Raw genomic sequence first — 72,089 nt, forward strand, 5'->3', positions numbered from 1 at the left:
GGAGGCGGTCATGGCGGCGGCGAATATTTGTCATTGGTCCAAGGTCTGAACAGACGATGTGCGGTCATGCCCGGGGGCAGGAAGAGTCTGTGTCCGCCGCACACCGCTGGATAAAACACCGCTGAGTGAAGTGGCTCCGGCAGATATACCAGCGCCGTGCTGCTGCTGTCAGAGCCAGAGCTCCACCCTGCCGGTGTTTAAGCTGGCGACGGTGATGCTGAGGAAGAAGGCAGGTTGTCGGATATAATTACTCAAGTCTTTCTGTCAGTTGTCTGTCGAGGAGCCGCTGACTTTGCCGGTTGAGGTCGAGCGGGCTTCTCTGTGAGCTGTGACTGTTTACATAGATTATTACCATGCTTCTGTCACACTTGGAGCTGTGGAGAACATACTGGGAATGTGTTTCCAGGCCTTACACGGTGTTCATCTGTTCCCTCACGGCCGCACTGTACTATCTGTGGGGCCGCAAGTGTCAGGTCAGTCACTGCGGTCCAGAACCATGTCCACTCCTTTAAGAAACCTATTTCTCTGTTGTATTTTTATTTATTTAATCTGTAATCCAAGCTAACTTAAATGTATTTTTCCTTTGTACTTTAACTCTATTTAGTTTTATTATATTTTGTAAAACTGGATTGTCTGAATATTACAGTAGTATTATTTAATTTAGCGATTTATTCTTGTTTAATTGGTTGTTATTAGTAGTAGTATTATAGTTTGTGTGTGTGTGTTTTCAGTGTTTTATTATTAGCTATTTCTATTTCTAAGTTTGTGGTGATGGGCCAGCACTAAGCTAAGTCTCTAATGACATAAGCTTCATGTGACACTCAACTTTCAGCTCTTTGAGAGTGTATATATGTGGTCTTTTGTTATTTGTAAAACACTAATTTGATACTATAATCCTTGAGCTTTTATATTCTTAATATGGTTTGTCTTGGGCTACAAGTAATGATTATTGCGTAAATATTCACTCCATTTTGGAACAGTAAGCAAACGTAATAAATAATCAATAGCTGGTTAGTCCTACTCTGTATTATTCATAAGAAGATTCAATGTCAAGAACTTAAACTAATCAGTTTACAACTGCTGTATACTGTGCCACTTGACAGTGTAACCTAGTTAAAGACACACAGCATATAATGATATGTAATTTAAGGCTGCAGTGACTAATTGATCAATAATCACTAAAAAAGAATAACCAACTACTTTGATAATCTCTTAATTGGTCTGAGTTATTTTTATATAATTAAAACTTCACAAATGTGAATATTTTCTGGTTTATTTAACATTTAATATAGAAACCGAATATTTTGGTTTGTCGTCATTTCAAGGATTTGGAAGCAGTCATTGACATTTTTCAAAAATTTATGCTGATTGATTCAGAAAAATAATGATCATACGTTTTTCATGAAAATAATCATTAATTGCAGCCCTTATATAACTAAGTGTTAATGAACCGTACATAACAAAAATACCTTGCATGCATGAGAACACATGCAAGGTATATACTTTCAGCTATGTCACAGCACAGGTATTCATGTTATCATGTGTTTTCCCCTCTGCTCAGACACCTGCTCTGGTCTGTAGTGAGGCTTTCAGTGCATTCCTTTACAAGCACTGTCCTCTGGTAGCAGAGCGCTTCAGTCCCACTCCGTGGTGCTGGGGAGGCCGCCTTCAAACCCTCGTCTGTGCACTCCTCAAATCCAGACCCTCCATCACTTATCGCAAGTAGGACAAATCTCTTGTTGGTTGGCACTCGAGTCTCTTTTTGTTTTATTGTTCTTTTGTCATGTTTTCTCTATGTTTCTGTCTTCCGCCCTCATTCCCTCAGTGAGCGGATCCGCACGGTTGACGGCGGTCAGATTTCTCTGGACTGGGTGGACAATCAGACCAGCGTGACCTACCCGCAATCGTCCACCCGTCCCACAATACTGATCCTCCCAGGCCTGACAGGAACCAGCCGACAGCCCTATGTGCTCCACGCCATCAACCAGGCCACACGCCGCGGCTACAGGTCAGTTGTGCTGCTCACTTGTCAAACATCTGAAATGTATAAATCCTAAAATGTATGTGATGAAACCGAGTGAAATTTAATTGCTGGAGATGTTTTCCTCTGTAGATGTGTGGTCTTCAACAACAGGGGAGTTGGACAGGAAGAATTGTTGGTGAGTAAATTGACTGAATAATATCCGTCTTACATTTTATTTTACTTCAGCTGCGAGCTAATCACTGCCAGTATGAGGTCATATGCTGTAATATAATAAAATCACACTGTGCACATAACATAGATTTGAAAACGATGGCATTTGCAATGCAACTGCAGCAATTTTTGGCTCCATGTGGATTTTTAGATGATGTTTCAGCCCCTCATCTTTCTACTCTACACCAGCGTTTGCATCCTGGTATGCTTGTTGATTCTGTGTCTGTTCAGAGAAGGCGTCGGGGCTAAATCATGCCCATGTTTGAAACGGAAGACACTTGCAGATCAACCTGCTCTATTGTAGTAGCTCAGGCCTCTTCTGTTCTCTCGCTTGCTTTTGCTTCAGACGCCCGTCACCTATTGTGCAGCTGACACCTCAGATCTTGAGTATGTGGTGCAACATGTCAAAGGGCTTTACCCACTTGCTCCTGTGCTTGGTGCTGGTGTGTCTATGGGAGGGTGAGTCATTGCAGAGGTTTCCACTCGCTGAAATTTTCTCTGAGATAATGGATCGCTTTCATCATTGATATTTTCTCTGCCCTTTTATTCAGTTCTCCCTTTCCTCTTTAGTTAAATGACATATTTTTATTTTTACCTTTTAACCCTTGAAGAATGTTGTTGTTAAACTACCTGGGCCGTAAACGCTCAAAGTCGGGGTTGGTGGCCGGATTTACAATCTCTGTTCCATGGGATGCACAGAAATCCTCCGACTCTATGGAAGAACCACTCAACTGGTTGCTCTTCAACACATACCTCACAAATGGCCTGTGTAGTGCTGTCACCAGGTCAGATAATTACTGTTTTCACAGATATCTTCATTTACTTCCATATATTGGCATTGTTGAGTTCATATTTCATTCATTTCGTCCCTCACAGGCACAGGAAGATGCTTGAAAAAGTAGTCGATATTGACTACGTCCTGAAGGTATGTCCTGACCTTTACAGCCACCTCTCTGTAATGGATTCTGCTCCTCTTTTCTACCCTTATCTACTTTCCACCTTCTCGTCCGCTAGGCTCGGACCGTCCGCGAGTTTGACGAGCGCTTCACGTCGTTGCTTTTCGGTTATAAATCCTGTAAGGAATACTACGCCGACGCCAGCCCAGATAGAAGACTCCACAACACTACAGTGCCCATACTGTGTCTCAACGCTGCGGATGATCCCTTCTCTCCACAGAATGGTGAGTAGGCGGTGGAAGAGGAAAGCTAAATGATATAAGCTGAAGGATGTAGTTGAAAAAAATCAATGTCACTTGCATTCAATCCTTTGCCAAATAACTTACACACTATGCTGAACCCTGCTCTGCGAAGGGCACATAGATATACTATATATAGACTACCGTTCAAAAGTTTGGGGTCACTTAGAAATGTCCTTATTTTTGAAGGAAAATATATATTTTTTCAATGAATATAACATTAAATAAATCAGAAATACCCTCTGTATATTGTTAATGTGGTAAAAAACTATTCTAGCAAACGTCTGGTTTTTAATGGAATATGTACATAGGTGTATAGAGGCCCATTTCCAGCAACCATCTCTCCAGTGTTCTAATGGTACATTGTGTTTGCTAATCACGTTAGAAGGCTATTGGATGATGAGAAAACCCTTGTCAATGTCTTGACTATATTTTCTATCAGGGTATCCATGTCGTCTTAAAAAATCTTAAATCCAATAATTTGAATTTAAGGCCTTAAAATGTCTTAAATTCTCCTAAAATCTCATAAAAGGTCTTAAAAATCTATTTACGTTATGTTTATTTAAAACATGCATGAACTTCAGTCTCGCTTTGAAATGTTTCTATTTTTGAGGATGTGATAACACAACTACAACACGGAACTAAAGTAGGCCACCTGTGCTGCCCGGTGAGAATTTATCGAGCACCACTAGCTAGTGTGCTGTGCGCGCGCCGCGGTGTGTTACAGCTTAGCATAGCAGCGGAGAAAGCTTAATGAAAGCCCACAGCTAAGCGGAATTGCAAGTTCAACGATTTGTGGCTCCAATTTTCCTTCATGTCTTTTGTACTTTTTGCCAGTATGGATTTGAAATGGGTCTTAAATTGTATTCATTATGGTCTTAAAAAAGTCTTAAATTTGACTTGTTGAAACCTGCAGAGACCCTGTCTATTCATTTTGCAACTCTTTTAATGGGTAAAAATGTGAGTTTTAATGGAAAACACACAAAAGAATTTATAACTTTTGAATGGCAGTGTACACCATGTTAAATTGCTGGCAGTGTTTTGGTAATTACTCAGACTTCCTAATGGTAGTGACAGAGGTTCCACACTGGTTCCTTAAACTGATGTAATGTAATCATAGTTGTTTTTGCCTGGATATTAAATCATAATCATTCCCCCCCCATCACAGCCTTCCCTGTGACGATCGTCCAGAGCCTGCCTAATGTCGCTCTGCTGTTGACGTCTCACGGCGGACACATCGCCTTCTTGCAGGGTTTCTTTCCCCGCGGTGAGAGCTACATGGATCGGCTGTTTGGCCAGTTTGTCCAAGCGGCCTTTGAACACCCAAAGGACATCAAGAAAGCCTGTGGCGTCAAGGTGAAGTAGATGACCTGGGAGATCACTTGCCCCTGTTCATACTCTGAGCCTGACGGTATAGTGGAGTAACTGCCTCCTGTGAAACGAAAACAAAGTCGCTGGCATTACAGCAGTAGACGAGCAATTCATGAAGAAAACAAAACGAAGAAGCGTTGCTTAGCTCTGCACGCTGCTGTTCTGCCTCCTTCACGTTGACGCCGAGAACGACCAACTGTATTGTACAATCGCGTGACCTCGTAGCAGTTATGCAAATCTACCTCTCATTGTCTCGAGATTTTCCTTTTAAAAGACGGTCGCAAGAAGTGGACAATAATTCGCACAATATTTTAAAAATGAAGGAATCTGGTCACACGAACTGTTTTGGTGGACATTATCTCACTCCTTCCATTCCACTTTGACATGAAGCACTGTATGTTAAGTTAATTTGTGTTAGTATTAGTATTCTAAGTTAGAAAGTTGGTGCTTGGGAAAAAGGTTATTTAAGTAGAAATGAACTGATATGTAGTGATAGAGCGGTGAAGTTGTAGATTTCGTTTTACCCTTTTATTCTTCTTTGGTTTCACGATATTTATTTTGTTTTCTGCCTCAAAGTATGAGTCCGCCCCCTTTTCACCCCTCCTCCTCCTGCATGCATATTTTACATTTTACACAAGACTACAGTAGAGGTAATCCTGTTTTAATGATTAGCTGTAAATCCCATACTGGAATTTGATTACACTGTGTGAGTGTTGAGATTACACTCACACAGTAGGAATACATTTTATCCATTGTGTTTTCCATGAAGGAAAAATATGCAATTATACACTAGGTTCATAATCTGTGGATTTATTTTTAAAAAATGTGTATGTGAGGCAGTGTATGCTTGTGTAGTATGCGTGGTTGGAATGTAAATAATACAGTACATCAGGGGCAAATTAGTTGACTCTGGAAAAACTGGTCAAGCTCAACGTGGTGTTTATAATTTCCTCTGTCTTTTACGCACATTGTTGTTTGCCGGATGAGTGACAGGTGAAGGAATGCAGCGCCCCTCTTGTCAATTACTGTACATAATTCACTAAAAGCTGCCATTTTATGACTCCCCAAATGAAGATTGTAGCAGACAATTCTGCTCATTTTTAGCAGCATTGTGTTTTTTGTTTTTAACGTAATATTTTTCCTGGATTAAATTTGATCTTGATTTGAAAACATGTATTTTCTCAAAAGTTTTTGCAGTTGAAAGCTATATTCAGTGTTTTTTCTTCACTGTGTATAAATCGAAGGACACTTTTTTCCCCCCCAGTTGAACTGTGAGAGCTTTGAAAACGACAGTCGGTGAAGATTGTCATCTTAAAGTCCTGTGGGCATTCTGGACTATTTGTGTGGTCACTGAATTACACTTGAATTAAATAGCGGTAAACGTAATCTCAAATTGGGATTTTAAATCGATTCCTTTTAACAGCGATGTTTTATCTGCGTTTGCTGTGATTAACGGCGTCACCGCGTGAGCTTCTTCTATGGAAAAATGTCATCATGCGCTGCCCGTCACCGAGTGAAATCCAAGCCCTTTTATCTGCGAGTGGAGGGGTCATTAATGTCGTTGATTAACCAGACTGTGTATCAATAATTAACTGTCAACAATAAAGGCCCACGCCCTCTGTCACAGTGCTCACCCTTCAGCCTCATTTAGATTCATGTAATTCAGCCTGGAACACATCCAGTGGTCTTTAAATAGAAACTAGAGATAGATTTTTGTTGGGATTGCTTGCACTTTTGACCCTGTGGGAGTACAATTCAGGAATGCATGAGTAAGTGGACATTTACACTTATTGAGAAAAAACAACAACCGAATTGGCAGATATTATAAATAGATTCATATGAATCCTTGTTGACCATGCAGGATGACTATGTAAGAGGCTGCTCTGGGTTGATTTATGGAACTTGTTAAATTCACTGGGATATGAACGTTGCTCTCTGTGTTGTTTAAAAGGATCTACCTGTAACGTGGTGTATCGCCCTCTGTGGTATAACACTCACTTTTATTTAGATGATTTAAATATAGACACCTATTGCAGTAGATACTCTGACACGCTCTGACAGTTGGAGCCTGCAGGTCGCGCTCCTTTCTATCAGCTTTAATGATTCCCCATAAATAACCAGTGTTTCCCTAATACATATTGTCCTCTTGTCACTTCCCCTTTCTGTCACCGTCTACATCAGTGACGGATTAACACTGTTTACGTCCACGTCCACTGTAATGTGTTTCAACAACAGCTGTAGCAGTGAGACAAAACAAAAGTTATTCTACCAAGGCCAAAGTATACAAGAAGTGATTGTTATATTTAAAGGTTAATTAAAGGTAAATGTATCACTGCTAAATGTCACAGGATTCACAAACCATTGTGTTAAAAAAAACAAGCCCTGACACATTTAAAGGAAATGACACTGCAAAAAATTGCTGTAACAAAAAAATGTCACCAAATCACACTTGAGCTGTGCAAATTTCTATCACGATGTTCTCGCTCTCTCCGCTCCATCCTCCTCCTCCTCCTGCCTGTCTACACTCATCTACCTGGTGTGATGGGAGGAGCCTCGGGTTATGGTTAATGATTCAACACCGAGAGCTGCTGAGACTGACAGATAGAGAAAGAGGAGGAAAAAAAAAAAAAAATGAGAGTGAGAGAGCAAAAAACAGTAGATAGGGCAGACACGAGTGTGAGCTGAAGAAGGAGAAGTAACGCTGGGGACATAGTGGACACTGACTACATGTGTGTGTGTATGTGTGTGTGCTATCAGGTGTGTCCATTCTGTAGTCATCAGGGGGAGGAAGGTGGGTCAGACAGACAGGTCAGTCAGAGAGACTGTCCACATAGACGTCATAACTGACAGTGGATCTTGCAAGAAGAGATTTTTTTTTGTCTTTGGGCTCCTGTAATCCATGCGGCTCTGTAGACTGAGCAGATTCTCCTCATCACACAACCTGCAGGTGAGTGAGTGAGTGAGTGAGTGAGTGCACTCTGACTTCCATTAGGTCTCTTGAGTGTTGGATCATAAAGTGTTGTTGGCAGACTGTGTGCTGCAGGTTTTTAATGCATGTAAACGGCATTAAACACAAGGGGGAAATACACGTTGAGAAAGTTGAGATTGTGCATAAGTCTCAACACACTCGGGGAGGGCATGTCGTGTTCAGGTCGTGAGGATTCGGCTGTAGTGACACACGTGACCATGCATTAGTGATGAGGCAGTATAGAGTGTAATGTACAGTATATGCTGCCTGTGCCTATACATAATGGCATCATGTTCCTGCTGAGAGGCTGAAAAAGCCGACACATGAAAACCACCTTCTTTTTTTTAGCTGCTAGTTTGAAATGCCTAAAATAATGCTCTGTTGATGGGAAATCAATGTTTTTCTTACCATTCATTAGTTGTGGCTAAAACATGCTGTGTATGTCAGTCTTTTGTGGCTATTACCATCCCATAAAAAGAGCATAAAGGAGCTAACACACGACCAGCAGCAGTATGCAGTTGCTTTTCTGTGCAGGGTTAATCTAAGGGTGGTTGAGGAACTAAAGTCTCCATCTGTGACTTCCGAGTATGGAGCAACACCCTTTTTTGTTGCTATTATGATTCCTGTAAAGAATTTTAATGGCCATTAAGTTTTCCTATATGACACAGACTGTGGTTTCTGGATTATCACGCTCTTGGATTGCACACGTCTATAATGTAGATTAAAGATGTTATTAGATTGACATCCATCGCACGTTGTTAGGCCATAGAATCAGTGTCCTCCTTTGCTGGCTCCACGGGAGCCATTTTATATTTGGCCCATCACGGTTTTGTTGTCTATTGTTCGGCGACTTTATGATTGACTTTAACATCGTGTCTAATCTCAGCGCTGTTCAATGTTCAGGGTGAGGCCGTGGTAACTGGGGTCACATGCTGAGCTTCAGTGATAGTCTGCAAACAACTTGTCCGACACGGGCTTCACTTGAAATGGAAGAGAGTGTGTGTGTGTGTGTGTGTGTGTGTTTAGTAAATTAAGGTCAGTTAACCTCGTGTTTGTGATGTTTGCCATGTCAACAGAGGCGTAAACATCTGTCCGTTCACTGCAAAAGGCCAACGTTTCGTTATCAGGGACTTTGTAAACAGATCGTTTAGATGGCACCGCTCATATCGGTGATTCTGGGTCTGGTCATTTGTTAGCTTGTACACACACACACACACACACCTGTGCACGCTATGGTTATAATAGATTTGGATTTTTCATTTGTTTTTATTTCGTTTTGACTTTTTGTTTTTTAGAATATGGAGTATTTGCCCGGTACAAGATTCAAAAAGGTCATAATAAGATGCCATTTTAACCCTTAGTGTTCCCACGGCACAGATCGGTGCAGCTGGTGCACCCTTGGTACATTTCCGCAGTAATAATAGACAACTCATTATATTATATATATTTTTAAATTAAAAAAAAAAAATAATACACTTCATATGAACCCAAACGGCTTTTGTATGTTATGTACGTATGTTGGTTTCAGTTAGTTATCAGTTTTTTTTTAACTCTAGTTAAACGAAAATGTTTTTTTCAATTTTGGTTCTCGTTATATCGTTAGTTTTTCATTATCTATATCACATACAGGTTTTTGCAGCTATTCCTCCAAGGACACTGCACTGACTTCCATTCATTCCATTCATTTGTTTACAGAGTAAACAAATATGTTATCAACTAACTTTAACCATAACCAGTTAATGCCTAACCTGGACCTTAACTTAAAGGTGCCATATGTAAGAATGTGGCCAAAAACAGTTACTACATCCAAATTCAAAATACCGAGGTCTTTTAGGTTTCGTTTTCTGACCTAACTGGCAACCCGTGATTGCTGAGACTCTACTGACTGCAATGATTGGTAGATGGTGGTAGGTGGCGCCACATGCCAAAACATGATTTCAAAACATAAACATGATTTGCAGTTTGCAAAAAAAAGATTTAATGCAAATATTTTGGCTGTACTGTTGTTGTTGGTGAGTTCAGTTATATGTTATATGAACATTATTCCTGAGTCTCTGTGACATATTAGGAGGATTTTATGGCCAGTTGCTTTAAATTTATTACATAATACACCTTTAACCACAATTCAAATCTCAGCTCTTTGACAGAAACAGGGTTTGGACCAGGATTTGGTCTCCATAGGGACTACTGAGTCCTAGAAAACGTCCTAAGGCGATAACAAAAAGACCCTAAAGCTGTGTCTTAACCCTCAAAAAAGACATTTAAAGTGGTGAGGACCAGCCATAATGTCCTCAAGCTCAAAATATCCTGTTAATCAAAGATTTACAGACACACACACACACAGTGTTTCCACTCACACATTTCAGCAGTAAATTATACAGCAGAGGTTGTTAATGTCCCTCATTAGTCTAGTTACACACAAACAAGAATGAAGAATAAAGAGATGGACACAATTCATACCTGTTTTTGTGCCATTGTTAATTAAAGGAGCAGTCATACATGTTTAGCAGGGTGTGACAGTGTTCAGAAAGCACCCCGTCGTCTGTCCATCATTAGCCTGCATTATTCAGTGGGCCTCTTGCTGTGTGCAGGCAGTGCAGCCGAGTTCAATGCCTTAAAAACGGGCATCATTTGCATATAGACATGTCCGCATGTTTCGTTTCATTTCTGATTACATTGTTCTTACTCGTCTGATTGCAAACTCTGTTGATTCTTTACATGTATCGTCTTTTTTTCAGCCATGGAGAAGCAACTAGAGGACCTGAGGCAGCAGCTGGAGAAGCAATGTATGATCAACCAAGAGCTCCAGAGGCAAAATAAAGACTTAGGTAAGAAGATAACTGCATAAAAAAATAACAATAAGCAGCAGTGTAGAGGAAGTCGACGTTGGGTTTTGCAGGGGGAGGTGCTTGTGATCCGGAGTTGCATAAGAATACACAGAAGGTATAGCTGAAGAAATAAACACTCAAATATCGCTACTAGTAACAAATATTATGTCTGACCAAAAAAAATGAAGCTTATAAATCATTCAGGAGAAAGAACAGAGAGAGATGATATTCTGTTTATTACCTCTGTTTTTATTCTTGCAGAACAACGACTCAATGAGAAAGAAAAACTTTTGCAGGAGCTGCACGGTCACTATCATGACCTAGGTAAACACACACACACACACACACACACACACACACACACACACACAGCCGGAGCATGGCAGCTCTTCACAGTGTTTAAGCTTCCCTTAGCGCTACTCTGACTTTGTCTGTTTCCAGAGTTCCCCTCCCATGGCAGTAATGTAATTGAACCCGAGGTCAGGAAGAGCCGCGCGGCCGTCATCGCCCCTGAACCGATCCAAGAGACTCATGAGATTACACGCTCCAGGGTCAAGAAAACTGCCAGGTTGGCTCACAGAACTGCTGTTGAGAGAATATTATCCCCCTTTTTGTTGTTGTTAATTAGACAGCACAGGAGCTTCTGTTTTGCTATTGTGGCAGCAGATCCAAGTCTAATTGTCTTTTCCATGTAAATAAAGTATCACGTGTGTGTGTGTGTGTGTGTGTGTTGCCCTGAACTTCAGCTGACCTTAGTACAACGTGATTCTCTCTCTCTCTCGCCCTTCTCTTTCCAGTGAGACTAATCTGATTGTCAAAGCCATACAGAAGAATGACTTCCTGAGCCGCCTCGACGATGAGCAAACAGCCATGATGGTCGACCTGTTGGTGGTGCATAACTTCAAACCGGGAGAGGAGGTCATCAAAGAGGGCTCTGAAGGAGACAGCATGTACATAGTGGCAGGTGGGGACACACCTGTGTGTGTTTTGTAAAAAAACTGAATAGTATAGTGCGTAAAAAATATTTGAAATCAGTTTTTTTCCTCTATCTTTTGTAGCTGGGGAGCTCCTTGTCACTCAGGGAGGACAGGACCTCCGAACTCTAGCTACCGGCGATGTGTTTGGAGAGCTGGCCATTCTGTACAACTGCAAAAGAACAGCCACGGTCAAAGGTCAGCCCACACGTGATGATGATGGGACCAGCGAAGCTTGATAATGAAGCAGATTACGGTGTAAACCTACAGTCTGTGGTGCCATGGGATTATTTCTGTATGCAGTGTTAGACGGTACACTCTTAGAAATAATGGTTCCAAAAGGGTCCTTCTGCAAGGGCTGAGGTTCTACCTGGAACCATTTGCATCAAGGGTTCTTGGTGGAAGCCTCCAAAAGGGTTCCAGGTAGAACCTTTTTTTAAAGGTTCCACCTCAAAAGGGTTCTCCTATGAGGACAAGCCAAAGAACCATATTATGGAGTGTAGAGATAAAAAAATTAGTGATTTAAACCCTTAGTGCTCACGTAGCATGGATCTGTGCAGCAGGTGCACCCTTGGTAAATTGCCGTGGGAATAATACACAACTCCTTATATGGACATCCTGGGAGTGTGTCTTTATAGGTCACGTATTCAGGTTTTTTTTCCTGTCTTTTTGTGTGTTGTTGATGAGTCAAAGTAACGATTCATTTTATATCGCATTTTTAGTAGCGATAATTGTGCAGATATAACAAAATTAGAAAAACGAGCCAAGTGAACTTTGAGCTGTGACATATTTCCAACTTTCACAATTTCAAACATTTTGAGTCATATTTGCTCAGGTGTGTTAATAAAGTTGGTGCACATAAAAAAAAAGGATATAAGATATTCAATATTGCACATTCTTATACCCTCTGTACATTCACAATAAGGGTTCTATAACGGTTCTTCTGAGGTTCTACCTGGAACCATTTGCTTCTGAAAAAACCTTTCCTGAAGAAAAGGTTCTTTGTAACACTAATAGTTCCAGTAAGAACAATTTTGATCCAGAGAACCCTTTAAAACCTCTTTCCTGAATAAAGGGTTTTAAAAGGGCCCTGGTGGAACCCTCCAAAAGGGTAAACCTTTATAAAAAGGTTCTACCTGAAGCCAAAAAGGGTTGTCCTATGAGGACAAGCTGAAGAATCTTCTAATTTTAGCTAGCACTTTTATTTCTAAGAGTGTGTATACTTTACGATAACATAGTAATGCTGTGTTCTAAGGGTTAAGGCCCATATCTGTAATCTACTGTGTGTTCTGATCAAGTGTTCTCCACCTGACCTCACTACCAGAAGCTTTTCCCTCACTTGTGTTGCAGCGAAGACAGTGGTACGTCTGTGGTGCATGGAGCGACAGACCTACAGGACCATCATAACCAACAAATCCAAGAAGAGACGAGAGCAGCTCATGGGCTTCCTGAAAACGTGAGTTCACCCAAATACTCTCACATTTTGGGGGAACAATTACTCTTAAAAAATGCTTCATAATAGACAATGCAACAACTCTTCAGCTGTAGTTTCGTTGTCACAGGTCTCACACTCTGAAGGACCTGAATGATGCCCAGTTGTCCAAGATCATTGATTCCATGGAGGAGGTGTGTACTTCAATGATCCTTTGTGAACTAGGATGTTACCACCATGTCTATATAAATATAAACCCTTGTGTTTTCAGGTGAAATACCAAGACAAAGACGTGATAGTACGAGAAGGAACTGAAGCAAACACATTCTACATCATCCTCAAAGGAGAGGTAGTGTAGTGTGGACGTACTCTGCCATTAAACATGATACTGCACAAGTCTCTCTTATGTAAACCTGCAAATGTTCTCCCTCTGTCAGGTCCTGGTGACTAAGAAAGTGCACGGTCACCAAAAGCAGATTCGCAGGATGGGGAAAGGGGAGCATTTCGGGGAACAGGCCCTCATACGGTAACCACGGCAACACAACTCATGCTGAGGTTCATCGCTTGAAAACCCTGTGAAACATTCACTCCCTCTGTGTGCACTCTTTAGCCTCTTCTATACTCCACACTCGGTCATTTTCAGTCACTGTAGAGAAAAATGACTTCATTACCAACGATAATGAAGAGTTTTTTTAATTGTTAAAATCTTCTGGACATTGATTTTAATGCAAAGCTGTTGTTTTTATGGTTTCGCAGTGAAGTTTTGAGGACGGCCACCTGCACTGCCGACGGCCCTGTGACTTGCTTCTCCATTGACAAGGAGTGAGTCTGACATGGCTTTAATTTTTAATGCAAAAGATGGCGATGTTCTTGTTTGTTCAGCCAGTTTCTCCTGGAGTTTAAAATGGGGGGGGAGGTGTGGTAACACTCAAGGGGATTTTTATTTCTTGTTTTGCCTTTTCCAGAGTTTTTGAAGAGACGATCCCCATCGAACACCTGGAGCTGTTTGACGAGTAAAGAACATCATTATCATTCTAGACGTCACTGTGTCTTACACAGACTGTTGTATGTTGACTCTTATTTGTTTGCTTGTTTGTTTTACCCCCAGCTCCAAAATGCTGCAAGAGGTTCCTCAAAAATCAAGGTGAGCTACCGTTGGAGGACCATGAAAACACAAATGTGTGATAAAATGACACGAAATAACAACATTTTTGTGTGTCGTCCCTCAGTCCGCCGTCCACTCTGAAGTTTAAAGATCTGGTGCCCATGTTGTACCAGGAAGGTCGATACCAAGGAGATCCTGTCACACTTGGAGTCGGAGGGTTTGGTCGCGTTTCGCTGGTGAACTTTTATTTTCTCTTTCATTATTTGCTCATGTGTTAGTTGTATTATTACTTCCTCTCATCTTGTGCAACATGGGAGTTTTTGGCATGTAAGCATTTAATATCCATGGTTTTCCTGCTCAAAATAAAGTAGATTGATGCCCAAACAGTTAGGGACAGTTTGTAAATGTACATTTATTTATTTAGTTAGGACATGAACTGAAAGTGAAATGTTACTTTTACGTTTTTTAAGTATATCGATTACTTATCCAACACTAATGTACAGCCCCATGTTAATATGAAGGAAAACATACATACCCTCCCTTTAACTTTACTTCTCTCTCTTCTGGAATAATTTAAATATGGTCCCTAACAAAGCCACAATATGCAGATATCTGACCTTAGAACAAACACCAGAACTACCAATAAAATATCAGTCTCTCACAAAATCCAACAAAATTTTTGGGCGGAAAAACAACTCACAACATAAAACAATAACTACTTAGAGCCAATATTAAAGGTGCCATATGTAAGAATGTGGCCAAAAACAGTTACTACATTCAAATTCAAAACACCAAGGTCTTTTAGGTTTCGTTTTCTGACGTAACTGGCAACCCGTGGTTGCTCGGCAGCTGAGACTCTACTGATTGCAATGATTGGTAGACGGCGGTAGGTGGCGCCACATGTCAAAACATGATTTCAAAATATAAACATGATTTGCAGTCTGCAAAAAAAAAATTTTAATGCAAATATTTTGGCTGTACTGTTGTTGTTGGTGAGTTCAGTTTGTTATATGAACATTATTCCTGAGTCTCTGTGACATATTAGGAGGATTTTATGGCCAGTTGCTTTAGATTTATTACATAATGCACCTGTAATATATCTTTTTTTAATTGTAAGATGACCACAGTGAACCATGGGAAATATTACGCGGTGAAGCGAGTCGGCAAAAAGCACATTGTGGCCAAGAGACAAGAGGAGCACATGCTGTTTGAGAAGAAGATCCTTAAAGCTCTCCAGTGTGACTTCATTGTCAGGTAACGTGTGACAGCAGACACCGGCGGCTAATTATCTCTTTACACTGCACGACATAATATGAGTCACTTTACCTGTTTTTCTGTGTGTGTGTGTGTGTGTAGGCTTTATGCAGCGTTCAAAGACACACGCTACATCTACATGGTCATGGAGTTCTGTGGTGGCGGGGAAATCTGGACCAAACTCAAAGAAGTGTGAGGGAGGATTTGTTAGTTAGTTTGTTCCTCATTGTAAAACTACAGGTTATCATTTGTTGTGTTATTAAATCATTGTTTTATGACCTGTGATGGTTTTATTAGAAAACTTAATCATTTGCCTTTGGGGCATTTGAGAGATAAACATATGCCGTCTCACTATAACACAGTTGGACGCGCAATATGCAGAGGAACAATAAAAGAGAACAATAAAATCAACTATAATTTTGCAACTACGGTCATGTGCCTGGACATATGGCCATAACAGCAATAATAATAATAACAAAAAGGTGTGTTAATATGTAAATTAAAGCCCATCTCTGTGATTGTTAGAGGGCGATTCGATGAGCCTATCGCCGTGTTCTGCACCGCCTGTGTGGTGGAGGCCTACGCTTACCTCCATAAGAAGAACATCATGTACAGAGACCTGAAGCCTGAGAACCTGATGCTGGACGTGAAGGGCTACGTCAAACTAGTGAGTCCCACAGTGAACCATAGTGTCATACACTCTGTGATTTTTGGTTGACGAATGCGACCACGCCAGTCCAGCTGGTGGCGCCACTCTAGGCAAAAGAGACAGTGGAGTAGATGGTAAACCGTGCATGAGGATGTTCTCCAACGTCTTGTTTTGTCCACAAACCAAAATGATTCACGTCTAATGATTTCTTTGTTATGTGGAGCAAAGAAACAAAGAAAATGTTCACATTTAAGAAGCTAAAACAATCAGAAATCTTCTTTTATTGATGAAAATAAGCTTCAAACCAAGCCATCGATGATCAAAATAATTGACGATTGATTTAGAAATCGATTCATTGTTTCACCTCTATGACCCTCTAGGACCCTTGTTTAAATGTAGACAAAACATTACAAGTTAAACAATTGTAAATCATATCATCAGCAGGGTCATATCTGTGTGTGTGTGTGTCTCTGTGTAGGTGGACTTTGGATTCGCTAAGGAAATGGTGCGCGGCGAGAAAACCTATTCATTTGTCGGTACGCCCGAGTACATGGCCCCAGAGATCATCAAGAACCAGGGACACGACTTTGCAGTTGACTTTTGGTCCCTTGGAATCCTGATCTTTGAGCTACTGGTGGGAAGGTAACACGAATACCACGAATCAATGAACCTACACTCTGATCTGGAAAAGGTCATTCATTCATTTTCTCCAAACTGGATGACTGTAACTTCTTTGTGTTGTTCCTGGTTCTTTCTGGACAGACGTCACATCACCACGTCGTGGCTCTCCAGTGTGAAGCATTGAATTGATATTAAGATTTTAATGATACATTTTTAAAGATTTTATGGATCTGGTCATGACCCTGATATCAGCCAGCTCACAGCCTTAGATTCTGCTGTACATCCCAACGCTGAGGCCTGAATCTAAAGTAACCCATGACTTCAGACTGACCGATGAGGAACTTGTGTTTTAAAAGTGCTATATAAATCAAATACTAATACAAATACTGATTGAGAACGTCCTGAATGAGATGAGCCAGTAGATGGCAGCAGGGAGTTATATCTGTGTCCTGCAGCCGTGAGCTTCATCTCTGTCCATCTCATAATTTTCATTTACAGATTCATGTTTGCTCTTTCCACAGTCATTACATTTTTAATATAATAAGAACCTTCACCTTTCAAGAAATGTTGAATTTTACACATTAGTTTTGAATTCTGTGTCTCTGAATATATGATAACATGAGTGTTGTCTCGTCTCTACTTCTCAGTCCTCCCTTCTCAAGCTCGGAGCCTCAGAAGATTTATGCCAAAATACTGGACGGAGACATCAAGTATCCACCGTACCTGAGTGAAGCAGCCAAGTCCATTATTAATAAGCTGAGCAGGTGAGGACATGGTGCATAGATGAACACAATGGTCCACAAGATAATTACAATTTCATAGAACTGCATTAAATCTTCATTGTTGTATTACAGCGTGTTTCTTTACACAAGTGCATCTTTTTTTTTGCAGACCTCGGCCAGGTCAGAGGTTAGGAAACACCAAAAATGGAATCAAAGACGTGCGGCATCACAGGTAACCGTCGGCAACATATAGTGTAAAGTGTTAAAATATAAAAGCAGGTACAGTAACGCAGCTCAGTTTGGTTTTATTTTGTAGTTTTAGTCCATTTTTACTGTGGACTGAGATGTTCAATTCTTTCTTATTGTGTTTTTTTCTCTCTTTCTCTGCTGCACTCAGGTGGTTTGGAAATATGAACTGGCACAAACTGAGAGTGGGTCAAGTTGACGCCCCCACAGTCCGACTTATACGCAAGGCAAGTCAAACCACTACCTACGCGTTTTTATTACATGATCTTACAAAACATGCAGCAGACTGATGTCTTTGGTAGTTTATGTTCTCTTTCTCGTTCTTTTTGCACACTTCATACCATAAACTACAAAATAAAAGCATGAGGCCATGAGTGGACATCAATGTCTCTCAAAAGGCAGATGTCCAAAGTTTGTTTTCTCGTCACAAAAATGTGATAAAGTTAAAATGAACATAAATATATTGTCCAAAATGATGCTCTAACCCACAATGCTGCTTGGTTATGACTAGAAATGAATATATTCAAGACATTTTTAGCAATATTTACCCCTTTTAAACATATTTTAACCACATTTATACCTGTCTCTTTAAACAGTTACAGTGAGATAAAGAGAAATCTGTGTTTTCCCCCCCACGTCAGGGCCCCTGCTACATCAACTTTGATCGTTTCCCTCCGGACCTGACCAAGGCAGAGGAGGAGTTCTCTGACTGGGATCGTGATTTCTGAACGTGACGTCTTTTAAAGTTTAAAAGGATCAAAGATAGAAGAAGAAGAAGAAGAAGCTCAATACTGAAAAAGAAATAGCATAACATTATTGGAGAAGAAGAAGAAGAAGTAATGGCAGATTAAACCCAGAAGTCAGTAATACAACATTACGGTCAGCATCTGCTGTCAGACACCGACTGAAAAAAAAACACAATCCATGTCCAATACTAATTAGATTTTTTTTGGAAGTGGACAATGTTTTTTTTCTTTTTCATGCTCCATTATTTCACTGCAGTTCAGGCAAAGGACCAAAAAAAAATGTGTTGTGCTGTGGAAGAAAAAATGTGGACATTCTGTTTCCAGACCTCCAGAGAGATTTGGTGCCGGATGAACAAGTGTCGCGAACGTCATCCAACACAACACTCTCTCCACTGATGAGAATAAAAAACACCAGCCAAGTGTTCAGCAAAGAATAAAAAGGCTCCAGTCATATGGTACAAAAAATATGACGCCATATCTGCCATATCCTTAAAGTTTATTGTCGTTTAAGTATTGTTCAAGTTGTTAATTATTGTAAACTGTCATTTGCTTTTTTTGAGTTAACCCCCTCCCTTCTTTTTGTGAGCAGATTATATTCATAACTAATTTAAAAAATTGTCCAGAACGTCATGATAAACACGACTCTTGTTTAGTAAATACAAAAGTGCTCTTGTGTGTTTCCCACTTCCTTCGCTGCATTACAATCAAATCCCATGTGTGAAATGTTGCAGTTTCTGCTGTTCTGCACTCTCTCACACACACACACACACACACACACACACACACACACACACACACACACACACACACACACACACACACACACACACACACACACACACACACACACACACACACACACACGCTGCATACTGAGGACCGGGTAAAAGTTCTTGCAAAGTGAGGACCAGCATTTCCACTTTATAAATCACCAAATCTCCAAATGTCTACTTAATGAATGACATCTATAAAGAACTACTGGGTGCAGTACCATAAAATGTCTGCAGGTGGAGCCCCAGAGCAAAAAGTGTGTGAAAAGCCAGGGCTGGAAAACGGGTAAAAACATATAACATGTAGTATAACATGTTTACAACCTAAGGAAGTGATTCCAATGAAAACAAAGTGAGGACTGGCCAAAATGTCCACACTTTGTAAAAATGACCTCACTTTGTTGGTTAAAAACCCTCACTGGTCCTCAGTATGCCGCAAGTACAAGAACACACACACACACACACTCGGTTTTGCATCCTTTGTTTGGACACCTTAACCATCACAAGTAAAAACCTAACCCTAAAACCTGGTCTTAGTTCTCACAATGCCTGTTAAAGTTGTGTGCATCAACCAAAAAGTCCTCACAAAGATAGGTTTGCGTGTCCAAAAAAACATGTAAACACACATACACACAGTAGCAGTAGCAGGCATGAGCAGGATTTCGAGATAAGACGTAAGACAGTGAAGGACGTGTTTGCTTTTGTGTTTTCACAGAGTAAAAATGTTCAGAACAGAACGTTTGCAGGTTTACTGTAACGTCAGCCACTTTGGCTGCACTTGACACAAAAAGAGAGGGAACAGCTGTCTGTCATAACAGCAGGGTTTTAAAAGCAAAAAAAAAATAGTGATCCTCTTCTTCCTGCCCAGGGTTTGTGTTCCCACTGCTGAGGCAGGTTTTCCACATCAAGAAAAAATGTGCTCTCATGCTATATCTTGCACAGGGGGCAAAGATACACCAGCAGATGTTTCCCTCCCTGCTTAAAAATACACAACACCTTGAGGTGAAGAAATGAACACAGTGTCAGAGAGTTGAGCAGCGGCCCAGAGGATGCACGGAAGAGTACAACACGATCTGTGTGTGTGTGTGTGTGTGTGTGAATTCAGCCTCATTGTACCAGCAGCAAATACACGTTTGATGTCAAAGAAGAGGATTCAAGAATAAGGATGTTGTTATTTTTTCTTCTTCGTCATGGCCCATTTGTAAAAACTGGTTGTACATATACTGCTATTGTACCTTTGTGTTAAATAACATGTGCTGCTTTAGAATAGAAATGACCTTTTTTAATTAGCTAAAGATGAATTAAAAAATGAGAAATAACTCTTCTGTAGAGTTTTAATCCTGACTTTTCTCTGTGAATAATGTCCACGTCACAGGTGTTTCTCGCTGTCCTGATGTGAAATGAGACGACGTAGTGTTTTGTGAGCGCCAACTCCTGCAGATTGAGCTTTTAATCCTCCCGTTTGAGCTTCCTCTGCGGAGCCGTCTTAAAACCGCAGGACTGTGTTGTTTACATCTGCATTCATTCATTTTTGGTTGCACCTCAAGCTGCTTAAATATCAGCAAAAAACAGTTTTGAGTTACAAGCAGTAAAATAACTATTAATGCGAGTATAATCACTTTTAAATATTACACACTGTACCTTTTAGGTGATGTGTGTGTTGAGATGTTTGTTACATAACTCATCTTTACTTCTCGGTGTCTTTGATGACAGTCTCCTTCATCTCAGATCAGTTGACTTCATGCAAGTCGAGCGTCACTTCACAACCTCTGCTAAAATATATAAAAGTGGAGCGCCGTAACTTGTGCGCACACACACCGGCGAGAGAACGTCTCTGAGTTGCTGACTGACTGACTGACTGACTGACAGCTTAGCAGAAATAATTGGCTTGGCTCATTGAAAAACCCAGGAAGAGACCTGTGCATATAGTCAAATCCTGTGTGAGATTTCCTTTGAGGTTTTGCTTCTTTCTGTTGTTCTCTGACTTATCGCAGGTCTCTCTCCTGGGTCTTTGAACTGTTGTGACTGAAGGAATTGGCAGCGTGTTATTAATTTAACCCCTCATTCACTCACTCACTCACTGCTTTGCTGTGATGTAAGATTTTGCATCCACTTAATTGTCTGCAGTCTGTTACACTTAACATGAAAACACAGTAATAACATGGTAATAGTATGGTGATAATTTAGTAATAGGGAGTTACTATTATACCCGGGTTCACTGGGTTCGAGCCCTGGTTGGGACAAGGTCCTTTCTGCATGGAGTTTGCATGTTCTCCCCGTGTGTGCGGGGGTTTTCTCCAGGTTCTCCAGCTTCCTCTCACAGTCAAAAAACATGCAGATTTGGGGATTAGGTGAATTGGTCGCTGTAAATTGACCGTAGGTGTGAGAGTGTGAGTGAATGGTTGTTTGGGTGAATTCCAATTCCTTGTTTAGGACTCAATCTCTAAAATGTGCGCTCCCGCTAGTGCAAGTGCTGTCCCGATTCTCAGAAAAATTAAGTTGAGGGGTGAGTTTAAGGGCTGTATCGCCCTCAATATTGAGATTTTCCGAGACCGCCCTTGGGAGCAAGGGCTACCCAGAATGCATTGCGTGTTATGACATAACAAAGATGGCGCCGAAAGCAGCGAAACGAGTACGCTACAAATTAAGTATTTTCTTTGTTAATAGAGATATAAAAATTATGAAAACCATTGTATTATCTTAGTTTAGGCCCATTTTATGGATTACTTGCGTCATTGTGTCAAAGCGTAACATTTATTTTTATTTTACGATCTTTTAACAATAGCCGGCCGGTTGCGGACAAGTGATCGTTTGCTATGGTTTACTTTCCAATAAGCCGTGGTGTGTGGTAACTGTCAGCTGAATATGTCGGTGGTTGTGGTATTTGTATGAGTATCATCTTATAACTAACTGACAACCTAATAACTTGACTGACAAACGGATCGTAATAAATAATCGTGACGTAAATGCGTTCTTCTTCTTCTTTTTTGGAGCTGACAGACTGGAAGCAGCTTTCGTGTTATTCTGCCCCCTGCAGTCTGAAGACGTATCTGCATTTAAGGGGTGTCCCATTTCTAAGTGACAAAATAACCCTCAACACTTGGTTTTGAGGGCCAGTTAAGATTAAGGGTCGAGCTTGAGGGTTAAGATTGAGGGTTAAGATAGGAATTGGAATTGGCCCATTGTCATTATATGTGGCCCTGCGATGGACTGGCGAGCTGTCCAGGGTGAACCCCGCCTATCGCCCTATGTCAGCTGAGACAGGCACAGTGGCAACCCATGACCCTGTGGTGGAGGATAAACCGGTAGATAATGAATGGATGGATGCAGTTACTATTATGGTAATACCATGCTTTTTCCAAAGAAATATCCAGGTTACAGCTTAGAAATTAGAATTATGATAGACCATCTGTATAATATGACATAAGATGAGAATCAAAATGGAAAATAAAGCTGAAATTCATCCCTTCTTATGTCCCCACAATGATTTTCCTTTATTTTCAAGCTATTATTTGGCATTTACTATAGAAATAAGATGGTTTCACCAAAATGTTATCCTCACTTTTACAAAATGATGGCCATACTATAACCTTATTGTCTACTGTACTATGATGTAAAGCGTCACCACACAGAATACATAGCTGTGTCTGTGGAGACACAAACGTTGCACGTAGAGAGGAAGGTTTCCCGTCTTAGTCGGTGTGAAGCAGTGATGACACATTTGTGTGCGAGTGAGGAATCTCTGCAGTTTCATCAATGATTTTGTTTGTGCGTCTCAAATGAATCACTAAATACTCTTCAGTACACTTGTTGCCGTAAGGTTTTCTTAATCCGTGTGTTTGCTAATTGACCTTCTTTATCCCCTTGTTGGCTCTCGCCTCTGATGATGAAAACCACACTCTTTCACAACAAAGGAAAAAAAAAAAAACACTGGATCATGGATTGATGTAACTTATGTAACTCATTGCATCACGACTGAACTCACCCCTGTACCCTTCCCCCCACGCATCTCCAACTGCATGGCTTGAAAGTGAGGCATACCTGAGTGAACATTGTGCACAGATTTCTTGTGGAGTATGTGAACATTTGTGTGCGCTAACTGAGGCTGAGTTTTTCACTTGTAGCTCCCCTTCCCCCACTCCCCCGAGAGGCCGACAGCTATTACAGATTTCCCAACAGGGCAAAGCTTTCTCCACACCAATCAAAGTTCCCAAAGTTTGTAGTTGTGCTTGGATTCTCCAGCTCCTGCTTCAGCTTCAATTATTGGTTGCTCTTGTGCATGAATGCACCTGGAATCCTCTCAACAGCTACGTGGTGCCGGTATCCGCTGTGCCGTCATCTGACTGCGTATGTGTCGCGTGAGCGTCATCTCTGTGCAACGCAATCCACTCATTATCTTCTGTTGCTGTGCAGGCATTTAACAAAGAGTTGACAAAAACACTCACAGAGGTGAATGCACATGCAGAGTTGTTTGAACTTCATCTGTTAGTTCAATCCCATCACAACTGTGTTATCGTGATCACATTTCACTAAATTAAATAGTGATTTGTGTAGAATAATAGAACAAAAAATACTAAAGAAGTCCCACACTCTTTCATATCCAGTTGGAATAAGGGCAAAATTCAACAATGTGGTTAAAGCACTGACTAATACCATGCTGCAAATGCCAAAGAAAAATGGTGTGTGCTCTTAAATAGGAAATGTGAAATCAGTTGAAATTTGTCCAGAAATGTGACCTTAGCTTGTGAAGTGCCTCGGGCAAAGAGTTTGTGCTGCACAGCCTCTCTCTCTCTCAGAGGTGCTTCAGTCTCTTACTAAAATCAGCAGATTCTGAGGTCAAATAATGTTATTCTACACAAATAAAACAACACTGTTGGAAGTGGGGAAGCACGAAACAGATGCAAAATAACTGAAAATGGTGAAATCCTTTCTTTCCATTTGGATTGCATAAATAATTAAACATTTTTGCAATATCTTTGCATATTTGTCAATGATAGCCCCAATTAAAACATAAAAAAAATGAATACATTGCTGCCCATATTTATCAAGGACTTCTTATTCTAACTCAAGCCCACAGGGAGCAGAGAACCTGTAAAAGGTCAGGATATCATTCATCCTCACAGCGTGGGAGGATATCCTATCTGCAACACCCTGGACACAACAGGAAAATGCTGTTAAATCCAGCTAAAGGTCAAAGTTTAAATCATTCCAGCCAGGATTAAAGAAACAGTTTTTGTTTTTTTTCATGTCAGGTTGACTTTTAGACATGATTTTGATTGGCTGATTTAAAAAAGGTCAAGATAAAAGGAGCCGACACAGTTTAACATGCTTTTAGTGCGATGTTGAGTTTGGCCATTTAAAATGAATGGGTTGTAATTTCACATATGAACAACATGGTGTCAATGTCATTCTATTTGTATGAATGTACAGGAGCAGATGGTGTTTATCTTAACCTAAAGTGTAGCAGGGGAAACAACTACTATGGCCAAAGTTTGTCCAAAAATACATGTACAGATCTCAGTAAGCTGCAATCATTAATCATGTGGTAGCAGCAGTATTTGTCATAAAGAGCTAGAGTGGATTCATGCAGTCAGGAAAAGTAAAGGCACAACATTACAAGGCAAAGAAACCAGCACCGGAGAGCAAACAAACAACGTGGTGGAAGGCCATCAGATGAGTGAACAGGGGAGGTTTAAATAGAGCAGGTGTGGCACATTGAACACAGGTGAGACTAATTAAGGCAGGGCATGTGTTTGAGCTGGTGGGAATGGAAACAAAGACAGGAAGTGACTGAAATACAACAGGAAATGGCACGGACACAAACAAATGTTTAAAAATATATCAGCTCAAACTCAGTGACACTTCAAGAGAATTTCTCCACATTTAGCACACATGACCAACTGGACTAACAGATTGGATTTCATGACGGTCATCAAAAAAAAGTTCAGGGTCAAGTGTGTTTTTGGTGTGAAATCGTGTTAGAGTTTGGCTGTTTACAATGGAAGGAAATAAGGAAGGAAGGAAATGCAATCTACTACTAGGTCAACAACAGCACTGGGAATTAAGTTTGAAGACTTTTCATCTGGATGACTTCACAGACAACAGAGTCTAAAAAATAACAAGTAATACAAAAACACCCACACGGACAAAATGTGCTAATGTAATAGACTGTCACTTTTGACAAAAACAACACAGGATGCGTCACATTTTGTATCTTGTAGCATTGCTGTCAATGAAATCAGGCATTTTGGGTCTGATAAAGCCAGAATCATCCCTGTATTTAAAAATATATATATATGTATATATTATAATAATAATCATAAGAAATTTTGGTCACAGCTGCTCAGCTCAGTACTTCTCCGTAAGGTGCAAAGAAATTCCATTTTTTGAAAAAGAAAAGAAAGACAAAATGAGGCCAATTAGAAGCAAAATAATCCTGTATAATTAGACAGTCTGGAGAATACCTGTCACACACACACACACACACACACACACACACACACACACACACACACACACACACACACACACACACACACACACACACACACACACACACACACACACACACACACACACTGTGTGAGGTAACCAGCAGTGTCAGTATGTACCTCTCCAGGCTGAGATGATAGCAGTCAGCAAGTGGCTGGGTCGCTGTTTTTCTCTGATGTCCCCCCAGACAGAATCACTAATGAACTGGCTCTGTGGTCGTCTGTCCACAGCATAAAAAGTGCTCCCTCTCTACATCTCGCTGGAAATAAAATGGCGAAATAAGTGCTTTGGATTCATAAAATCATAAACGTAGATGATCGTAAAAAATATCGCAGATAAAGATACTCAGTGCTGTGCATCCAGGGTGCTTATAACAACATTTTATTATTGTTTTAAATTTGCATTCATTACAAACTTGTACTGCTGAGTCTCACTGTGTCTCATTTGAAGGGCACAGAATCTTTGAAATGCAGCATGTGCTTATGGTTCTGTCAGCCACGTTGACAGAACAGAGGCTGCAGGGTGACACATACTGTCACTTTCTGTCTTTACAGTCATTACACCTGTCAGCCCGCATCAAGGAAAAACGGTCACAGACGCTCCCCCACTGAGGGTTTTTTCGACGTACGATTTGCAGTTTGCGAAGTAGAAGATGTACAGAAAAGAAACCACGCGAGGCTCCAGTATACCAATCGATTGAAGGGCGTCAATGCAGCAACCCTAACCCTCGTGAGAGACAGTCTTTTCAGAGCAAGAACATTTTGTAACTTGTGACGTAGATCACAATTATTAACCACCATACACAACCAATTTAACAATTCATCCATATTTTGTTTTGTGCCTTGAAATGGAACCTTGCTATCTGCAAACGTATAAGGACGTCCTCTATGGCACGCAAAAGGAAGCACCGTGGCTTGCTAATGTGTATTAGAAAGATAAGGGTGAGTGGAGGTACGCACTGGACCCTTACCATCCATCCATCTTCTACCGATTATTTATCCTCCACATGAGGGTTGTGGGGGGCGCTGGTGCCAATCCTTGACTTGGGCAAAAGGTTGGGTACACCCTAGACAAGGGTTCTTCAATCCTTGTCCTTGGGACCCACTGCCCTGTATGTTTTAGAAGTTTCCTTGCTCTAACACACCTGATTCAAATGATCAGGCTTCTGCAGAGCTTGTTGATGAGCAGAATCTGTGAATCTCAATTGAATCATTTGAATCAGGTGAGTTGGAGCAAGGAAACCTCTAAAACATGCAGGGCAGTGGGTCCCCCAGGACCAGGATTGATGAACCCTAGTGTATGGTGTACTCCACCTTTTTCCCTATGATTGGCACCAGCGCCCCCCCCCCCCCCCCCCACAACCCTCATGTGGAGGATAAATAACCGGTAGCAGATGGATGGATGGTAAGGGTCCAGTGCGGTCCCCAGGAAGACAGTTTGCCAGTCCATCACAGGCCACATGGAGACAAACAACCACCCACTCCCACACTCACACCTACAGTCAATTTAGAGTGTTTGATTTACCTATAATCCCCAAATATACTTGTTTTTGTACTGTGGGAGGAAACTGGAGAAAACCCAGGCAACATGCAAACTCCACGCAGAAAGGCCCTGGTTCCAACGGGGTTGCAAACTCAGGTTTTCTTGCTACAAAGGCAAGAGCTGGACCTTTACAATAAAGACATATACTACGAATAATAATGATACATTTATTATGTGATCCTGATTGGACATTCGCTCGTGGTATTCAATCCAAGAATGACTTGATTCTTCAAGCAAGTGTTAAATTGTAACACACATTAAACTCATATACATGCATGATCAATATGGGTGCACATGGTGAAATATTCCTTGATTGACCTGTTGGATACAGTAGTTGAAAATTTGGTAAAACAACTGGAGAGTGAAAAGATATATGTTTATGAATGACTTTAAAACTTTAGGGTTAGTATGGTTTAATGCCAGGGTGAGAATGTCAGATGATAGTGCAACAGGAAAACTATTATTATTTTGGGTGAAATAAGAACGAAAACAGGGGCTTAAAGTGTTTGTGCATATAAAATTTTATTCAAAACCGTTTGGAAAGTTTTGACGTGACATACCTACACCGACATAGTGGAAACACAATGGTTAAAAGCTCGGCATTATAGACACATTTCATCTATAATCGCTGGAAGTAAATCTTTAAGTAGCATGCAACAAATCATGTTGACTTTTTAAACATGTGCATGTGTGTACAATACCCCTCATGTGTACATTGGCAAAGTTCACTTGGATTTATTAAAACATACTGGAATAAATAAAAAAACGTCTCTGGGTCTGAATCAAAAACTTTATCATGCAAACATTTTAGGCAAATGACCAAATCCAAACCAAAGATGTTCTGGGATATTAATTCCACTAATGCACAATTATTATGATTCTTCTAAAAACCACACGATTGCCCCTTTATGTCTATCTTTAAGTCTATGATTGGTGCATAATTATGTCTTTTAAATAATGGCTGTGGATGGCTTGAAGACGTTATATACCCACAGGCCTAATTGAACTCCTCTGCATCCATAAATCACAATGTTAAATTATGAATGTGCTTACATTCATAATGAAGCTCAACTCTTTCCGCCGTGAATGGAAAGATACATTCATACAGCTTGTAGTGGTATGTTGGCGTGAGCGGCGGATTTAATTAAAAAGCGTCAGCCTGGGAAAAAAAGAAGAGGATGCCATGTGAAGACGATTGTGTGGGTGGAAATGCAACGAGTTTCCTCAAACCCCAGAGCAACACACACACGTGTGTGTTCATTAATGCACACACACATCTACTGTAAACACAACACTGCACACGTTTCCTGGCATGTGGCCTTACGTGACCTGACACATCACATCTCGCTCCATTGGCAGCACAGCACGTTGTGTGTTGTAAGTCAGCGTCACAAACGGCAACTGTAAAATGCTATTAATTGTTTTATAGAGCCACAATTAAAAAAAAGAAAAATAACATTGTGCTATTTTTAGGGTCTGGTATGTTTTCTCGCTTACTTTGCAAACCTCTCTTCAACTCGTGTGTGACTTGATTCCACTTGACAGTCGATGACCTTACAGTACAGGCAGAGCACAAAACCAGGCAGTTGTGCTTAAAGTGGTCGACCAGCAGTGAGAACCTTTCCAAGAAAAAGAAGAATTACGCTCGTAATCTACTAACAGTGGGCAAATCAAAGCTACTTTTTAGTGATGTATCGGCAAAACAGCCTGCTATGATTTATAATCCAAAGCTATCAAATGTGTAACTATCATTTTATTGTATTAATTTATAAGAATACATGCAAAAATACAGGGTGTTTTTAGATTAACTATAAATATGGTTTATCTTATTGATCATTTAGGATGAAAATATTGGCATTAAACTTTGCAATTTGAATTTAAATGTACTTTACATTTATTTTACATTTTTGCTGTTCTGTTTGTGAGTGTACATATTTATATTACTGGAAAGCCTTATTTGTTAGGTGCAACCTGTGCAAATTATTATCTCTTGATGTAATAACCCATACTTCTGGACTTGGTTTACCGCATGAAACACTGTGAGATGCTCTGTTATTTTGAATGTACTCTATAATGCTACAAACGGAAAACAGCACTTTTAATTGTACTGAATGTTACCGAATCTTGTTGTACACGCGCACAGAATAACACCGCAGATCCAAACCGTTCACCACAATATTTGTGGCATCAATTGCAATCCATCTTTCAATTTATATCATTAAATGAGACAACTTAAAATGCTGGAATAAATACTTGATATAAGGACTTAGATTGAGATTCTTACCATTTGCATAATCTTAATCAACACATTCAGATGCAGAGGGGTATTGAGTAAATTGGCTCTTCCGTATCTAAAAGATGTAACTCATAGATATGTCATATCTTGATAAGTGGGTCGGTGATATGCAGGTTTTTACATTCAGTATTGGCAACCTTTTATCTGTAGAAATAATATTCCGCCAACTTCCCTACATCAATAAAATTGGTCAGGTAAAATTTATGCCGCACAGCTCCACAGCTTTCACTGTGTTACCACAGAGCAGCAAAAGCCTTTGCAACTGGAAGAAATTACACAATAATTTTGATGCAACAAGGACAAACATGGCAGTGGGGTCATTTTCAATTTCCAAAAGTCCACAGGACAGGTTTTTGAGAAATAACAGAGAGCACTCCTGAGCCTCTGATCAGAATGAAGACTTCTCTATTTCCTCAGCAAATATATATAAATATCTGATGCAAGGACTTGGATTGAGATTCTTTCCATTTGCATTACTTTGGGATGGCAGAGATTAGGGTATGAACAAGGAGCATGGCACTGTGTGGTTGACATGATAATCCCAGCACATCAAAAACAAGTAGGGACAACTTAAAATGCACAGGCAAGACAGAGAGGTGGCATTTCCCCCTGTTATTAATTCATTCATTAATTACTCGTATGTGATGAAAGTCACTTCCTCTTGAAAAGATCAAATGCTGTTTTCAATCAGACACATCACACAACAGCGCGAGATGCTGTCAACGCATCTTCGTCCTCGCCGGCGCAGCACAGAATTCAGTAAGGCACAAGTGGGTTATTCCTTGGGGTGAAAAGCTGAATGTCAGTCGTGGAGGAAGAAGAATGTCAACATTCATGTCTTCAGTGAGCGCAGATTGTGTGGTGAATGCAAGAAGGCATACAGATTTGTACAGTGAGACATTTAAACCGAAAAGGACAAGCCACATTCTGAGGGTCCTCTTTATCTGATGCAGATTTTCGGGGCCTTCGGAAATCAAACGGCCGATGAGTACAGATGTGTCTATTGCTTTCTAAGTTTTCATTACTGTCTTTATTTCTGTGTTTGCAGGCCTTTATGTGAGGCTTGTGTCCAGTGTGCTGCTACCTCAATATGGGCTTTAATCACAGACAGAAGTTTGTGGAACTCCAGCCTTTTCCAGTCAGAATTATGTTTCTGCTGCTGCTGATCATTCACTAGCAGAGCTGTCCATCACATCAACATGGATGCAATGAAAAGAAGCTGTGTACATGCACAAGAAAGTACAGAGGATGACGACTGATCTGTCTGTATTAAGTGTTCATATGTCACGTTCCTCCTCATTTGAGATTTTCGATGATGGCGATCTCCCGCCGGTCAGCGTAGTCAGGGCTGAGTCCATTCAGGTAGAGGCTGCCGTTCCTCGTCAGCGCCCCTGACACCGGGCTGAGGGAAAGAGTCAAGTTGGGGTAACTGTCCCTGTTCTCGCACAAGTTGGCCGACAGCGTCCTCTTGCCGGGGGTCATTTCCTGGTTCATGGACGCGTTCACGCCCAGCTCGGACGACAGCTTGCGCTTCATGGACGCGGCGCGCTGGAACTTGTCATAGATGTCAACGCTGAGCCGCCGCCGGGTCTCTTTGAACTCTGCTGACACGTTCGCTGTCCACTCGGCTGCGTGAGCCCGAAACTCCCCGACCTGCAGAAGAGAAGACGACTGAATGTTGACGCCTGCAGGGTCATTTAATGTCGTCTGGGCGGCATGGGTGTTATGAAAGCTGGTGCAAGATTGATTTTACTGAAAAGTTAAATCCAGAGGCTTCCTGGAAATAATTAAAAATCTTAAGGAGTGTTGTAGAAACTTATAAATGTAATACAAAGCACATGGTATGGTGCTTCAACTTGTTGACAGTCAAGAAACATATTCATTCTTAAAGGTCCAGTGTGTGACATTTTGCAGTATTTACTGTCAGAATTTGAGTATAGTACCCTTATGTCAGTTTGTTTAATCACTTTAGTATAATGTAGTGTCAGAATAAGCCTTCACTTTAAGCAAAGGCCTTTGTGGAGGTGGGTGTGGTTGGCAACCGGTGTGGAGATGTCTCAGGAAAGCAGTCACAGGTGAGCTGATTGACACAGCTGGTGCCACTTGGTAATCATGCTTTCCCTTCAGTAGAAGGGAACACACACACACACACACACATGCAGAAGTGTTAAGAAACAACACGTGTGTGTGAAATCCCTGGTTCAGTCAGTAGGGGCACTGTTGAGGGTCTTTTAACACTCTCACACACAGAGGTCCCCTCTTGGCAAATTAAAAAAAAAAAAATTATCAAAAGGTCTGAGACATCATTTTAGCATGATCTAAAGCATGACCAACAGGGGTCCTGAAAAAATGTCCCCCGTTGGCATGGAGGTCCCCTGTTTGCAGGTGTGTTTCCACGCCGAGGTCCACTGTTGGACAGGTTGGCAAGTACAAAAACACACATACACACACACACACACATGCAGAAGTGTTAAGAAACAACATGTGTGTGTGAAATCCCTGGTTCAGTCAGTAGGGGCACTGTTGAGGGTCTTTTAACACTCTCACACACAGAGGTCCCCTCTTGGCAAATTTAAAAAAAAAAAAAATTTATCAGAAGGTCTGAGACATCATTTTAGCATGATCTAAAGCATGACCAACAGGGGTCCTGAAAAAATGTCCCCTGTTGGCATGGAGGTCCCCTGTTTGCAGGTGTGTTTCCATGCCGAGGTCCACTGTTGGACAGGTTGGCAAGTACACACACACACACACACACATTGAAACTGATGTGGGTATTTTGTATTCCTGAGACTGAGAGAGACATTCTAAATATGTGATAGGTGCCATAATACAAAGCTATTTCTCATGTATTTTAAGTGTTTCACTGGTCACCTGATGAAGATATTTATATAGCTATGTAGAATAAAGGAGATAAAACGCAACATCAAAGCTGCCCTTATATGCCTTTAAAATATTAACAAATGATCAAAGTATTGCAAGCAAACCATCTATTTTTCACTGATGTCAGCTATAATAGGTTGATGGGAATGAATCACCTAAATGACCAAGAGCCTAATTAATGGAGTTCAGTGGTGTGAACATAAATGTCATGTGCATTAATCTGATTAATCGTTTTTTCCCAAGTCTCCGCTGCTCTACTCTATTAGCAGTGCCCATGAAAGAACTTTCATCTTGTTATTTGCAATGCAATTTCCCATCATGTCGTAAAGGTCAAGCACATATATGGACGATTTTAAAATAGAATCAAAGGAGGAATTAATATGGGGGCAGAATGTTTTGGGAACTGATTCAGTGAGTTATAGATAAATGTGCTGACCTTTACCTGAAAGGGAAAACTTTCCCTTCCATCTTCCATTATCTGTGTGATTTATCACTTCTGACTGATGGCTGGAAGAGTGAAGTGGAAAATAATGGGTGGTGTTTACTTTAAGCACATAATGTGACCTACAATATTATAATTGTATAGAGATATTATTGTAGGTGTTATTGTTTTTCTCAAAGTTTGTTTAAGTGTTACCATGGCAACGTAAGTTTAAAATGCACAACAAGTAAGGGTACGGGTATGTTTTTTTTTCTTTCTTCAAAACACAGAATTTGACATTATCACTTTGTACTTCTCTCAGTTCAGAATGTGTCTGAAAAATGAAAATCCTTGAATGTGAGACCCCGAAGAATCCCTTTCTCTTTATTTTCACAAACTGTGAAGTACTTTGTTGCTCATGGGGATCGAATGGTTGTTTTTTTTTCTTCTTCTTTGAGTTCTTTGGGCAGCACTTCAGTCGTGTAGTAATCTGGCGACTCTTGTCCAGTCGACAATCTGGCGACTGGACACGACTAATCTTATGTCGAATGAAAAAGAGAAACCCTCTGTGCTTATCAGATTGGCCGGGAACAGCTATTCTAGACATAAATAATTTGGTCTTGCAGAGAAATTCACATTGATCAGGAAAATTGGATTCCCAGGAGCAAAATGCTCCATCGGCTGATTATAAAGGTGACTGTGGGTTTCTGTAAAAGAAAATCCTTTTTTTTCTCCTTTACTGTGAGAGGTTTTTTTCTTATCTCGCTTCTCTGTCACTTCTGGTGTGACATCATGATCTCACAGCACAGCGTCACGTACCTCCTCCTTCGTTTTCTTGGAGATGACCCGGAACCAGTCTCCGATCATGCTGAGTACGGCGGCAAAGTAAGCGAGGCCCACCAGGATCCAGAACCACACCACGGGCTTGTAGTAGTCCAGGTACTCCAGACCCTCTGTCCCACCTACACAACGGAGGTATAAAATGACTGTTACGTCATTCCAATACGTGTCAAAAATGTATTCCAATGAAAGGAAGACATTTTCATCTTCTGTCTCTACCCCATCCCCCTCTTGTCCCCCAATTCCTTCCACCCCAACCTGTCTAGGCAGATGGCTGCAGAGAGTTCTTCTTCTGTTAAAAGGGAGTTCTTCCTCTCCACTGATGCCTAGTGCTTGCTCATTGTGTGAATTGTTGTGTTTCTCTGCTCTCGGTTCTTGAGATATCAACCCTGTTTGAAAGGACACAGGCTCCAGTCTGCTGCTCACTGTGCTGTGAGAGAAGCATCCAGTGCAACAGCAGTGAAACTAACAGGCCCAAGATGATTAATCTATTGTAACTACATGGGTTGGCACAGGTGGTGTAATCTAATCTATAATCATTAGGCCCGCTCAGGAAAATTTAATCCTGCTGCTAAGTGTTTGTGATTTTTGCCATCTGCTTCTCTGTAACCTAGAAACCACATCAATCAGTGAACTCGTGTTCAATCGCTCTCTCTCTCTCTCTCTCTCGCACATGGACCCAGTCCCCTCCCATTCAGGCAGACGTCCACCAGATCAGACCAATCACAACCATTTTATCAACAATGGGGCAGATTTGAGATGATTGAGTGACATGGAAATCAACACGACTTTCGTGTGTGCAATTTAAAGTCAGGTCATTTTAAGTTATTTAGTCACCTTTTTCGCCTCTTTCAACTCTTTCACCGGCAACAAAGTCTCCAAAGCCGATGGTGGTGAGGGTGATGACAACAAAGTAGATGGACTCCAGGGTGCTCCAGCCTTCGATGTGCTTGAAGATAACAGCTGGCAGGGCCACAAAGATGAGGCACCCGAACAGGATGAAAAGCAGCGTGGAGATGACTCGGATCTTCGTCTGGCTGACTTTCCATTTCTGTGGGGAAATAAAAGGATTGTTGAAGTAGAGAAAAACAACACTTTTTAATTAATGGGAGAGGGAGGGGGGGAGGGGGCACGCTTGAAAGGAATTTAGCAACCAACAGGGGTTCAGAGACTGTGAATATAAAAAATATGCTTGAATTTGAATTGGGTTTTGTGGGCTTGTTCAACAAATTATGATCAGTTGTGTAGTAAATCTCTGCGCCGCTTCCCTTTTGTTAACTTGTCAACATGGACTCTTAAATTAGTCTGATGTTCACACAATAGAAATGATTGAACCAAAATTTCGCACAAATGTCACCTGCAATTCAGTGTCCACTGTGCTTTGATTTATCATCTATTTTCCTCTAAATAGGAACATAATTCACAGTATTTACATCATGAGCCACTGAGGAAGAGCTGAAACTAGTGATTGAGACCATTAACTACTCAGAAAAAATCTTTACTAATAAGTTATAACACAAGTGAGAAGTAGAAACTAATTTCCCCGTTCAAATGGACTGCTAGTTTCAGGTCTTCTTCAATAGCCCATGATGTCAATTTTGTGAATTATGTCCCAGTTTATAGGGGAAATGGATGATAAAGTACGGTTATAATAGACACCTGGAGCGTGGTTGCAGATGACGTCTGTGAATTTCCTTTGGCAAAACCTCAACGTGGTGACAGTTAAATCTCAAATCTCCAGGCTCGGAGCCTTTGGGTGTTAAGATTCTTATGAGTGACGTCATGAGCGGTTGCCACTTGGCGACACCGTTTTACACAACAGCACCAATCCTTCACTGTTATGTCAAAAATCTATCTGAGACAAATCCGGGTAAATCCGGGAGAAGATATTTCTTAACCCAGAGTAAGTTTTGTCGTGTCAGAACTTAATCTCTGGTTCGACGCGGCTGCCAAGAGAATTACACATGTTAGCGCACACTTCTGTGTGATTTATTTTCGCTCTCGTCACATTGTGATGATTCACTCCCTTTAGACTCCCTTTAGACGGCACATTTTGCCGTCGTCTAACAGCTCAAACGTCAGGTTGTCAAAGCTCATATCCTCCGCCGTCAGATGGAACGCCCACCCGAGCTGCGGGGGACAGTGTCACATGACTTGACATAATCTCACATTTGCTGTAACATCAACGGCCTGTGAGATTTTACACATGCAGTTAAAATAGCATACATCCTGAAGGATTCGTCATAGCTACAACCAGTGCGTTCAACTGTAATAATGGGAATTTTTTCCCCCCTGACATTAGTTATCCACATGCTGCCAGTTCCTCCACTGACTTTCCACTGGAGGCTTTTAACTGGTTCCCCGTTCCTCTCCCGTTCCACTTATGTAAGCTCAAAGCAGCCTGAGGGGAAGCTGAAAGAGCACACAGACCTCAGATCAGCAAGTCTGTGATGTCCAATGTCCCTTCTGCACTGTCCAAAACGCACTTAAATGCACCAGTATTTTTCTTAAAGGACTGATGAGGAGCTTTTTTTTCTTCTTCAGTGCACAGCAGAGAGTTCAGCAGCTGCCACAGCTAATCCATTTCCATAGCTCAAAAACAACAACTTCTCTCGATCGATATCGCAGAGCCAGCCACGGAACAAAAAAACATAGTCTTCAGGTTTAATTTGGTTTTAATTGGCGTCACAGCTCTTTGCTGCCGTTTTCATACTGAAAATAGATCCAGAGCCTTTGGAATGGGCCACTGAATGTGCAACTAAAATAGGCACAATAATGAAATTCCTTTTTAAGATTGTTTTCTGTTATTGCTCATGGAGAACCAGGTCTGCTGTAAAGTGATGAAACTGGATTTGTGTGCGTGTCCACACCGAACTAACCCAGGTTGCTTTGGTAACGACACAGGCGTACCCACGTTAGTGACGTGGCTCTGAAACAGGAAAAATGAAGGTGCATCTCTGTGCTTTCCAAGCAATGAAAAACAGACACGTCGATGAAGGAGAAACTGGTGTACCTGTATTGTGATGTTCTGAGCTGTAGTCGCGGCTACGCTGTGGAAGTGTGAAGTTATTTTTTATATCTAAAGTCGCCATATGTAAGAATGTGGCCAAAAAACGGTTACTACACTCACATTCAAAATACAGAGTTTCGTTTTCTTCGCCATTGTAGCTTAGGCAAGGCAAGGCAAGGCAAGTTTATTTGTATAGCACCATTCTTACACAAGGCAATTCATAGTGCTTTACAGGCAGGAAATACATTTGAAATTAAAACACAATCAATTAAAAAATCAAGTAAAGAAATTAAAACCATTTAAAACATCAAACAATTTAGCTTAGACTCTGTAACTGGCAACCCGTGGTTGACTCTACTGACTGCAATGATTGGTAGAAGGCGGCAGGTGGCGCCACATGCCAAAACATGATTTCAAAACATAAACATGATTTGCAGTCTGCAAAAGTTTTTTTTTAATGTGAATATTTTGTCTGTACTGTTGTTGTTGGTGAGTTCATGTTATATGAATATTATTCCTGAGTCTCTGTGACATATTAGGAGGATTTTACGGCCAGTTGCTTTAGATTAATTACATAATGCACCTTTAAGATTAATGTCCAGTGAGGAGAAATGTATTGACGAGCTGAACAGACCATTTGATAAATACTTCTCAAACCACAGCTGGTTACAAGTAAATTACCATTAAAGAAAACTCAATTTTCCCCATGAGAAAACAGAATCATTTCGGTGCATTGTTAGCGCGGCGGCTGCTCGACTGCCACTGTTCCTGTCAGATTGCCTCCGTATTGATTGTGCACAGCTTGTTTGATTACTCGGCTTTCAAGGAGAAACCTCACCAGCAACCATCCGGCAAGACTGTCCTGCAAAGTCCAAAGACATGGACTGTGGATAGAAATATTATAGAATGATAATAGGCTTAAACGCCATATTTCATAGAGGTTTATTGATCTCCCGCTCTCTGTGTGTGCATGCTGTTGTTTCTTCATTCCACACCTATAAACAATAAATAGGAAGGCACCAGTTCACCGATTCCAGCGTATAAGTCGGCAGAAAGAAAAAGTATGGCTCTAAAATAACAGCAATGTACTGAACTAAGCTTTCAACGCAAAAAAACAACACTGTCTTCATTATATATTGCAGTGGTGGAGTCTGTTGACATGGCAACGTGAAACTGCCTTTCCTTTCCACATCGTCAAACACGCAGGCGGCTGAAATCTGAGGCAAAAAAAAATAAATTAATCATGTACTTTCTAGCGTCACTCTCCTCCCATAGCGTTTAGCTTTGTTTACAGTGCAGGCTGTGACCTTTAGACTTGGATATTGCAAGCGCTTTATGGGATCATCTTCAGCAACACCAGTTTTACACCAGTTGTAAAAGTGGTCATTGCACACACTCACACACACACACACACACCTGGTGATTCACAGAGGGAAAACTTAGCATCTCACCACAATCATCTTCTCCACTTTGGCGATGCCTTTGCCAAAAATCGTACCCAACTGGTCCCCGACGCCTGCCAACAGGAAGCCGAACAATGGAATCCCCAGCACAGCGTAGATGATGCAGAAGATCCGTCCTCCTTTGGTGTGAGGAGAGATGTTCCCGAATCCTGACAGGAGCGAGACAGAGAGAGGTATAAGCCAAGTTAATATGAGAGAGTGATGTGCTTGTTTTACTCTTTATATACCAAACTGTGTCCGTGAGACACTGCGCACACTTCTTTCTAATTACTCTTTAAATTAACTTGTGTATTTTGGGCTAAATAACAGTTGAAGTGAAGCAGGGGAATTGGGAGGCAGTGGCCGCTGAAAAGCTGCTGAAGTGTGAATGGATTTAATGTCAGGGTGCAACTAACAATTACCTTCATAAACAAAGATTGATTAATCAATGAGTTGTTGGGTCCCGAAAATGTAAGAAATGATGATGTTTAATTAATAAGTCTTAGTGATTTCTTTGTTATGGCGAAAAAGAAAAACAGAAAGCTTATTTTAATTAGTTAAATGAACTGATTATAAAATAGTTGGTGATTCATTGAGTAATCAGTTACTACATCAACTCATTGTTGTGCTTTGAGTGTGAAGTGCATTTAGAATCAGACTCTATTTAATGTATAACACCTGTTCATTTAAAGAGGAGCTTGTTTTGTGTATTTTTATTCACATTTTCTAAGTTTTGCTAATATCAGCGAGCATGTTGTGCCTTCTTCAGCTCATTTTGTTTTGACCCTTTCCGGAAAAGAGACGCCTCTAATGGCAAATTCAATTTCTCTGTCTCAGAGCTACAACTGCCCATCACCCTATACCTGCCCAACACAGAATACCAGGTCCTTTTGTGTATTGTGTATTGTATATAGTGTATTATGTCTACCCGGAACTGACACCTTCCTACAACATCCGCAGGGAGTCGGCTCCCCGATACCTACAGTAGCCAAAAAGGTGTGAAAACACCGCCTGGAAAGGAAGACTCTTTGTCTATTGGAGGAATGCGAAAGGGGAGTTGCTCAGGTATAAATGTGGAGGGCTCACGATGCTCTGGGATTTTCTCCAGCTAGGATCACTCCTGTGAAGATTGACCTTTTCCTTGCAAAGAAAATAAAAACTTGTCACATAGAGGTTTTCTTTTTCCTACAGGTGCACGGTGGTTATATTAGTTCTTCAATATCACCTCAAAGTAAACTTTCTCTTTAATCCAGAGATCCCCTCCCCCCCAAAAAACAGTTAAATTTTGTGAAATTTCATTATTGAGAGATGAAAGTCTAACTTAAACAATCATTTATAATCCTCCCTGTGTTGTCCTGAGCAAAAAACATAAATAGAAACAAACATGAGAACAATGGAAAGGCATAGCGAACAGTATGCTGTGCACAGAGTGTGTGTGCATGTACGTGGAAACACTCACTAATGTGAGTCCATCACTGCTCTGCTGCCTTTCATCTTCGCTCCAAAACAATAATCATGTGCAGCCAAGCAGATGGGGCTTAGTGGAGTCTATATCCTGGTAAACAGAAATCCTGCATGACCTGCTCCTTACACATAAAACCTGACTGTACATGTTCATCAACAGTTAACTGTTTCGTAAGAGGTTCTGAATTATTAATTCACTTCATTATTACAATCATCTGTCTCGGGAGATGGAGGGAGAGGAGGAGCTGCAGGCAGCCAGCCCTCAAAAGAGAAACCCAGTCTCACTTGGTGTGTGGAGTGATACCAAGTGTGAGAAGAATTGTCAATTAAGAGGCACATTTCACAGCTACAGTGGTGGTGGTGGATTATATTGAACACCCCCCCCTGGTTCCCTGCATAACAGTATCTGAAGCTGCTTTTTGCGTCATCTTAGCCCCCTTTTTCATCAGCAGGAGCTTTTATTACCAGGAGTTCATTAACCTGGGGACAAGATGTATTGGTAATCTGTGTGGTTTGCTTTGTAGTCAATGTTTTCAAATCAGACTGATGACGTACGGGGAAGTGTGCCGCACATTAACTTGTCGGCTGTTCGGATATACACTGGATCGCTCAAAAGAGCCTGGACCACGTTGTCCACTTCCTTTTGCGTCATATTATACCCTATTTCTCCAAGTAATACTAGTTCCCTGGTGTCCTAATGAACATGTCTGTGACATGCTTTGGTCAAAATACCATAAGGATGCAGCACCACAGCAGTTCAATCACTCTGCCAAAACAGACCTGTTCAGATCGCTCTGTTTAGTAGTATCTCTTTAGGTCCACCTTAAAAAAAAGTAAAACGAAAACTTAAGGGACAGGAAATGACATCAGCCATGGAGGCTACTGGGAGCTAACAGCAGTTAGCATTCGGAAAAGTGATCATTTGCAGACTCCAGCAGACACATTGCCGTCATATATAACGTGTAGAACTCTGCGCTGCAACCAAGAATTTTGACTTTGCGTGCTTCCAGTTTACGGATACCGTGGTCCTCGCCATCACTCTCGCGTGTTTTACGGACAAAGCGGAGCTCTGCGAGACAACAATTCCAGGAATTGAACGCATTGTGACGTCCCAGTGAGCGCGGAAGTCAACATCGCATGTTTTATCTCCTGTACTTAGACTGAGGAGGACCACAAAAACAAAAACATGAGTTGACATTTTGCCGACTGATAGGACCTCCAGATTCCCAAATATAAGGATTTAAATGATTAAAAAGTTGATTTTGCATAATGAGTCCCCTATAAATGACTGATAATGAAATTAATATGCATGTGAGCAGCTGCCATTATCCTTCATCACATGACGTGTTGAAATAAAAGGTGAATTACAATGGTACATAATGGCACAGATCTGTGGAGAAAGGAATGAAACAATTGCTGAGACTCAGGATTCCCAAATGGAGAAATGCTGCAAGACATTTGTGTGGGTGAAAAGAGATTTAAAGACAATTAAAGATGTGAGCATGAGCAAATCAATGTGTGAAGATGTATTTTTGTCTACCACCTGAAGCTGAATCAATTAATGCCAGGAGAATTCAAATCCAGTGATGTCTAACAGTAATGTTTTCATCTCTGGGCTTTGTTGTACGTCCATCACTTTGTACAAAGACTTCTGGAATTGCCTCTCTGATATGTGATGTTTTTTCTTCAGCAATAGCCTCAAAACATTTCAGACCAATCAGGCAAAAATTATTACACAACAGACGGCAACAAAAATGATACGCTTTGTTTTTCCATTTGTGTGCACCTTCTCTTTGTGACCAGTTTCTTCACGTTTGAAAAAGGCCCGAAAACCAAAACCATCAAACAACAAAAACATTGCACTTTGTAGGAAAACAACATGAATCCTTTAGTCAGACATCAACAAGTCGCAAATGACTGTGGAAACATCGGTGAAAAGCAGAAACACTCTCAGGTGATTGAAGGGAAAACCCACACTCTGCCCACACATGACTGTTTTCACATAAAAGTAGCCAATTATTTATTCTTTTGCAGTGTTTGATGAGTTCAAGTAAGTGTTCATCTGGAAAAACTGGCACACTAATGTTCCAGTCGGGGTTACGGTTGAGTATTATGTGTATGTATGCGAGTATGAATGACACTTTACTAAAATGCGGGTGTGTGTGTGCTGTGACAGGATGGTAGAGATGTGAAATGGAGCTCAGCAGTTCTCTTACCAGACTCATCAATTTGTCAAGGTCCCAGTGGAAGAGCAAGATGACCTGTCATTGTGTTTGTGTGTGTGTGTCAGTGAGTGTGAGCACAACCTTTCATCATTCATACCTGCATCGTGGGGACATTTTCACTTTAGGGGACATTTTGGCTAGAGAAATTGGGTTTATGTTGGGCGGTTAGTTGTGACAGTTAAGGTTAGTGTAAGGTGCTAGGGAACGCATGGTATCCCAGTGAGGGTCCTCACTAAGAACGCTGTACAAGAATGTGTGTGTGTGTGTGTGTGTGTGTGTGTGTGTGTGTGTGTGTGTGTGTGTGTGTGTGTGTGTGTGTGAGCGGTTTGATTAGTAAGCTCTTACAGCTGGAGGAGACAGGGAGAGTGATTGCATAAAAAGGAAGTGTGCTGCAGAGTCTCATTCTGAATGAGCGCGCTGTAGGCGCGGACAGATGAAAGAGCATTTATTATACAGTAACTGAGCGTCAATGAACATGATATCTTAAAAGTGAATATAGTAGTCTTACAGTGTCACGGTCTTTACACTTCTCTCCAGATAAAACTGAGACGCGTAAAACACCAAGCTACATCTGTTATAATAATTGTTGTTATTATTACACATTTTGGAATAATGAAGGATGCTAATGTTTTAGTTTAAGAAAGATCAAACGTGAAGTAAAGTAGACAACTATTTTCTGCAATGTTAGTGACTTAAGTCCAGTGCAATAAAGCCTTATCTGGGGAAAAAAAAAAAGATGATGATTTGCAAGAGTAATTTTGTTATGTTATGCAAAAGCTATTACGTGTAATACATCAAAATGACAACGTGCCCCTGCGTCGTACATGCAGAAGACAAAAAAACAAATCCCATTTTTGCCGACACTGCATGCAAAACAGTCAGACGAGGAGATAAGAGCATCAGATATCACTCCTCTTACCAATTGTGGTGATAACGGTTCCAGCGAAGAAAAACGAGGAGCTGAGGTCCCACAGGCTCGTCTGATTGGATGCATTTCCTGACGGGTTCACACCTGCTCGAACTGCTGAAACCACTTGCTGCAGCAAAGGATGAAGAAGAAAAATACATACATCAGAGGAAGTGTCATGGACATGGTGGACATGAGGAGAAATCACAGCATCAACTTCCTTGAGGACTCAGAGACAGCACAGATAAATAATCCAAACAAAACCAATTGAGAGCCAATAAATCTTTACTTCCCAATGCTCCTCACATGAAAGCACAGGCTGTACGAGCAGCTAAAATCAGGAACTACGGGTACTTTACAGGTACTTCAGTTTAAACAGCAAAGTCACTGATTACACTCATGTGGGTGAAGACAGTAGCATCATGGTTAGTGCAGTTTGGTGTCATTTGCTCCCATTAGTTTGCATGAGACAGCTTCACAATGAAAGTATCTATAGCCCCAAGCTTTAGGTTTATGCACAACAGAGACAGAGGCTAAAATAATGTCTTAACACTTTCCTCATGAAAATCATCAGCCCCAGAATGGGCGGCCCGGCGTGTGAGAGTGTGAATACGTGGCGGAGAACGACTGTAGGTGTGACACGAGTCGATAACCTTCCTCAGGTTTTTTTTTTTTTTTTTACGGCTTTTGATCCGAGAAGCAGCGACATGTTTTCCCACTCAGGGCATCGTTTACATGACAGGATGCAAAAAAGAGAGAGAGAGAGGCCAACAAACAGCTGGAGGAAACGCACACCACTGCACAGCAGCCTCCTCTCACACCCACTGACGCCTAAACATAGACGCAAGGAGATGATGCCACATCCTGGAAGACGATGACAGGGACGTGCGGTGTGTGTTCGTGCTGCGGCGTTTTATACAGATTCACTAATTTATCATCATCATCTTTCTCATACCAATAATTTAATGTTGTGTAAAACTGCCTATTAATATGTCCGAGCAGAACAGCTGCATTTAGATACAGCAAATTTTATACGCTGGGGGCTTTTCCTACTGTTCTACTGTACAATGTGCACAGTACACAATGTCAAAAAACACAGAATTATATATGAAACACTAGTACAATAAAACATCTAGAAATTAAAGGCTTGTTTATCGTACTTGCCGTAGCAACCACTATTTATATCCATAGAAATCCATATTTTTATTGAAGGTAATGGACCGTTTCACCTCCCCGTAGAGCTCGAACACACAGAGGAGCCAACAGTTCTCACACTATCGAAGCAGCAGTAGGAGTCCGTATTCAATATGTTTACTAAGTTCATTCTTTATTTATGGGACGTGGATTATAGAGATGGAGTTGTGTGGTGGCCAAACGGACCAGTCCTCATCCTACTAGTGTTACGTACGTGCATGGCGTGACACTGTGTGTGTGTGTGTGTCATCGCACTGTAATTCCATGAAGCCATCAAATGCATTTTGTCCCTGTAATAACATGAGTCAGCTGGAAACATCGCAGCATCAGATTTTCTCTTCCTATGCCTCTGTCTCACAATTTTCCAGACTTCAATCTCTCACTGTCTTTGCAAACTCCCTACGTGCAGTCCGTGCGTGCTTCAACTGAGAGATTTTTTTATCTCAATTTGAATGTGGCCAACGTGACGGCGCACGACAGGTCAGTGAGATTTATTCTCGTGAGTCTGGATTCTCTAAAAATAAATGAAAGAGAAATGTTATGAGAATCTCTCGGGAGGACGGTGCACTGCCCTGGATGTTACGTGAATAAATCGAAGAGGAATGTTGGACTTAATCGCTCATTCACCTATGAATATGGATATTTTCTTCCACCTGAGACGAATAAAAATGAGCCCAGAAACTTAGTTTCAAGATCTCTAATGTCTGTATTCATGATCGATAAACCCCTCAGGGGGACGGGAAGTGAAATAATGATGTTCACTGTAACAACTGGCATAGTCAGCATTTTGTGTGTGTGTACACATACATTCCAGGGTCACAGTAATAGCAGAATGGAATGATTGAGATTATTAAGCGGCGACTGTTTTGTGTAGAAAATAAAATGGGTGAATAATGGGACAGAAATCGAGGCAAAAACACGCACTGATGAAACATGACGTGGACGATCATTAGGAAGAGAGAATGTGTTTGAATGTGTTTGTGTCGCTTATAAACAAAGTTCAAGTTTGTGGAGGTTGAGATGCTGAATTTCATTAATTTGCCTCGACAATAACGAGACATCCAAAAAAAAAACAAATGTCAGCAGACACAATGAACATTACGCACAAAATGTGAGCCCGTCAACAGTTTTACAGTGTTTTATCAGCTCTGTCTTTAATCATTCCAAAATGGCAATAAAGGAGACGGGGACTCAGTGATAGAAACCCCACACATCCACATCCATTTAGCAAAACACACAATCAGACGAGCTTGGCTCATTCGGTTTCCTTTGTTCCTCGGCCAAAGCGGCCATATTAAATCACTGCTTTGGCACCCAGTTGTAAGCGAAACTGATTGCGGCCAGCAGAAAAATGATAAGGCAAGACGACATTGAAACGTTGAGGTAAGTGTGTTTGTATACATAATTAACTAAGGGGAAATCTGCATTGAAACAGGACAGCAACTTTCATTTAAGATCAGCTCACAAGCCTAATAGCCTTAAATAAAACATTAAAATGCACTTAAATGCACTAAAATTTCATTCTTGTTCGTTTCCCAGTTTGCATCAGACATAAAACAATATCAAATATAGTGACAAAGAGCAGATTCAGCACAGAGGTCAGCTCGAGGTTTCACTCGTTGCCTTAAAACAAAACCTTCAGCTGGATGAAAGACATTCACTAGGACAGGGAACAGCTGGCTGTCAAGTTATTTTCAGTTGAGACAGAGGGTGTTATACATCAGAGGTCATTCAGCACATTCAGTTCGACACTTTCAGGATCATCATAAGGGGCCACACACTTATCCCTTACACAGCAGATGATCCATTACACTAATTGGTGTCATCCTATTTTAACTGGGGAATATTGAGCTATTGAAATGGTGCTCATTCATCTTAAATGAGGTGGTGTCACGTGTTGTGGATCCATCGTGCACGCGGTTCGCTCTTAGAAATAAGGGTTACAAAAGTGTTCTTCTACAAGGGCTGAGGTTCTACCTGGAACCATTTGCTTCTGAAAAACCCTTTTCCCAAAGAAAGGGGTTTTCAAGGGTTCTTGGTAACACTAAGGGTTCCAGTAAGAACCATTTTGATCCAGAGAACCCTTTAAAACCCCTTTCCTGAATAAAGGGTTTTAAAAGGGTTCTTGGTAACACTAAGGGTTCTCCTATGAGGACTAGCCGAAGAACCGTTTATGGTTCTACTTAGCACTTTTATTTTATATGAGTGTAGCTGAAGCTGAGAAAAAGGAATCTGTACGAGCAACAACGCAAAGCCGGCCAATCAAATCACAGGCCCTGGTCGAATTTGACTGAATAGAAAATGGAGAAAAGTCGTGTTTGTGTGTTTGATTGATGTCATTACAACAATAGCACCAAGCATCAGGCACATAGTTGATTACGATACATATCGGATAAGTTGTTCTAGCGTGAAAAAGAGTGAAAAGTTGGAAACTAAAACTTCTTTCCTCATGGAACAATAACATCTGAACAACCAAAGAGGCAACTGGTCCTGACGTCGCCCATAACAGGCCCCTGTTGAACAATACCAGCTGTCAATCACACTATGCTGTCAACTCCTACAAGCTGTGCTTGACTTTCTCTCAAAATTGGACCAAAATCCACAAACCTAACATCGTGCACTATTAAAAGGCGACCTAAAACTACTGACTTATAATGTAAAAAGTTAGGGTCTATGGGACCAACATTTCATTGCAATCATCCAATTGTCCCTGAGATACTGGGACCAAAGTGCTGGACTGATATTGGAACCATCCCTTGAGCCACACTTGCAGCCTCCAACTTAATTTATCTTGACCAAGCCAAATGTTTTCACTACTAAGAGGAAACAACAGTAACAGGAACTGATTGTTACAAAAGGAGAAACAGTGAAAAGAATAAAATAATGATGAAATAATAACAAAACATACCTGCAGTATTGTTTGCTATTGTTCTTCTTCAGAAAACACAACTGTTGTTGTTGTACTTGTAGCTAATGGATTTAACAGAGCACGGATTTCCTCTGTCCAGGGATATGCAGTCATTAAGTCACTTCTGACAACGGTAATATTAGCTGACAGTCAGTCTATTGGACACCGATCCCAGGACAGAAATCACCACCATCTTTGTACATAAACTGCCATCTGCTATCAGCCTCTCCTCGTCAAAACCACTCCTGTTACAGCACAGTGGACAACAATTCTTATAATAACAAAGAAGAAAGAGCTTTTGCTGAGGTCATTTCTAGCTGCCTGCAATAGATTCAATTTAAAATCCACTGGATATCAATTTTTATATTAAATGCTCAATCTGACCAACAACATTTCTGCCGGAAAAGTGCATCATAAATTATTTATAGCATATATCTTACACCTAACCACCAGATCTGCTGAAATGCATAGTAATAAACATATTGAACTATGCATTAACTAGAAAAGCCCAGGATTTGAAATATTAATCAACAACAGCTTCTTCATTTTAGCCAAGAAAGTGCCAACACTAACTCACTGATATCATAAATATACGCATTACCTAATAATACAATGTAATCTGAGAAATTAAAGCACTCAGTGGTGTAGAAATAAGACATTAATCCATAAAAATCTGTCGTTAAAGATGAATGTTTGATTTCTAAGCAAACTGGGAGAATGTCAGTTACGTACTTGAGCGCTGAGAGGAACCTGTGTGGCTTAGAACAGAAATGGTTCAGCAGCAATAGCATACTTAGCAGGGATAAACTCCGCATTTCAGCTCTGCTAATTTAGAACTGTAATGAACATCACAAGACAAATACGTCGGCGAGAGTCGTCAAGGCTTTGGGTCGCTTATGAAACTGCTCTGTCAACGCTTATGTAGTCACATCACATGTTTGCAATCAAATATTTATGTTGAATGGATTTCACTTTGCTTTATAATGATATACAGTAGATTATAAGAGTTTAATGTTTGCTTAAATTCAGCACGAGTTCAGTTAAATTCCCACGTTGTACATTTAGGCTACACAAAATAAGAACAAAACATACATAATAAGGCTTTAAGAGATGGATTACACGTTTCTCCTTGTGCAATATTACAGTTATGTACATATTACATAACTTGGTTACTGTTGCATTAATAAACAACTGCAATTCAAAGTGCACGGTCTTATATTCCAGCAGGAGGTGAGATGTAAAATCATGGTAATGGAAAATATGGACATGAAACAGCCTCCAGCAGCCACAAATTAAATGTGCATAAACTAACAACTTGTTTGGTTGTTTGACTGATGTCCATCCTCGGGTTAAAAAAAAAACTCTGGCAGTGCTATACTCTCAGTCTCTGTGTGTCCAGCAAACTCGTAAACACATATGGTGCCTTTCCGCTATACAGTTCTGGCACGACTCGGCTTGGCACGGCTCGACTCTACTTGGTTTATTTTGCCTTTCCATTAGGGATAGTACCTGGTACCTAGTGCTGTACTGTGTTTAGTATCTGTTCTGGCGAGGTTCCAAGTGAGCTGAGCCACTGAATCAGGAGCATGGTGTTGGACACTGGAATCATGAGCGTTAATCTCCAACATTTAGCAAGGAAATGTCTAAAATCTCAATATTTAACAGAGGAGCCTGGTGTTCTGCCAAAAGTCGGCGATCGTGAGCCGAATCACAACCCGTTCAGCCTTATTTTAAGACAGTCTAATGATTGACTGAATGACAACAACATGCCTGGTTGTTGTCTTTCATTCCTGGTACCCAAACCATGTAGAGTCGAGCCAAGTAGTGCAAGAACTGTATAGTCCATCCATCCATCCATTATCTACTGCTTTATCCTCCACCGGAGGGTGCTGTGCCTATCTCAGCTGACATAGGGCGATCGGCTTGGTACACCATGGACAATTCGCCCGTCCATCACAGGGCCACATATAGAGACAAACAACCATTCACTCACACTCTCACACCTACGATCAATTTAGAGAGGCCAATTCACCTAATCCCTGAATCTGCATGTTTTTGGACTGTGGGAGGAAGCCGGAGAACCCGGAGCAAACCCATGCACACACGGGGAGAACATGCACACTCCTTGCAGCAAGGCCCTTTGTTCAAACTGGGACTCGAACCCAGGAACCCGGGTTACTCCAATCCTTCACATGAGTAAATGATAAAACGTTGACCTACCTTCACCAGATCCTCCAGTTCAGAGGAGTTCACACACGAATGCGTGGCCAGGAAGTCCATTTTTTCCATGAGAATGGCCAGTTTGTGGGAACTCTCGTGCGGCTGCTCCAGCGCTTTGAACACTGTCGCGCCGATGATGAGGTAGAGCACCACCAGGAAGAAGATGGCGGACACAGTTTTCCACCTCATGACAGTGGTGCGGGTGTCACACTCGTCCTCTGGCGTATTCAGGACCACCGGTTTGGCTGAGAAGGAGAGACGAGGCTTGGAGTTGTGCGCGGCAGACTTTGGGTCAAGAAGGTCAGGTGCAGCCACTGGAAGGCAGAGGTAAATAGGCCACATCATGGACAGTGTTAGGTCGCACACTGGAAGTGATTGGTTTAATGTGAAGGCAGACAGAGGTAACTGTAGTAAAACAAGATGGCTGCAAACCGATTAAAGCTGTGTTTACCAGTCCTGATGCTCCAACACATGATTCAAATGAATGGGTTGTTATCAGGCTTTTGCAGAGCTTGATGATGAGCTGATGATTTGAATCATGGGTGATGGAGCATAGAAACATCTAAAACAAGGCTGGACAGTGGGTCCCTGAGGACCAGGATTTTGGAAACACTGGGTTAATCCTCTTATGACTATCATGATAATCAGGCCACCTGGATTTATATTGATTTTAAGGCTGTAGAATGGTTCAATGAGTGTGTGCTTCTGCCCCCTTTTTCCAGGATAACTTTCACTTTCCATATCTGGTTATTCAACCATTTGGGAACAACGGTACTGAGAAGCTGACGTCACAAACACGTGAATCTTGAGTCCGTGATTGGATGGTCGTTCCTTGCGGAAGTCCTGAGGTTCTACCGTCATGACAAGTATATGGAAGCAAAGCTCTATTCCTCCACATGGGGGTGCTGTGCCAATCTCAGCTGATCATAGTTTTTGAAGCTAGCTATCTATCCAGCTATCGCAAACGGTCTAAGACGGCGACGACAGGATGGTAACAGAAAATGTCTCAGAGGTGAATTCTACTGTTCAAAAAACCTGGTAGTTCAGCAGTTTCAGGGGATAAAAACATGTCCCCGCCCCTGTGCTGCTGCTGTACACACACAAATGCTCCCTCGGCCAGGTCTGATAGTATTTCTTGACCAAGCCTATTTTTAGACATGGTTTCTGCTCAAGAATACTAAAAAAAAAAAAAAGCTGCAGCTTGAAGCAAATGGATGCAAGTTCTATTGTCAATTATTTCTGCCTGTTACTGAATGACAGAGGACATTGTCTTTCACGACGTGGGGTTTAATTTAATATAAACCTCTTACTTAAGTCGTATTACAATAAGGAGAGTGATTAAAAATGAATGGAGGCAATAACCATGTGAAGGAAGTTGCCTTTGACAATGGGCTTAATTATTTAGAGCTTCTGTGATTGCTTTTCTTTTGCATAGTAACACATTGTCAGTATAAGTGTCCTTTATCATCCGTCTGTATTTTCCCTCCTCCAAATAACTGTATATCGTAGGTTTTCCTGATCCATATCTATAAATATTTGATAACTGAATGCACCCGCTTGTGTGTCGTTACTGTGCAGCCAGTTCCTCTCATCATGTGTTTACAGTATTTACGATGCTGAGTCAGTGGAACAGCGCCACCTGATGTGCAGCAGGTGAGCTCTTTTCTTTTTGTTGTTATTATTTATTATCCGACATTAATATTTACTGCCACGTGTGCTTTCAGTTCTAACGATGGTAATCAATCCTCCTGGATATTTTATGAATTTTATTCAGTGCGATTAAAAGCAAAGACTTCACATAAACCTAAATATAAAGCCAATAAACATGATGTCTACACCTACAGGACTGTAAGTAGGTTCCTCAGTCGAGATTGATGCAATGACTGAATGCAAGCTCATAAAATATTAAAGCTGTCTGTCACAATCCCCTTTGAAAACAAGTGGATTACATAATCACTTCCATGAACTCCAGTATTTCACTGCAAACAACAACTTATGTTAACGCTCAGCATCATGTGAAACTATCCCATGACATAAACATTGCAGAATTGCATAACTATACAGGCTTATAGTGTTGGTAAAGACTCACTTTCACTGCAGATGTATTATTTCATCCACAAATCCATCAATAAACTCAATGCCAATATGAAAAATAACACATTTTTACAACACTGTAAGGATCAATTTCAACTTATTTCCACACTTACTTCTCTACCATCTCTCCTCTCTGTTTTTCCTCATCAAAGGATCCTGTTTTTTTATTTATTTTTTGTTCCAAAAACAAATCGCAGATAAGGGTTCTCTCCCTGTTAGAGTGGCTGTTTGTCCCCAGTGCTTCCACCAAGAGAAGAGTCCTCTCTCCACATGGTTGCAGCTGACTGGCGTTTTCTTTCTCTCTCTCTCTGCACTTTAAAATCTCCGGAGAAAATACATCCAGGACATCTCGTTCCCAGCACAAGACTCGCTAAGGCGGAGCGCAAGAAACTGCCTCCTCCAAATCCATCCAGGTGTTTGCAAACATCGTGGTGCGGAGCGTGCGTGCGGCTGCTTCACACGGAGGAACGCAGAGGTCTGCTCTGAGAGTAGGGGTCAGAAGAAGCGCAGCGGAGATACAGTGACACGCTGGATGCTGCGCACTCCCACTCATCGTGAGTGGACTGTGCGCTTCTGCTGTGAGGAGAGAGAGAGAGAGAGAGAGGGAGACAGAGAGAGAGAGAGAGTGAGAGAGTGAGATGTGAAATGGAGAATTTTCTCAATAAAAGGATATATATATATATATATTTTGTTCATGCTCAAAATCAAATTCCAACACTCTTGTTGAAATTGATTTAAAGCTGCACTGTGCAACTTGTGGTGTTTTGTTTTTACAGTGCCTGCCCAGCAATACAAATCAACTGCAGATGCATTGCAAAGCAAGCATCTATCGTTATTATTTTACATTTTTCACATATCAAAACGTGCGCTTTGATCGGGAATGGGGTGCCGTGACTTCTCAAGTAACCACGGTGATAAAAATCGCAAAAAAACTGAATAATGTAGACGTACATATGAATGGAAAAGGGTCAACCCAGCCTACTTCAGAGTCTCGCAGTTTTGTCATACTTTGTAGAGATGTGGTTGAAACTTTAAAGGGATCACAAGACTTAATGCACAAGACAACAATTAACACAGTTTTTTTTAGTGTGTATCTGCACCATTACCTCATTTATGAAGCCCTGAAGGTTCGAAACAAACAGTTCAGCCACTGCTGAGAACGCTGTGTTGTATTGTAATCTCGGGCTCAGCGAGATCTCTGAAAAAACCTGTTCTGGTTACGTAAACAGCGGTTCTCATGAACAGTCGATCCACCTGGTCCGGGCACTAGTCCGGGCACATCCGGTTGCATAAATTGAACCAAAGAAGAAGAAGAACGTCCGTTGTGGAGGTGTTTCACGAGCGACAGTGTCTTCTGACTTTGGGTCAAAGGCATAAAAGGGACTGTGGCAGGGAGTCGTGAAGAAGCCCTTTTTAAACATTGTTAAAACAATGTTTTGATAATGAGAAGCAGTGTATCCACCGTTCCAGAGGGGGGAGCTGCGCTTCTGAGAGCGGGTGTGCTGATTACATCACTTCCAGGTATTGGCCAATCACAACACTTCTGTCTTCTGGGGGTGAGATTTCAGTCTAAAACACTGTGGCTGACGAGAGCTTCAGTGAGGAGAGCTCGTTTACAGCAACTAGGAGGTTTTTGAAGTTAATGTATGTAAGTAGACCTCCATAACTAAAAATATATGTAGGACCACTCTATGGGAGCTTTAACTAAATCAAAGTTTTGATACCTATTAATGTTTTGGTACTTTTTTCAGATTGTATAATGAATTGCACCGTTAGAGTGGCACACTCTGGCTGAGGTCCATGAAAATAATCATCAACTCTTCTCCTGCCTAGAATTTCCAACCCACACAGACATTTTGTACATAAAAAATGGTCAATGTCTAACCCTGTGTGTTGTTTTCATTTTCATGACTTGCATTTTTTTTCTTAAACTCACTTAAAAGTGTGATGTTAGTTATGGCAGTGTTATACTTCTGTGTCTGCCCACTGCTCTTAGTCGTACGATGGTTGTTATTAGAGGACGGGGTAAAATGCAGCGGACAAATTTCCCCCACGGGGATTAACAGGGAAGTCACCTTAACCTTAACCTCCATCTGTCTCAACAAACAACAAATCACTTGCTGTGCAGCTTGGGAATGTCATCGGTCAACACGGGTACCTATACTGACGAAGTCATAAGAGATATTTGTTAACATTTAAAAGTTACGCCCTTCAGTTCTAACATCTTAGGATGCCAAGGATAATCATTCAATTCTGGTTTGATTCAAGGAACTCATTGAGAAACATCGCTGAGGATGTGTCCGGGTGCACCGACAGAAAAAGTGAATTCTGAAAATCGGCAATGAAGAGGCTTCTTGTGCAGGATGTGCAGAACATTTGAGTTGCCTCTGCCTTCCTTGTACAGTGGTGCAAAACAAATCAGGCTGAAGCTCCATCGTGGTGATACATCATAAAAAAAACACCCATTATCCAAGAAGCTGTATGCCCCGCCCACTGCTGGTTGTATCAGAGCCTGGACCAGGCGTTGCCTGATTTAAACCTTGAGCTGTTTTGTCTCAAGGGCATTTTTCTTTCTCCTTTTTTATGCTGATGCTGCTGCTGGTACAATCACATGAACTGGTGACATCCTCCCAGTTACAGGGACATCTCACATCCAGGCAACAGCTAATCAGTTAGTGGATTTGAAGCGGCTACATGTCCTGAAGGGCAGCTGTCAGTGCATTAATTAAATTCGGCTGAATTAGTGAATCACACACACACAGAGTGAGACTTATCATTCACTTGACATGCAGGTGTGACCTGGAACATGCATTTTTCAGTAATTTGATGCCGCTGTGTCCTTCGACGAGTGTGTGCGTGTGTGTGTTTGTACTGATGTCCCCCAACAATATGGATCACATTTGCATGAGCTACACTTCTGCTAATTGAATTGTGAGTCTTGCACAGCTGTGGAGTTTGTCTTTAGTGCTCTGACAGAGACACACAGAGAGAGAGAGAGAGCTGTGCCAGTGAAGCTCCGAAAATAAGTTATTCTTTATTAACCTTTAAAGGATAATGGAAACAATGCATTATACACACAAACTCCATTTTGCTGAATTTCAGCTTTGTAGTGATCTGGCTGCAGGAAAAATACAACAACAAAGTCCATTCTGCAAAGGAAAGATATATTGTATATAAACAAAGATTTGTGCAGAAAAGGCATTTCAGTTTTTAGCAGGTGGATAAATGGTCACTTCACCCTAAAGAAATAAGATAACTCTGTGCTTTTCCTGACCATCTTTTCACGTTTTCTATTCTGAACTAATAAACTTAGATGTTATGAGTTGAAGTGATGTCCACGGGGTTTCTGTTACTCAACAGGTGATGCAGCATTTATATAAGAATGATGAATTATTTCTGTGGTCAGTATCCAAGCCTTTGATTTACTTGGGTCTGAATTCTCTTTATTCTTTTATCACGGACAGAGTTGGTAAACACACCTGGTCTGGATACTTTTCTCAAGTCTTGTCTATGTTTATTTTTTATACTTTTTAATAGACTCTTAAGTGATGGATTTTCCTTGTTGGCTTGTGAATCACTTAAATGTACGAGAGTGTGATAACCTTTACGTCCATTAGCAGCCTCATCGTTATATAACATTATGAAACTTTGTTAAAAGCTATATAATAAGCGTTTATCCGTGAATTTTCCTTACAGTTTAGGGTAAAAAGTTACATCATATACAGTAGTTCAACATAGTATGGTGTAATTTATATATAACACTCTTCCTATATATATTCCAGGCACTAACGTCATAATAATAATGTGCTAATTAAGAGATAACATTATGCAAAAGTAATGAGAATGGTAAAGGTATGATAATTCCTATATTATTCAGTTGAAATTATTCCCTTTTTTTACGTCTCACTACTATATTTAATTTCAAGGTCGTATGGTTCATATTATGTTTATATAAAGACATGTATGCTGTATGTGCTATCGGGCAAATTCCAATTCTAAATGCTGGCGTCTTTGTCACCAGAGGGGAGAGAGTTAGAAAAACGCCTGTGCATAAGTTTCCACCCCAGGAGTTTTTCCGCACCTGCACTTGCCAATATGACCAACAGAGGCCGCCAGAGGTGAATGGGGTGAAGTCTGCCATCTCTGATTGCCTTGTTAGGCCTGTTTTTGGACATTGAGACAAATACTCAAACAAATGTTACTTTAAATATGTTTTGTACTGTTTTTATAAATAATACTTTTGGCCGTTGTTCATTTGAAATTGTTGACACACTATTTTAACATGCATTAAATTGTAAATAACTGCCAGATATTGAAAGTTGTACAGGGGAAATTGATAGTGTAATAACAGTAAATAAAAACTTTCTGATCGCTGTCCTCACCCACAGGTCAAACGTCAGGCGACCTGTAGTGAGAAATGGGATTGATTAGCTCTCAAGCGATATGGACACATGCAGTTAGCAGACTTGCACAGTCGCAGAGGATTCATCATAGCTGTATTGTGTTCTGGCCGCAGCACGCCCACACTTCAGACTTCCCTGCTGTGGAATAACGACGGTTCTGTAAACCTTTGTGACCTTGTCAGTGGGTTTTGGTCCGGTTGTGTTCTCCTGATTGTCGGCTGTGTGCTTCAGTGAAGTGTATTTTGTCCACTCATAGGAGTGGAGTACAGGTCTTGTATGGACACCTACGCCGAATCAATAAATAAAGATAAACTTCACAAATAAGATTTTTTTTTTTTCTCCCTGTGCCTGTGGTTTCCAATCGCTCGTCTTACATTTCTAATTATTTCCAAGTGTAGTTTGAAGCTGGACACAATAATATTTCTCATCAAAGCCCATTCATTACGCATTTATCTCTTTTACAGCAGCGATTACAGCCCAGCTCCTCTGCACCGTATATAACGACACAGGAGGCTTATCTATAAATTGCCTGCCGCCTCATATTTGTTTGTTATCTGTTTCTGTTCTGTCGTAGTGACTCAAACATTAATGGAGCAGAATGAGATTTGCCATCGGTTATGAGTTAAATGAGCTGAAATTTCCATTTACTTTCAAAGCGTCTTTGATATCTGTGGATATAATGCAGAGACGCGAAATGAAATTAGAGTTATCTGCTTTTCTTGAAGAAGTAAACGTGTGACCGTCTCCGATCTTTACTCATGTTAGAGTGACTTTACCTTTAGATCCAATAATCTCAGTCACCTCTCAGGGGAGGAATTTAGCCGTTTTCAGTGAATCCATCAAATTATATCGCTTGATGAATGCATTTTCATTCCATTAATATTCTCCTCATGATGTCTGACCTCAAGCAGAAGCATCTCTTGTCCTTATTTCCACCTGCAGCAGCAACATATGGCTTTTGTTAATCGACAGTGATCTTATTACCGGTGACATTGTCGCATTAATGGATTCTATTACCATAGTAATCTCTGCTAATGTCGCAGCACAACAGCAAATACTTTGTGTGCTAAGACATTTTGTGACCTGTCTGACGAGAGGTGCTTACAAAGTGGTTTCTTACGGAAATGTGACATTAATCATCCCTGTAATTCTAAACACTTTGTATTTCACTTTTAAAATCAGAGATCCTCCTCCTTTATTACTGTATGTTGCTTTGTAAACTGATTTCCTTCAGCTTTATTATGCAAATTTTTAGCGTATATTTGCTTGTATATGTTATATACAGTTAGATACACACATTGTGCCATATAAATGTATCGTTAAGGATTCCCTTCTTTTATTTTCTCACCAACTCTCTGCATAATTTATAGATACAGAGACTGTAGAGAAATACTGCAACATGTTGAATTATTTTGTTTGCTCAGGTGTTTTATTGTTTCACAAGTGAATGCGCATGTCGACACAATGGAGGCTGCGGTTTCCTCGCCCTGCAGAAAACCATCAACCGTGTGCAAAAACATCATCGCCTTTAAATTGATCCGCGATCAAATCTGCCTCTGGCATTATTGATTTTGTGTTGCTACGTTATTGAGAGTTAACGTTTCTGTGACGAGAGATGAGCGATGAGACATCCGCACGGATATATTCAATCCCTTCGTTTCACTGAGCTGATATATTTTCTAATATCATATCAGTTTAAATGATTACTATTGGAAAATGAGTGAGGCGGTTAATCTAACGTGTGACCCCTCCCGTATCCACAGATGGTAATATTCATGTATGGAGGTTTGTGGTTCCACAAAATTGTCCCAGTTTTTTGTCTGCATCTTGACTGCCTGGTTTGGACAAACCATTTGACTTGTGTGTGGAGCCTGATCAAATTCAGAGGATCCATAAATGGACCAAACCAAGACCTTGCATCATAAAGGAGGAGTGCTGCGTAGGCTTTTAGTAGTTGTATGTTTTGTTTCCCCCATAAACTTCAGCACGGTTTATTCAGCCAGTATTATGCAGTCAGCATTTGCTCAGTTACTGTAGATAATGTTGTCATAGCATTGAGTTCAGTTTGATGTCTTTTAGATTAGATTCAACTTTATTGCCATTGCACATGTCAGGCAACGAAATGAATCCAACCAGAAGTGTTTTAAGCAGTAATAAAAAGCATATGTTATAATATGTGCAGTGTGGTGTATTAAAAAAAAGATGAAATGACTATCGATGCGGATATGAAGAGGCTATGAACAGGGACTATAATACAGTTGCCTGTTTTCTTTGCAACAGTAAGCACATTTTCACAGTTGGTTGAGTGACTCCGGCTTATGCTCCACGTTGCCTATCTCCAGCTTCCATAGCATGCAGTGACTTAGCATTTCTAACATCCAGGTTGGATGATGTCCGCTCTCCCTGGACGGGATGTTAGTTCATTGCAAAGGTAGGGGACCATTTTTCACCTCCCACTCCCAGACACGACAAAAAGCTAATTGCTTTTCCGTGAGTCCAGTTAATTGCTCTGCTTTATTGTGATGTCTATTTCCATATGAATCGCCGACTTTGGCGTGAGGAGAGATAAAGTGTGCTTTCATTCATGGGTTAGCACTCATGTGGAAACCGCCCTCTGTCATTGATGTCGGTGCTGAGCTTCTCCCTCATTTCACTGTGTTAAACACAGCGCTGGACATTTGATGTCGGGCTCTGCTCGTTCCACTCGGAGGCTCCTGATTGCAGGCGCAGCTCAAAAGAATAATTTTATGTTTTTCTTATGGTGGAAGTCAAATCTTTCATCTCCTGCTCAGTCGACTGAGTCCTGTGGAAAAACCAATCGCCGTGAACGACTGAGCCACGTTGACTTGCATGAAACACCTGCAAGAGCACGGATATACATGCACACGTTTGGCCTTTTTAATGAACGATGCAAAGCTCACTCTATAGCAACGTTTGAAGTATAGATAAGGGACTAGTACACGGCACAGATCAGTGCCACAGATGCACCCTGGGTAAATTGCAGAGGGAATAATACACAACACCTTATATGGACATCCTGGGGTGTGTGGTTATAGGTCACATCTTCAGGCTTTTGTAATGGCAAATTCAATTTCTTTGTCTCAGAGCTACAGCCACCCATCACCCTTTTCCTTACACAGAATACCAGGTCCTTTTGTGTATTGTGTATTGTGTATTGTATATTGTGTAATTAGGATGTCTAGACTGAACTTGCACCTTCCTACAACATCCGCATGGAGTCGGCTCCCCGATACCTGCAGTAGACAAAGAGGTGTGAAAACACGGCCTGGAAAGACAGACTCCTTTGTCTTTTGGAGGAATGCGAGGTACAAATGTGGAGGGTTCACTATGCTCTGGGTCTTTCTCCAGCTAGGATCACTCGTGTGCAGATTGACCTTTTCTTTGCAGAGAAAATAAAAACTTGTCGGCCGGCAGAAGTTCTCTATGTCATTCTTCACCAGCAGCAGATAATTTCCACAACACTTTGCAGTTTTTCCTATGTCGTTATGTGTTGTTGAGTTAAAGTTATGATCATTTTGTATTGCATATATTATAATTATTACAATTTTACAAAATTGAAAGTTTTCTCTTCTAACTTTGAACTGTGACGTATTTCTAATTTCACAAATTTAATAACATTTAGTATTTTTTGCTCAGTTGTGTTTAGATAGTTGATGAAAATGTAAAAAAAAAATTAAAATTCCATCACTGCCTATAGGTGGTGCTAAAAAATTGCACATTGTTGCACATTTTTTAGCCTCTGAATATACATTTTAACATAGTAATGGACAAAAACAGCCTTAATGGTTAATTTACCACCAGATTAACAAAATTATTGCTCAATCCTGTCTTACAGGTCCTGTATTTGCAGTCGTTAAGTGTTCAAGTTGAATTTTAATGTCAAAACATCAACAATAAGAATGACGAAAAGTAAACAAATGTTTTGGGCTTAATAAAAAAAAATTTATTCCATGATATCAAAAAAGAAGAGTTACCTTCAGCAGTTGTTGCGCCTCTGCTGACGTCTGACCAAAATCTAATCATCAATCCTTCCGCCCAATTCGTCCAAGTCAAAGTTTGTTCCTCATGACATTGTTATATGACACAAAAGAACAGAATGGAAAGATGTTCAGACTGACAAAGAAGTATAAAAGTGGTTTGTTTTTTACAGGACTTCCCATCAGGCATCTGGTGAAAACAACTATAAATTGACATGTACTTCAATACTATACATCCATAATACATTCATAAATCCCAGTCCTTCATGGCACCAGTCTGAGTACCACTTATTTAAGTTAAGTGTCCTCTTTTTGTTTTTCAGAGAGACCTCATTGCCTTTGATATTACTTGTTTTGTTTATGTCATTAATGCAGCGTCTCTGTTTATGATTGTACAACTGCAACGTGACCTGGATGTGCAACCATTCAGCCTGAATAAATCGAGGTGTTCAGGGGAAACCAGCTCAGTAATAACAATGAGCAAGTTATAAAGGAACGGCACTGATGTGAGGCTGAAGCTGTAAGAAGAGCCTGCTAGTTACAAATTAGTGAAACCAGTCACATATTAGGTATTAGAAAACATGTCACATATAAAGCAGAGCTGTAGAAATCAATTGTCTTTTGCATGAATGTTCTTTTTCTTTCTTTCTTTCTTTCTTGCAACTCAACATTTTTCTTTCTCCTGCAGGATCCAAAATTATAATTGGGCCAGTGCCACGTCCTGTCATGATGAAAATAAGGAACATTTTTCCTCTGAGGAAGTTTGTAAGACAGAGATATTTTCATAGTGCAAACATAAGTGCGCACACACACAGACACACACACATTCTTGTACGTGCTGCATACTGAGGACCGGGTAAAAGTTCTTACAAAGTGAGGACGAGCATTTCCCCTTTATAAATCACCACAATTACAAACGTCTACTTAATGAATGACATCGATAAAGAACTACTGAGTGCAGCACCATAAAATGTCTTCAGGTGGAGCCCCAGAGCAAAAAGTTTGTGAAAAGCCAGGGCTGGAAAACGGGTAAAAACATGTTTACAACCTAAGGAAGTGATTTCAATGAAAACAAAGTGAGGACCGGCCAAAATGTCCACACTTTGTAAAAATGACCTCACTTTGTTGGTTAAAAACCCTCACTGGTCCTCAGTATGTCGCAAGTACAAGAACACACACACACATACACACTAGGGAATCTCTTGTGACAAACAGCGGTCGGACAATGGCAGACTAATCAATATACATCAGAGCCAATTTTGGGGAAATCCATACAAGAGACACATAGTTTAATCCCTCGTCATTATTCCCCGCAGACAGTGAGGGCACTCGGTCGCTTCCTGCTTTGTGAGAATCAACTCACTGAAATCAGGTGTGTGTGTGGCACTGATTTGCGTTGATTGAGGCCAGGTGTAGGGAGTGTTCATATACCCTGAGTCTCCAGTGTTCTGGTTCTCATTGTCTCACCTTCAGAGGCAGTGAGAGGTTCTCCCTGCAGTGGCTTCTTAAGTTGTCGGTGTATCTACAAACACCGACTCAGAACTTTGTATGTGTTTGATGTCTGTTTCCCAGTGTATATATCTGGTGGTGAAGTTGTCATGGAGACAAATAGTGAAATGTGTCCGTTGTGAAAATTAATTTCTCTACATCTGGGGGAAGCCTTCGAGTGTGTGCGTCCACTGAAGCATGTGTTACTGGGCTTTTGTACCTCGCGTATAAGCTCTCGCCCAAGGATATTATTATTATTATTATTATTATTATAATGTGGTGGGATTTTGAAAAAGAAGCATCCACACACGTCCTCGTTTCTCTGCTTATCACGTTCACTTTGTGGCTTCAACCCACAGCAACCAAACAGCTCATTATCTGTGGGATAACCCCCTCATCTTATTGCTACATACTAAACTTGGGGGGGAAAGGCACGACAGCCATTTACGCCACCCCTGTGATTAAACTCTTTCAACAAACGCTCATATTGCATGTATTCTGCTTTCCCCCCACCAGTCGTTTCAGAACAAAGTGAGAGCGATTAACTCTCCCCACCGGTGTTTGCAGCAGACTTTGAGCAGATTTTGATTAGTGCTTTTCGAGCACGCTCTCGTCAAACGCTCGTTGTGCCACGCGTTATTTCGATGAATCGCGTGGGTGTAAGATCACAGTGCTGCCACGTAGGTCGCAGCAGACGCACGTTAGGCTATTATTCACACACACACAGACCTGCTCACGAATGCACAGTGAACAGTGATGAGGCGAGATTCAGATATATATCGCCATGTGTTGTGTACTTTCTCCTAAGCAGGTGCCATCTGTGTGGGAAATGATGCAGGATACGGGCTAACTGCATGTAATGACAGTACATGAAGACACTTAAAAGTTTGCTGAAAAAAGAACATTCTCTTATGTTTCTGAGCAGAACATTTTCCTGCACTCTCTGTCTCTCCGTTCAAAGAGCAAAAAAAATCATATATATTTTTTTTCTGCAGCATTGCCTCCCACAATATGTGCCTTCATCACACTGCTGTGAAACATAAGTGCTGTGGGCTGTTCATTCTTTTCAAGTGTAGCCACTGACCCCGAAGAGCAGCTAAACAGATGTTCACGGCAACAGAAAGAAGACTCCGCTCAGTAATTCACAGCAGTGTTTTCCGTTATACCTCGAGTGTTGCGTGATGAGATTTTTTTTTTTGCGTGGGACATTTTCCAACTGACGCTGCTGTCTCGCCAATTCCCTCCCCGAGTTCATTCCCAGGACGAGGCTTGCGCCGTAATGGGAAGTGCGGCGTCTCGAGTTCCATTAGGACATGATGACAACAACAATATGGTGCAATATTGTGTGTGAGCACCTGCTGTAGCCGACAAGCAGCCACTGCACACAAGCCGTGTTCAAATCTATTCTACTTATCCTCCAATTCAATATCAAACGTAGCCATTTTAAAAATGGAGTTTAAATATATATATTCTCAGGGCCGGCCCAAGGCATAAGCGAACTAAGCCGCTGCTTGGGGCCCCCGTGACCACTAGAGGGCCCCCAAGAGCAATTAACTAAAACAAAAGAGAAACATTTGGATTGCTGTAGTTTATTTAGAATTTTTTACAGTTTTTACTTCGTTATCAGATGGGATTATTTAACTTTATATTTTATTTATACACCATTTTTATTACCTTGTTCCTGGTGCCAGGGGTTGATTTACATTATTATTTAAGTATTTGTTTTATATTTATTTGTTTATTTTATTTAATGCTGGGGGTTTTTTTACATATAAAAGTCGAATCTGTGTATTACAGGAGTAAGATTGTGCACATTTTTAGATTTTCAGACCGTAATATCTTAATATTTTATTTATAAACAGTTGGGTTTAATGTATTGATTCTCTGTGTCACCAGTAGGGGGAGTTGCTGATTTTGCCCAATATTAATTGAAAGATTTTTCTGTAAATTTGCAAATCTGGTGTCTGCTTCCATGCAACAAAAAGTTCTCACATTTAGTTTTACAAGCGTATTCGTGACAGAGTAGAATACCTTTAGTATAGTAGGTGTGTGAATGATCAATAATCCTTTTTATTGGCAGTAACAGAGGGCCCCAAAATCAAATTTTGCTTAGCGACCCATGGAGGCTTGGGCCGGCCCTGTATATTCTGTATCATTGTGCAGAAGAGATGACATTATTAGCTGAACACACTAATTTACTACAATTAATTTATACTTTCAACAACACCTTCATTGTCGTAGAGGTTCAAATCCTGGACAAGCTCCAAATCTCTTACAACAGAGGCAGGACTTTCACATGAACGGATCCATAACAAAGGGAAATGTAACATAATATGTATGTGGTGCGGCCGTTGGAGTGTGAAAGTGCAGGATGGCGTGATGCATGTTATATGTGACAAAAGCTCGGTGCAGCGTGGAGATCACAGGCGATGGCGACAACTGGCTTCTTGATTCGGACAGGGTTAAGTAATTGGAAACGCTCTGCCAGGATTTTTCACGGTCAGATTAATGGCAACCTGAGCTTCATACTGCACACACACCTGCAGGACAAACGCAGACACACAGGAACCAGGAGTCGGGCTCTAGTGACTCAAATTACGGCAATGAAGGAACTAGGTTGTAAGGTTGTATGAAGGTTGTGACATTCTGGGAACCAACATGTGCAACCACAGGAGATGCTAGGGGGTAACCTTCAGGGAAAGTTCATTTGTGTCTTTCTACTGGTGCATATTTTACTACAGTGACCACTAGGGACACAACATTCATCTGTGGACTCTTTAAACACATTATTGTTTTTTCATGTGAAGGCCAGGAATGACATTTTGCTAAGTGTAATCCATCAGGGTGTAATTGCTATTAAAACGACGTTGGCTTTCAAAGAAAATTCAATAAAAGGGAGAATGAATGAATGTGTCCCAAGTTCACAATTCGTCTCGACTCGTCCTTCACCTTCTTTCTGCATCATTTCTTGCAAAATTCAACCTCCTGCAGGCCGAGTATGACAGAATCTTGCTGTGCACGGCAAATCTGTTTGACACCGTGCACTCAACCGTACTGCATGTCCGAGGTAGTGGACAGTACTGGTTAAAAAAATAATAAATCCGACCTCGCTCAGCTTATAGTTTGTTGCCTGAAGAACCAGTGAAGTTGCACATCGAACACACTGAACTTGAGTTATTGAGTTATTTGTGGCCTATTCAGTTCTCAAAAATGTAATTCCGGAATGAAAAATCACATTCTCTTCATGTCACGGTTGTGATCTGTCACCGACTTTAACCAGGAACGCGTACGGGAGCTGTATAGTGCGCATGAGCTATTTATCTGATGATTTAAATATGTTGTGACAGAGACACACGACACAAATTATCGGATAAATTAGAACGTGCTGAAGCAGCACAAAAACCATGCAACATACTCCTTCACGTACACAAGTTTTCCTTTCAGACACCGGAGTGTGAAAAGGAAAAAAAGACAAAAAAGCCTTTCACATGCACTCGCACAAAATATGTTTTATGTGTTTCAAAGACCTTGTAATTTCTCTTTGTGGCGTTTGATGCCAGCAGTCATGTGAGCCTGAGGCTACAGAGGGACGAGAGACTTAAACTGTGCGAGTGGAGGCTCTCCTGTATTTGTTACCGTGAATTTAGGCAAAATTAAATCTTCTCATCTGGCCATAACAAAATCCTTGATTTAATTCAGGAATGCTGTTTTCAATATTTCTTGTCTCGCGGCTGTTAGACACGAGAGACGTGGCTCTGTGAGAAAAGAGGGACACTTGCAGTAGCATGAAATTTGGAGAGAGGTAAATGAGCATGAAGTCACAAATTATTTTATAATAATTACCACAGAGTTAAAACTCTCCCCCTCTCATTATGTGCTTGGATAAACATTGCAGACATTACCTTTGTCAATTATCATCATAAGTATTCATTATAATATTGATTAAAGTCTGGTCAGACTCTCAAGGCGTGACTACTTTATTAGGACACTTAATAAAGTGTTGTATCCCATGTGCTTCAAGGTTCAACAATATTTTTGCTCAGAGAGCTGCCACTCACTGAGTATTTTCTCTCTTTTTGTGTTGTTGAATATTTTTTTCTTTAAACCTTGGCGACGGTTGTGCATGAAAATAAACCAGCAGCAGTTACTGAAATACTTACTCCAGTCTCCTTGACACCAACAACGATGCTACTGTGCCATCTGAATGCATTGATTATGTGATTGTCTGATCAGATACTTGAGTTAACCCGTAGAACACATAGCATTTTGGCTGTTACTGTACATACAGTATATACAGTCGGGTATAAGAATGTGCAATATATAGTCTTATATCCTTTTTTCAACACAACCTAGGCAATCTGACATTGAATTTTTACCAACTATATCAACACACCTGAGCAAAAACTACTCAAAATGTTTAAAATCCTATTGAATTGGTGAAATTTGGAAATACGTCAAAGTTCACATGGCTCGTTTTTATGAAAAAGAAAATAAAAATTGTCTAATTTTGTGACTTCTGCACAATTATCACTACTTGTGTGATATCAAATGAACTTTCACTCAAAAGCACATATGTTTATATTTGCATATTATTCAAAGCCTTATGTGACTGATAAACACACACCCGCAGGATGTCCATACAAGGAGTTGTGTATTATTCCCACGGCCATTTACCATGAGTGCACCTGCGGCACAGATCTGTGCCACGTAAGCACTAGGTGTACCTAATATAGTGGCCTATGAGTGAGTCAATTGCCAGTGTTTCACACTTTTAATTACATGTTTTTTATGGACTGAAAAGCTGCGTAGAAATATGAAAAGTAGCTTCCTGAGCCCATTTTGTCAATCGCTAACCTAAGGCTTTACATTCTGCCATCTGCTCTCCCTCATTTTTACAATCGCTGACGATGCTTTTATTCATTACGCTCAAACAAGCGCATTAAATGGTGTGTTTGTTTGGTGTAATGAAAGACTAGATGTGATAAATAACCAGCTTTTAAATAAGGTAATTAGTCCTACTAGGAATGAGGGATACACAGTACACCCTGTAAACAGGTCTTAATAGAGGCAACAGAATCATCTAATTAAAGATTGCCTGGCTTCACACACACACACACACACATGCACACATTCCTCAAGTCATCATCATTATGCAAATGTAACGAGAGAGAAATCATGGCGTTCTCATTAGAGCATAAAGTGAGCAAAGGGAGCTGTGAGTAAAATATCCAGCGAGGGAGAACAGAGCTGTGTTCTGACACATGCAGTCTGAGGGATTATGGGATATCCTTGTTATCATGTGTCAGTCGTGAGAGCAGAAGCTCCTCTGTAAGTCAGATGCAAGCGTCCGAACTGCAGCCTCGCACCCGTTCGTCCTTTCGTTTGTGTTTCACCCTTTTTTGTCTGAGCACCGGGGAGAGTCCTGCGTCTCCATGAAATGACCACGCTGATCTCGCTGTTGCCATGGTTACCGACAAGTCACGTTGGGCAAAATGTAACGGTGTGATGTGAACGTCTGCAGTTGGTTGATGGCTGTTGTCTTATGGTGGAGTTTGTGGTTGTTACTTCCACTGATTTCTTCATGAAGAAAAAACTAACTGTCTTCTTCCTTTGTTGCGTTTGCATCCCTTAACAGAAAATACAGAATGATATATTATTATGTAACAAACATGCATGTGATTATTTGTTCTTTGCATAGTAGATAGATGCACAAGATTTATCACATTTACTATTCACATGTTTGCAAAACAAATATTTAGTATTTGTGCAAGCATGACCTTGCTGTTATCAGCGACTCCCACCTACAGATCGGCGATGGCACCTGGGTGCAGAGGTTAAGACGATGTTAATGTGTTTCTCATGAAGGGAGGGAAAAGTGGAAATGTTAATGTTTTCCCCACATCGGGACATTTATGTGTCTCTCAGTGCTGTGGTCACAGCTTTTTCCTAATTCAGCGTGAAACATTTCACTTCACAATCCATACAATTACTTGACACTCGATTACACGAAACACTTCGAGTGTGAGTCACAGTCACTGCCCGTCCCCCCGGGCTCATGAACGTGAACGAAAAAGACGCGCAGCATGTGAAATTGACTTACTTTAAAGGCACAATAGGCAGGATTATTTTCGGCGTTCGCCGTCGATAATCTCAGGCCTCAAAACTTTCAGCTGTGCGATCAAGTGATCTGGGAGAGAATGGCTCTTCTGTGCCTCCTGCAGAGTCACGGGAGGCTTTGAACAATCACGGGGAAGTTCATAGTGAGAGCGGACGCTCCGATACTTCCAGACGACTGATTGCCGCTCCAGCAATGACAAAAACTTCCTGCTGCAAAGAAACTGTCAATATCAGCAGATATTTGCTAAGATAAGGAAAATACCTTAAAATAAGTTTTTAAAGGCAACATATTATGTAAAATCAACTTTTTAATCATTTAAATCCTTATATTTGGGACTCTGGAGGTCCTATCACTCAGTAAAGTGTGAAAAAAGATGACTCACTCATGTTTTTGTGGTCCTCCTCAGTCTAAGTACAGGAGATAAAACATGCGATGTTGACTTCCGCGCTCACTGGGACGTCACAATGCGCTAAATTCCTGGAATTGTTGTCTCGCTGAGCTCCGCTTTGCCCTTAAAACACGCGAGAGTGCCGGTGAGGGCGAAAACTCCGAAAAACTGGAAGTCCGTGAAAAGTTCTATTCTTGGCTCCACAGTGCAGCACAGAGTTCTACACAAACTTCCAGCCTCAGAGGATTTATCTGTCCAGTGGATACATGATATATATGATGGCAATGTGCCTGCTAGAGCCTGCAAATTATCACTTTTCCAAATGCTAACTGCTGTTAGCTCCCACTAGCCTCTGTGACTGATCTCATTTCCTGTCCCTTAAGTTTTTTTTTAAGGTGGACCTAAAGAGATACTACTAAACAGAGCGTTCTGAACAGGACTGTTATGGCAGGGTGATTGAACTGCTGTGGTGCTTCATCCTTATGGGACCTTTCAAGGTGCATTTTGTAAAAAATCCAAAGCAACTGGCCATAAAATCCTCCTAATATGTCACAGAGACTCAGGAATAATGTTCATATAACAAACTGAACTCACCAACAACAACAGTACAGCCAAAATATTTGCATAAAAAAATTTATTTTGCAGACTGCAAATCATGTTTATGTTTTGAAATCATGTTTTGGCAAACGAAAGACTTCGGTATTTTGAATTTGAATGTAGTAACTGTTTTTGGCCACATTCTTACATATGGCACCTTTAACCTTTTGTTGCATCCATTGTTACTAAGCAACCAAAACCTGGGAGCTGCTGAGACGACCAGTCTCACTGAATTAATGAACACCTTTAAACTATGGGGAGGAAAAGAACATAATGGATTATCAGCACCACATTTCCCTTCCAGCAGCCTTTCTACTCAATGCTTGTGTAAAAAAAAAAAAAAAAAGCAATGTATTTAAAATGAGGTTGACTTCTGTGCTCACTGCATACTGAAAGAGCCTCGAAATACAGACACATCGCAAATCACGTAGTTGTTAATGTTTGCCCCTTAAGTCGTCTATCATATTTTAAATAAATGTGTCGGTTCATATAGTGAGGATGAAACTCAATACACACTTGCACTCCTGCTGCTGCTTTAACCAAATAGAAACACAGAAAAAAGGTCAGTAAGGTCAGCGTGACACACAGAGAGAGAGAGAGACATCTGCACAGGAGTTTAAAAAACAGAGCACACTGATTCATATGGAGAACGGACAACAAATACAGGTTAAATGTTCTGAAAAACAAAAAAACATGTGGAACTGTGGGAGTTATTAATTCTGTTCTGTGAGGCTCTCCTGGAGAAAGGGCTATAGTTAGTGATCTTTATTTCTTTATGTAAAAGCCGTGCAATCTACTCATATAATTAAGATTGAGCCTTTCAGGTCCACTTCCTCTTGCGTCATTTTTTCGTCCACCTCAATCAATGAATGTGTGTGTGTGTGTGCTGTGGAGATGGGAGCAGCCTTATCTCCCCCCCCCCCCCCCCCCCCCTTTCCGATAACAAGAAGCACCGTCGAGCTGCGAAAGTCACTATGGATAATGCAATTGACGGGGAGCCATGGTCTCCTCGTACGTCATCGGCAGAGGGAGGGAGAGAGAGAGCAGTTCTCGCGGAGAGGGTTCACATTCATTAAACATTCATTGTGCACATCATTCTGCTGGAGAAGGAGCCACATGCTGTGAATGAGGACATCAAAATACAGTTTTAGTTAATGTGAGCGTTTGGTTCAGTTCAGCACAGGAGGTCAGCGATGTTTCAGTGACTCACCGGTCTGCTAAAGCCTCACATGTATAATCATCCAACAGTTATTGTGATTTTAACCATGATAAGTGTGTGATCAGTCACTTCTGTGCACATGAGTGTGTTTTTCTTGCATGTGTGTGTGTGTTATTGTGCTTTAGATAGCCAGAGGGTGTGTGGCCAAAAACCAGGGGGTGTTTCATTTAATCAGCATCCAATTTTAGACTGAAAGGCTAAAAGTAGCCGCGGTAAAGAATAAAAAAAGAAAACATTTCTTAGAATCGGAGAAGAAGGTGTGACTGTTGTGTTCTCGGTCTGTTTTTAGCTCATTGTTTGTTTTTGTAGTAGGACGCCGCTTTTACTGCTGCTGCTGGAACAGAGAGTCCAACACCTTTGACATCCATCTCGGATCACGCATCATATCCAGTAAAAATCAGCGTGCTTTGTTATTGTTTGCTTCAAAGTAAAGTGCAGCCTCACTCACTATAGTGATGCATTCAAGGAACTTTGTTTTTTTTCTGTTGTTTTTCAATTTGCAACTTGTCCAGGGAAACCTTCACAATGAGACCAACACATGGAATGTCAAAAACGTGAGAAATACTACAAATTATACTGTTTTCATTAAGAAAATATGGATTTATTTTATTAAGTGTTCCTCTCCCTCACTCTGTGCATGAATGTATGTGTGTGTATTCTTGTATTTGTTGTCTCTGTAAGACCTTCTCTAAGAGTTAAGTGGCACAAACCTGTGTGTATGAGTGTTTATTCCAGGTATTTCTCATGTTGTGGGGATCTGTATTTACAGTCACATTATGGGGTCTTCTTTTTTGGGGACAAAATGGGGATTAGGGTTAGGCCAGTGGTAGTTTTTGTTAAATTAATAATTATGTTAAAGGTGCCATATGTAAGAATGTGGCCAAAAAAAACGGTTACTACATTCAAATTCAAAATACCGAGATCTTTTAAGGTTTCGTTTTCTGACTTAACTGGCAACCCGTGGTTGCTCGGCAGCTTTCAAAACATAAACATGATTTGCAGTCTGCAAAAGAAATGTTTTAATGCAAATATTTTGTCTGTACTGTTGTTGTTGGTGAGTTCAGTTTGTTATATGAACATTATTCCTAAGTCTCTGTGACATATTAGGAGAATTTTGTGGCCAGTTGCTTTAGATTTATTACATAATGCACCTTTAAATTAAATGTCAATGTAATGTTCTCTGAAGTCATGGAAACCAGACTTTGTGTGTGCAGTAAATCTGATGGATATGATTGCTGCATGCTCCGTCACTGTCTGCTATAAGGGCATGTGCTCCAATTTAATTTCTCTGTAAGGAAATTGATGCAAGTGTACGATGCACGGTGGCCGATATTGATGGATGCGTGTGCATGAATCACAGTCCGGCGACATTGACTTGTGGCCAAAGATGGGCTCCACTGAGATGATCAGCATTTCCTGTTTGAAACCACACTTGACCTAAGCACCATTTCTCTGTGTTGTGAAGGAGAAGCTTCTGTTATCGTCAGCTCTTAAACCCTGACCCTCAGCTCACACTGAAAACCAAAACAAACACATTTAATGATTTATAAAAAGGACAATAAATTCAATTCTCATGCTGAGGACTGTGGGGTCGATGCACACTGGCTTATACCCGTAATCCTTTGGGTGTGACAGTTCATTTATATGGTGGCATATTTCCCAGCAGAGTCCAGAAATGTGGGGTCTGCCTTGCCAAGAAAGAAATAATCTGAATCCTATTGTCAGAATTGCATTAGCTAAACGCGGAACAAATGTATCGGGCCCTTTTCATGGGGGGGCGATGCATTTTGCCTTCAGCCATGGGGGTTTAACAAGACGTGGGTAAATAACTCAATCAAATTAATGTGAGTCGTGACACTGCAATTACTTAAAAAAACGAGCTGAGTTTATGCATTTTGCAGCGTGGACATGAAACACTTTATAGGGTGAATGTCTGACCTCATCCTTCCACACAGGGAAACACCTAATTTAGCACAGCAGGGAGTTTCAATGTACTTCAACAGTATTGTGGTGTTAGCAGCAGGAGCGGAGGGCAACAGTAAGCAGATCGTTAGCAACGACATGGTGACAGTGTAAAAAGCTGCTATGGGTACAATGCAGTGCAATGCAGTGAGAAGAAGATAGATAGAGATGTTGATTTGAGCACTCAAACAATTTGCCTTTTGAGCAAGAGCATCATTATGAGCCACTTACAGTCTCTGACGGCTTCTTTTTATATAATTACACCATAGATGTTCAGTGTATAGCGGGGGATAATAATAATAATAATAATAATAATAATAATAATAATGCTTTAAACAACGACAGCTAAACTCCATCAGTGCAGGAACCACATTTACGTGACGGCACATTTGACTTTCTCTTGCCTTCGTGATTGATGAATTAAAACAGTGCCTACGAGTCAAGCCCATTAGAACCTTACTATAGCTGAAGACTTTCAGTGGCTTTGGAACTAAGTGTACTTTGGCCACTACACCTGGTGACAAAAAAGTACCTGTACACACTGAGAAATGTACAGTGCTTGTACCCTGATAGGGTAGATAGTCTCGTACTTTGAGTTCTTAGTGTGTAGTCAGTGTGACACCATTTCACTGACATTATATCAAAAGTGTGCATGTGAAAAAATGATTAATTTAGATTAATATTGATATAAATATGTAAAATGATTCATTTGTGAGCTGAAAACACATTTGTATTTCTGGCAGAGCAGTGCCGCTCCGTGAGGTGTTTTTTTTTTTTTCATCAAATCAATAAAAAATGAATTGCATTAAAAAAAACAACCTTGCAACTTCACACTTTACAGACTTTTTCTGAATTTTCTAACTCAACACTTATTTGCACTTCAGTGTGGAAGAACATAAGTAAAGA

General features: G+C 40.8%; 3 protein-coding genes across 4 annotated transcripts; 2 read left to right on the forward strand and 1 right to left on the reverse strand.

Annotated features, from left to right (window-relative positions):
- Window positions 1–353: 353 nt before the first annotated feature.
- On the forward strand, window positions 354–4,754 carry LOC310934757 (phospholipase ABHD3-like; the record flags this gene model as incomplete). Its single annotated transcript, XM_083898553.1, has 9 exons — window positions 354–473; window positions 1,562–1,722; window positions 1,826–2,008; window positions 2,114–2,159; window positions 2,541–2,653; window positions 2,806–2,979; window positions 3,071–3,119; window positions 3,209–3,374; window positions 4,558–4,754. 9 exons carry the CDS (start codon window positions 354–356, stop codon window positions 4,752–4,754), a joined length of 1,209 nt encoding a protein of 402 aa, XP_083754679.1.
- Window positions 4,755–10,468: 5,714 nt separating this feature from the next.
- prkg3 (protein kinase cGMP-dependent 3) lies at window positions 10,469–18,287 on the forward strand (the record flags this gene model as incomplete). Its single annotated transcript, XM_083898254.1, has 21 exons — window positions 10,469–10,556; window positions 10,818–10,880; window positions 10,998–11,124; window positions 11,354–11,520; window positions 11,615–11,728; window positions 12,881–12,986; window positions 13,093–13,156; window positions 13,234–13,311; window positions 13,400–13,488; window positions 13,719–13,784; window positions 13,928–13,975; window positions 14,071–14,106; window positions 14,192–14,303; window positions 15,185–15,321; window positions 15,424–15,513; window positions 15,847–15,988; window positions 16,449–16,612; window positions 17,239–17,355; window positions 17,483–17,545; window positions 17,711–17,786; window positions 18,201–18,287. The coding sequence occupies 21 exons, from the start codon at window positions 10,469–10,471 to the stop codon at window positions 18,285–18,287; spliced, it is 2,034 nt and encodes a 677-aa protein (XP_083754380.1).
- A 12,414-nt stretch (window positions 18,288–30,701) lies between these two features.
- On the reverse strand, window positions 30,702–49,228 carry kcnk2b (potassium channel, subfamily K, member 2b; the record flags this gene model as incomplete). 2 transcript variants are annotated; one of them, XM_083899246.1, is made up of 6 exons in its annotated part: window positions 48,917–49,228; window positions 42,607–42,724; window positions 38,008–38,168; window positions 34,384–34,597; window positions 33,526–33,668; window positions 30,702–31,058 (listed from the first exon to the last, which is right to left on the reverse strand). In XM_083899246.1, the coding sequence occupies exons 1-6, from the start codon at window positions 49,103–49,105 to the stop codon at window positions 30,702–30,704; spliced, it is 1,182 nt and encodes a 393-aa protein (XP_083755372.1). In that variant the 5' UTR covers window positions 49,106–49,228. The 2 variants fall into 2 exon arrangements, with proteins under 2 accessions (XP_083755372.1, XP_083755373.1); XM_083899247.1 differs by having other exon boundaries at window positions 34,411–34,597; window positions 48,917–49,225.
- Window positions 49,229–72,089: the final 22,861 nt, after the last annotated feature.

Source organism: Microchirus variegatus (assembly GCF_963457635.1).
Source record: "Microchirus variegatus genome assembly, chromosome: 12".
NCBI classification, from domain to species: domain Eukaryota; kingdom Metazoa; phylum Chordata; class Actinopteri; order Pleuronectiformes; family Soleidae; genus Microchirus; species Microchirus variegatus.